Consider the following 69,170-nt stretch of genomic DNA (forward strand, 5'->3'; position numbering starts at 1 on the left):
AACATCAATTGTCCCCAAAATGGTCTACAGAGTCAATGTAATTCCAATCTAAATTCAGCAGAATTTTTTTTTTATAGAAACTGGCACTGACTTTAAAATTCATATAGAATTGCAAAGGGCCAAAGTGACTTTTAAAAAGAAGATAAAATCAGAGGACTTATTCTGCCTGACTTCTAGGCTTATTATAGAGCTAGAGTAATCAAGACAATTTGGTATTGGTGAAAAGATAGAGAGGTAGATCAATAAAACAGAACAGATTACACTAATGGACTCATATAAATATAACCAGTTGATTGTTGACACAGATACTAAGGCAACTAAATGGAGGAAAGGAAAGTTTTTTCAACAAACAGTACTGGAACAACTAGACATCATATGGGAAACAATTAACATCAACGCTTACCTCACACCATACATAAAGTTAACTCAAAATGGATCACAGACCTGAATGTATAACCTAAAGGTATAAGACATCTAGAAAAAAACATAGAAGAAAAATTTTTGCAAACCGTGGTAGGCAAAGTTGTCTCAGCTAGAAAACATTGATAAGTTAGAATTCATCATTTTGCTCTTCAAAAGACACACAGAGGGACTTCCCTGGTGGTCCAGTGGTTAAGACTTCACCTTCCAATGCAGGGGGTGTGGGTTCAATCCCTGGTCAGGGAGCTAAGATCCCACACGCCTCATGGCCAAAACACCAAAACATAAAACAGAAACAATATTGTAACAAATTTAATAAAGACTTTAAAAATGGTCCACATCAAAAAAAAAATCTTAAAAAGAAAAAAAAATCTTTTTAAAAGACACCACTGAGAAAACAGAAAGGCAAGACATAGATCAGGAGAAAATATTTGCAATGCATACATTAAATAAACAAAATACCTGTATCCAGAATATATCAATAACTCTAACAACTCAATAATAAAAGACAAACAACTCAATAAGAAATTGGGCAACAGATTTGAACAGACACTTCACCAAAGAGGACGTATGAATGGCCAACAAGCACATGAAAAGATGCTCAACATTGCTAGCCATCAGGGAAACGCAAGTCAAAACCACATGAAGATACCACCTCACACCCACTAGAATGGGAAAAATTTTAAAAGACCGACAATAACAAGTGTTGACAATGCATTGCTGGTGGGAACGCAAAATGATGCAGCCACTATGGAAAAGAGTTTGGCGGTTTCTTAAAGCTGAACATAGAATTACACTCTGACCCAGCCATTCCACTCCTAGGTATTTAGAGAAAATAAAATGGATGTCCACGCAAGGCCTTGTATTCCACCATGCATCGAAGCTTTATTTGTAATAGTCTTAAACGGAAATCAACCTAAAAGTTCATCAGCACGTGAATGAATGAACAAGCTGTGGTCCAGCCATCCAGTGCAATACAACTCAGCGATAAAAGGGAATGAACTATTGATAGAAACAACGACATGGAACAATCTCTGAATCATGATGCTGTGTGAGAGAAGACAAGCACGAAGCTTCCATATAAAATTCTGGACCGTGCAAACTCATCTTAGTGACAGAAAGCAGATCAGGGTTGTCTGGGGATGAAAGTGGAGAAAAAGCACAGCAAAGGGGTGCAAGACACTGTGGGGGATGGCGTTCATGATTTTTTTTAAATAAATTTATTTATTTTTGGCTGCATTGGGTCTTCGTTGTTGGGTCTTCGTTGCTGCATGCGGGCTTTCTCTAGTTGCAGCGAGCGGGGGCTACTCTTCGTTGCAGTGTGCGGGCTTCTCATTGCAGTGGCTTCTCGTTGTGGAGCACGGGCTCTAGGTGCGCGGGCTTCAGTAGTTGTGGCATGTGGGTTCAGTAGTTGTGGCTTGCAGGCTCTAGAGCACAGGCTCAGTAGTTGTGGTGCACGGGCTTAGTTGTTCCGCACATGTGGGATCTTCCTGGACCAGGGCTCGAACCCGTGTACCCTGCATTGGCAGGCCGATTCTCAACCACTGCACCACCTGGGAAGCCCGGTGTTCATGATCTTGATCGAAGTCATGATTTCATAGATTTACACACTTGTCAAAACTATGTAAAATGTGCATTTTAAATAAGTGCAATTTTGTGGACTCCAATTATACTTCAGTCAAGCCGAAAAGATGGGTGGTAGGGAGGAAGGAATACCAAAGGGCCGTTTCCCACCTGTCAGACCATCACAGATGAAAAGTGTGAGAACTTGGTGTATTCTTGAGGGTCTGCAGGAACAAATTCTCGTTTGCTCTGTCAAGAGTGGAAATGAGGGAATTCCCTGGTGGTCCAGAGGTTAGGACTCCTCGTTTCCACTGCTGTGGGCTTGATCACTGGTTGGGGAACTAAGATCCTACAAGCCGTGTAGCACAGCCAAAAAAAAAAAGTGGAAATGACCCAGCCCAATGGAAGGGACCAGACGAAGCTGAAGAAATCACCCTGAAACTCAGCAAGTCTCCTTCTAGCAAATAAGCCTTCCAGGAATGATACCTATGCAGTGTTATTTATTCATCAAAGCACTCTTATAACAGCAATCAGTTGGAAACAACCTAGATGTCCAGCCACAGGGGATTCACTGAATAGAGTATGGCCATTCTCAGCATGGAATATTATGCAGATATACAAAAGAATAAGGTAGCCCCAATGCTGACAGTGTGGGAAGACCTCCCAGATATTCTGTGAGGGAAAAAGCAAGGCGCAGGAAGTCTGGGCAGGAAGCTTCAGTTTGTATAGAAAGAGAAGAGACAATGAAGATTTCCTCGTATTGGTGAAGACTCTCTTTGCAGGGAAACATAAACAACTTGTTCCCATGGTGCGCGGGCTTCTCATTGTGGTGGCTTCTCTTGTTGCGGAGCACGGGCTCTAGGCGCGCGTGCTTCAGTAGTTGTCGCGTGCGGGCTTCAGTAGTTGTGGTGCACAGGCTCACTTGCTCCAAGCATGTGGGATCTTCCCGGACCAGGGATTGAACCCACGTCCCCTGCATTGGCAAGCAGATTCTTAACCACTGTGCCACTAGGGAAGCCCCCCACTGAGGCTTTTGACACATAATAATTCATTTAATCCTCAAAACAACCTCAGAGGTGTGCACTGTGATTCCCATTTACAGATGGGAAAATTGAAGCTGGGGGAAGTGGAGCCTCCAGCTTGCTTTGCTTCCCCACCTCACAACGCCCTAGGACTCCCCCACTCCAAATTAGGCTGAGAAAGGGAAATGGGGGTTTGGTCCCTGGGCGTGGTTTGGGGGGTGATAGCTGCAAGGAGCCCACAGGGAAGCTCTCACCTTCCTCACTTAATTTTTCTCCCTAGCACACACCACGCTCTGCTGTGGCATGCATTTTTTTTATTTATCTTGTTTTTGTCCATTTCCCCCATTAGTATGTCAGCTCCCCCAGGGCTGGAGTTTTTGGTTAACCTTGTCAGGGCTGTGTCCCAGCTCCCGATACACAGTAAGCACTGATGAATGAATAAATGAATGAATGAATGAATTTGGCGGAGGAGCCTTAGGAAGTTGGGAGCAGGGACAATTGGGGACAGAGAGGAGGCGGCAGAAGGCTAGGGCCAGGATGGGGTGGCACCTGGGGTACAAGGGAGTGGATGTCTTGGGGACGTTTTGGGGACAAAAAGAAAGGAGCAGAACTCCTGCCAGCCGGGCACTGGAAGGATGGAGGTGCCAGTAGCCGAGATGGAGAAGGGGGTGGGCAAGATAGGGGAGCTCCGAAGGTGACAGTCAAGATAGGAGGGGCTACTTGGTGATGCAAGCCGCGGTGCACCCCAGAAGCCTGGATTAACAAACTGTTCCCAGGTGCTCAGGGGCCGCCTCTCGAACCAGGAACCTGGCTGCACCTAATTGAATGGTGATGACAGAAACGGAGGGACGCCTGGCTTGAGATCCCCGGTCCAGCACCAGCTTATCCGGCTCGGGTTCCGGCATGGCGCGAGGTGGCGGAGCCGGGAGGGGTGCGCAGGCGCAAAAGGGTGGGTCAGGGGCGAGGCGGAGACCATGGCAAAACTTGCCAGGCAGGACCAAAATGCCAAAAAAAAAGAAAAAGCTTTTTAGGCAGAACACACACACACACCCCACACGTTCGTTCCTCCTCCTAGTTGCAGGGGTCACCCTGACCCAGGCTTTGGAGATAGAAGCGCCAGGTCCCAAGGCCAGGGCTCTGCTGTGACCCTACCTCTCTACTTCATCCTCCTCCCCTTTCCCTTCTCCTCCCCTGTCCTTCTTACTTCCCTTTCTCTGGACCCTCTCCTGCCCTCCCAGGACTTGATTTGTGCCCCAGGCTCCAGGACCTCTTTCCACTGCCTGTTCCCTCCCCACAGCCTGGGGAAACCGAGGCCTAGAGTTCAGGCACAGTGGGAAGGGCACAGCCAGCAAAGGCAGAGCCCCTGCCACCCCAGTCCAAACAATTATATGCCATTTAAACCTCCTAACAATCCTAAGAGCTAGGGACTATTATTAACCTCACATTACGGATAGGGAAACTGAGGCCCAGAGCAGTGATGCACCAGGGCACATTCGGTGGGATTCGAACCTGTGCCTATCCCACACAGATATCCCCGGCTATGGGCCTCGACCCGGCAAAGACGGGCAAAGGCTCTGCTGCCACCTGGTGTACACTTGCGGCAGCGCTGTTCGGGTGGAGTCGCCTCTCGCCTGTCGGACGGCCCAAGCAAGGGGCCAGAGCCAGGAGGGTGTAGGCCTGATGCCCTGACCGACCTTCCTGCATCATGTTCTCCGGCCAAGCTTCCCAGTTTTCACAACCTAAGTGTCCATCTGGAAGACATGGACTAACTAATCTCCTTCCCATGTTGGGCTCACGACTTCTTCAGCACAGAAAGACCCCAAAATGCAGGGGGGGGGGAAAGAAAAGCATTAACTGGAATGCATACAAAAAAATTAAAGACCACAGATAAAGGTAATTCTGTAATTATAAAGAACAGCATACATGCATATTTCTTCTCCTTTTGTCTCATCTGATTTTAAAAAGCGGGTGTATAAAAATATGTATTAATTTTATTTGTGGGCCTATAACATGTAGAAATGTAATATATTTGTCAATAATAGCACAAAGGAGATGAGAGGAACAAAGCTGTATTGAAGTCAGGAAATGACACCAGGTAGTAATGTTACTGAAATTGCAGTCTGGCTGCTCGCTGCTCAAAAGCCAATAAAGAGGCAAGCTAGAGCTTCCCTGGTGGCACAGTGGTTAAGAATCCACCTGCCAATGCAGGGGACACGGGTTCGAGCTCTGCTCCTGGAAGATCCCACATGCGCGGAGCAACTAAGCCTGTGCGCCACAACTACTGAGCCTGCGCTCTAGAACCCGCAAGCCACAACTACTGAGCCCGTGTGCCACAACTACTGAAGTCCACGCACCTAGAGCCCATGCTCCACAACAAGAGAAGCCACCGCAATGAGAAGCCCACTCACCTCAACGAAGAGTAGCCCCCGCTCACCGCAACTAGAGAAAGCCCACGCTTAGCAACGAAGACCCAACGCAGCCAAATTAATTAATTAATTATTTTTAAAAAGTGAAATACCACTTCACACCTGTTAAAATGGCTAGCATCAAAAAGACAAGAGTGGGACTTCTCTGGCAGTCTAGCGGTTAAAACTCCGTGCTTCCACTGCAGGGGGTGTGGGTTCGATCCATGGTCAGGGAACTAAGATAGCACATGCCTGCTGTGCGCCCAAAAAAAAAAAAAAAAAGACAAGAGATAACAATTGGAGGTGAGAATATGGAGAAAAAGGAACCCTCTTTCACTGTTGGTAGAAATGTAATTGATGAAGTCACTATGGAAAACAGTATGTAGGTTCCTTAAAAAAATTAAAATTAGAACTACCATATGATCCAGCAATTCCACCTCTGTATATTTAACTGACGGAAAACAATAACACTCACTCAAAAAGATATTTGCACTCCCATTTCATTGCAGCATTATTTACAATAGCTAGGACATGGAAGCAACCTATGTGTTCATCAACAGATGACTGTATAAACAAAATGTGGAATATGTATACAAGGGACTATTAGCCATTGAAAAGAAGGAAATCCTGCTATTTCCAACAACATGGATGGACCTTGAGGGTATTATGCTTAGTGAAATAAGTCACACAGAGAAAAACAAATACTGTATGATCCCCACTTACATGTAGATACCACACATAAGTTCCATTTATATGTGGAATCTAAAAAAAATGAACTCATAGAAACAGAACAGATTGGTGGTTGCCAGAGGTGGGGGTGGGGTAGGGGAGATGGGTGAAGGGAGTCAAAAGGTACAAACTTCCAGGGACAAGATAAATAAGTTCTGGGGATGTAATGTACAGCATGATGACTATAGTTAACAGTACTGTATTGTATATTTGAAATTTGCTGAAAGAATAGATCTTAAAAGTTCTCAACACAAGGGAAAAAAACTGTAACTATGTCAGGTAATGGATGTGTTAACGAAACTTATTGTAGTGATAATTTCACAATATATACGTATATCAAATCCTTATATTGTGCACCTGGAACTAATACAGTGTTATGTGTCAACTATATCTCAATAAAACTGGGGAAAAAAAGAAGGAAAGCAGTAAAGGAAGAATAGAGGAAAGACAAAAAAGACGTAGGACACAGAAAAACAAAAAGTAAAATGGCAGATGTACTGTTGTTAAGGTGACAACACTCCCCCAATTGATCTACAGATTCAAAACAATCCCTGTCAAAATCCCAGCTGGCTTCTTTGCAGAAATTGATAAGTTAATCCTAAACTTCATATGAAAATCTAAGGGACCCCAAATAGCTTTTTTGATCTTGAAAAACAAGATCAAAACTGTAGAATTCACACTTCCCAATTCAAAACTTACTACAAAGCTACAGCAATCAAAACAATGTGGTACCGGCATAAAGGTGGATATATAGATCAATGGAATAAAATTAAGAATCCAGAAATAAACACATTTATCTTTGACAAGACAATTCAAAGGGGAAAGAATAATCTTTTCAACAAATGGTGCTGGAACAACTGAATATCCTCATGTGAAAGAAGGAAGTTGGACCGTTGTTTCATATCACACATAAAATTAACTCAAAATGGATCAAAAGCCTAAATATAAGAGCTAAAATTATAAAAGTATTAGAAGAAAACATAGACATAAACATAACTCTGTATTAGGCAGTAGTTTCTTAGCCATAACACCACAAGCACAAGCAGCAAAAGAAAAAATAGATAAGTTGGACTTCAAAATTAAAAACTTTTATGCTTCAAAGGACTCCATCAAGACAGTGAAACGTTAACCCACAGAATGAAAAAAATTTGCAAATCATATATCTGATAAGAAACTATGAATCTCTAGAATATATGAAGAACCCTTACAACTCAATTATTTTTTTAAAAAACCACTCAATTTAAAAATGAGCAAAGAATTTGAATAGACATTTCTCCGAAGAAGATATACATATGGCCAATAAGCACAGGAAAAGATGCCCAATATCATTAGTCATCAGGGAAAAGCAAATAAAAAATACAATGAGATACCACTTCACACCCACTAGGATGGTTATAACAAAAGACAAATAATTAAAAGCGTCAGTGAGGAAGTGGACTTGGAGCCCTCACATATTACTGATGGGAATGTAAAATGATGCAGGAATTTTATAAAATACTCTGGCAGTTAAACATAGAATTACCATGTGACCCAGCAATTCCACCTCTAGCAATACCCAAGAGAAATTAAAACATACATTGACACAAAGATTTGCACGCAACTGTCATTATTTACAATAGCCAAAAAGTGGAAACCACGAAAATGTCCATCAACTGAAGAATGGATGAACAAAATATATCTACACAATAGAATATTATTCAGCCATAAAAAGAAATGAAGTACTGATCCATGGTATAATGTGAATGAACCTTGAAAATATATGCTAAGTGAAAGAAGCCAATCACAAAAGATCTCACTTTGTATGATTCCAATTATGTAAAATGTCTAGAATAGGGAAATCCATAGAGGTAGAAAGTAGATTCTTAGTACCCCTGGGATGGGGAAGGGGGAGAGAATGGAAAGTGACTGCTAAGGGTAAGGGGCTTCTTTGGGGGATTATGGAAATGTTCTAAATTTTACGGTGATGTTGCACAACTGTGTGCGTGTGTGTATGTATATATATATATATATATACATACACACACATATATATATCTGTAAATGCAATTTAAAAAACCATTGAATTGTACAATTTAAATGTGTTAATTGTATGGCATGTGAACTATATCTTAATTAAGCCATTATTAATTTTTTACTTAATAAAAAAAATTCTAATTGGGCTCATTTGTCACCTCCTCCAAGAGCCCTCCCTCCTAAGATAAACCCTCCAATTTACCCTCTTTCCTCTTTGCTTTTCTTCACAGCCTGACATCGTGAGTTCTTTCCTTTTCCATTCTCCGTTTCCCCTCCAGGACAGCCTCTTTTTGCCCCAACAAATTGCTAAGCCCGGAGCCCCTCAAAGGTGGGGCTGCACCTTGATCAGTTCTAGCGCCTCCCCCCGCCCCGCCCCACCCCCCCCCCCGTCCCCCGCTGCCCCAGGATGTGTACTGGAAGCAAGCAGATGGGGTCTGAATATCTGCTACTATGAAACACAAATCAGACACCCCTCCATAATAATAATAACTACCACTCCATCTCTTAATGAAAGTTAGCGATTGTTAATCGCTCTGTCCCTGGCGTTTTACTTTTTTTTTAGTTTATCTAATTTTTCTTTTTTTTTTTTAGTTTATTTTTGGCTGTGTTGGATCTTCATTGCTGCGCGCGGGCTTTCTCTAGTTGTGCCGAGCAGGGGCTACTCTTCATTGAGGTGCGCAGGCTTCTAATTGCGGTGGCGTCTCTTGTTGCGGAGCACGGCCTCTAGGTACACGGGCTTCAGTAGTTGTGGCACGCGGGTTCAGTAGTCGTGGCTCGCAGGCTCTAGAGCGCAGGCTCAGTAGTTGTGGTGCACGGGCTTAGATGCTCCGCGGCATGTGGGATCTTCCCGGACCAGGGCTTGAACCCGTGTCTCCTGCATTGGCAGGTGGATTCTTAAACACTGCGCCACCAGAGAAGCCCTATTTTATCTAATTATTGTAACATTTCTAGGAGGAAAAACACCAGTATTATTCCCATTTAACAGAAGAGAACTCGAGAACTCCGTTAACACACCTCCGGGAGAAAAGAGACCCGAAGTGAGAAGAAGCGCCGCGACCTCATCATAGCCCCTGGACCACCCGAGGTCCGCTTCTACCTACATAAGGATCCCGGGTAAGTGGAACCCGGAACTGGCCACCGAGACCTCCCGGCGTATCTACAACGCCCGGCATGCGCGCGCGCCGACGCTCCCTTACGTCGCGTTTGAACAGGAGTGCTAATCTCCCCCGGTCTTGGGAATTGTAGTCTCGCCGCAAACGGAGGCCGGGCTGCGAGAGTTTGGTGGATCTGGAGCCAATGAAGAAGCAGATCTTATTGAGCTCGGGGCCGACGAGCCAATGGGTTCGCGGCCTCGAATGGGAGGGACTTCCGGCCACGAAGTCGAGATGAGCGGCTGCGCGAGACCGGTCATTTCCTTTTCGAGGGTGGCGGCGAGCGTGTATAGAGCGCTATGAAGGCCTCGGGCACGGTAAGACAATCGTGGTGGGGCAGGGAGTCGGGAAACGCGAAGCGGACCGAGTCGTGGGCCACGGGAGGAGGCATGGGACACGCGGGAAGTGCTTGTTCCGGCTAGGTCCCGCGCGCCGCCGTCCCCACTTGCAGCCAACATGGCGGCCACTGCGGGAGCCGCGTGGGGAGGCCGGTGCATGGCCCTGGCCGGCTCGGGGATCGCGGAGGCCGGGGAGGCCGAGTCTCCTTTCCAGGGGAAGGGACAAGTTGCACGGCGTGGAAACACGCGCCGCGGGACCTCATCGAGCTTCCGAGCCTCAGTTTCCTCGTCAGCAAAGTGGACAGGGTGGTGGGAGGGCGGGGTGGGGGGGAGGGCAATAGAATTCTGTTTCTCCTGGCATGGCTGTGAGAGAAATGGAAGTTTATAAGTTCGAGCTGACATGGAGAGTGCTAGCCTTATCGCTGTGGAGAGTACTGGGCAAAATCAGAGGGTGTTAATAGCACAGAGATGGAAGAGTAGGCCCTGGGGAGAAACAGTATGGGTGGGTCATTTTCAGCTTTCCAGCCCCAGTTTCCACACTGGAAAAGGGACCGACCGCATCGGTATCCCTTCCTGAATGGATGGTCCGGGAGGCCGATGAGTCAGGTTGACAGAAGTAGGAACCGAGTTTGTGAGGTTTGGAGTTATTTTCTATTGATATTAGTAAAATGGTGACGGGTCATCTTATGGAGATGGTTCCTTTCTAGTATAGCACAGGATTTGGACCTGGCAGACATCTTCACCTTTTGCATCTGTGTAAACAGGGAGCTTACACTTGGGAGTCCAAACCCCTTGGACAGCAGCTGGGAAAACTGAGGCAGCTGCAAGTCATGACAGCAGTGCAGGGAGCCCAGAGCTGGGCAGGGAACTGGATTCTTGTCCTGGTTCTGCCTGGAGTTGGCTGTGAGATCCCAGGCTGGTTACTGTCTCTGGGGTCTGGAATGAAAGAGGATCTTGGCAAGTTACTGTGAGCTGCAGAGATGCTCTGGAGGAAGGAGACAGCTTGACTGTTCCAGGCCAGCCCATAGAAAGGGAGAGGAAGGGAGCGGTTGCGACGCTCACCCAGCTTTCCTGAGCCAGGGCCAAGGGCACACAGGCACCTTGGTTAATCCTCCCCACTCTCCCTCCCTTTTATGTGGAAGGTTCAGACAGTGGCATGACCCACAGTCAGCCAGATTTCGCACGGAGGCCCTGGGGTGGGACTTGCCCTTCTCCGTCCCCTGATCCAGTCGTCAACAGGCTTGGGAAGGGGAACGGAGTGAGTCTCCACAGTTACCTCTGGGCTTTGGGTGCTGGCCCCACCTCACCCCCGTTCTCTTTCAGCTTCGAGAATACAAGGTGGTGGGGCGCTGCCTGCCGACCCCCAAGTGTCGCACGCCGCCCCTCTATCGCATGCGGATCTTTGCGCCTAACCATGTTGTTGCCAAGTCCCGCTTCTGGTACTTTGTATCTCAGCTGAAGAAGATGAAGAAGTCTTTAGGGGAAATTGTCTACTGTGGACAGGTATGGGGTGTTTGAGGCTGGGTGGGATCCGGAGAGGATTTACACCCTCCCATGGGGCATCTGTCACCCCACAGAGTTAGCAGACTTTACAAACTCTGGCCTGTTTCCTTGTGCTCTTCAGGCCCTAGGTTGGGATGGAATAGGTGGCTCGGTGCCCTTTTCCTAATGAGAAAGCCCAAGGCCCAGGGAAGCCCTGCTGGGACCCCTTGGTTGAGGCTGGGCCTCGTCTGTAAAGTGGTGGGGGAGATGCTGGACTCTGCACTGTGAGGCTACGTTGGGCAGCAGATGGTTTTTGGCCCAGATGGTCCCAGGAGAGTTGTGTTGAGGGGTGGTCTGGAGCTGTGTCAGTCCCCATGGGGGAAGCATTTCGGCCTGGACTGCTCTGCACCCCTGCTGTTGCCATGGGAATTCCCCTTGCACAGCACATTTCCCCTCAGATGTCTGAAGGTGCAGGGACTGGGAAACAGGCAAGAGAGGCCTGGGGGCTGGGCTGTCCTTTGGAGCGGCAGGGCGGGGCGGGAGCAGAGGTTCAGAGATGGAGGGGGTCTGATTGAAGCTCACTTGCTGCTCTCGCCTCAGCTGGTCTCCTCTCTTTGGCAGGTGTTCGAAAAATCGCCCCTGCGGGTGAAGAACTTCGGCATCTGGCTGCGCTATGACTCCCGCAGTGGCACCCACAACATGTACCGGGAGTACCGGGACCTGACCACAGCCGGCGCTGTCACCCAGTGCTGTAAGCCACCGGGTCCCTCCTTTAGGCTCACAGGGCAGGCACTTGCGGCTCAGTCTGGCATCCTTCCTGCCAGACTGAGGCAGGACAAACGCAAGAGCTTCCTTGGGGGCAGGCGGGAGTCCCAGGGATGGTGACAGGGGAGGCACAGGAGGTGTTGCTTTGGGGGCAGGAGGAGTGGAGAGGATGCCCCAAGCACACCTTTTTCTGGAACCTTGGCAGCAAGTGGACTTAGGAGATTGGAGGGAGGGTACTCGAGTCATTCCTGAGCTGGTCCAGTCGCCCACCACCAACTGCATCTGGAACCTCCTTCTTGAGGTTTGAGGTCAGCCCCTTGTGTAGAGGCAGCTGCTGCTCAGAACCTAATCCAGCCCCTGTCCAGTGCTGGGACCTGCCATTCGCAGCCCCAGGTGCTCCCGGGATGGGTCACCTACCAGGACCAGAGCCCAAGCACCTAAACCCAAGAACTGCTGTTTCTTGTAACAGCAGTTTAAACAGAGGTGCTAACAGCAAGTGGATCTTGTCGCCTTTGGGGGCCTGCAGCCATGCCCCTCAAAGTGAATTTGGAGGTTCTACACACTTGGTAGCCAGTACCTGCCGGGACCAGGTGCTGTGGCCGCTTGTTCCCCAAGTGCCCCCATTCCTGATCCTTGTAGACCGAGACATGGGCGCCCGGCACCGTGCCCGGGCCCACTCGATCCAGATCATGAAGGTGGAGGAGATCGCAGCCAGCAAGTGCCGCCGACCAGCAGTCAAGCAGTTCCACGTGAGTGCCCTCGGGGCCCTGCTGGGCAGGCTGGGCTGAGGGGGCTGGCCTGGCAGCTCCTCCAGACTTGGGAGATGCAGTAAAGCACCGGGTTTGACGCAGGAGGCCAGTGGGGGTGGCCACACCTCAGTGGTCCCTGGGAGACAAGGTTAAGAGCCTCCCCACAACCCCCTTGCTTGCCTTTTCTTATTACAGGACTCCAAGATCAAATTCCCACTGCCCCACCGGGTCCTCCGTCGCCAGCACAAGCCACGCTTCACCACCAAGAGGCCCAACACCTTCTTTTAGATGCAGGACCTCCCTGTCCCCAGGTCTGCCCAAATAAAACTCGCTGGGAAAACCGGGCGCTCAGATACAGTTGTTTTCTTTGCACACCCTGCAGAACTCAAAAGGGTGCAGCCAAGCTGTGAGTGCTCTGGGAGGAGTCCTCTCCTCGAGTAGGACCCTGACATTGGATTCTCCAGAAGGGGAGCTCTAGGAATGGCCAGCCCCTGCCCCCCTCAGCTCTCTCAGTGCCAGCAGGCAGCTCTGTGCTGTGAGCTTCGGGATATGCTGTATGGTCACAGGTTTGGCCCCCAGATCTTTCTTACCTGCCTTGTTAGACACAGTTCTCAGCTCTGTGCCTCCCCCCGCCGCCCCCCATTTCTGTGGTGGTGAGGTGACAGCTGCACCCTGGGGGAGATCAGGTTGATGGGGTTGGTTTCATTCTGTGTGTGGCCTTCCCCACCCAGCCTACAACCCTGGTCAGGATCCTCACAGCAGGCACAAGGGGGCGTCCAAGAGGGTCATGAGCCAGCTGTGCTAGCTTGTTTCCCCTTCGCCAGCTGGGGGCCCCTTGAATGAAGCTGTCCTAATCCTGCCCAAGGAGGTCAAGGTTTCACAGTGGGCATCTGTCTCCTGGAATTCCAGGCATGAAGCTAATCCCACCCTGGCCTGAGCTCCTCAGCCAGGAGGCTGAGGCACAGCTAAGAGCTCAGATGTTGGGAACATCTGTCCTTGGTGTGTCACTCTGGGCAGCCCTGGCCGTTTGAACCTTGAGTGTCCTCTTCAGAAGGTCTGGACACTGACCCCATTTGCTCAGTTGACAGGCCTTAGGGAGTCACTACTCGCAGGTGGTGGGTACGCAGGTCAACGAGGACCTGCCTTGTGTTCCAGAGAGCCGTTGATGGGGAAGAAGCTGAGGCACAAAGAGGTAGTTGAGGGGGCGGGGAGAGCAACCAGTCCTGGAGGGTGGTCCTGGATAGGGGCACAGTCTCCCCTTCCCCACCTGTGGCGGTGGGGCTAGTTGGCAGGATGATCCTGGGTGGTTTCCAGAAAACCAGCTCACTTCAGACCCCACCTGTTCTTGGAGAGGTGCCCGAGGCAGGGCTCAGGCACAGCTAGCCATTCTCATGGGAAAGACAGGCCCTGGGTTCTTGCTGGCTGCTTTGCCTGTTCCGACACCGGTGCTTCTTTCCCACCTCCTGGGCCTTTGCACTTGCTGAGCACTGTGCCTAGACTACTCTCCACAGATCATCACTGCCTCACTGAAGGCTATAAACCATTGGGTTTCTGTCCCCCACCAGACTGAGTCTGAGAGGGCAGGGACCACGTGTGTCACTGCGTCACCGGGAGGAGTTAAGTAAGTCTGAGAAGAGTAGTGATGGCCAGTGAATATCCCTCTACCTGTATCTGCACCACGTGGGGTAAAGTCCTGGGTCTGGCAATGCTGGGTCAAATTTTTGATGTTAACTCTGCCAAAATGTCTTCCACGGATGTACCAGTTCATTCTCAACAGCACTTAATAAGAAGGGGTCATGTTTTCCTCCAGCCTTGCCCACAACTTGGGTTAGCAAGCCGGTGGCTGAAAAAAACCACACCTTAGGATTTGAATTTGCTTTTCCTTATGCGAAAGCCTTCTGCCCTGACACAAAAGTCGTTTATATGAAAGAAAAAAATCTTACGAAGTTGAACCACTTTTTAAAAGCTCTGGCATCGTTATTCCCTGGCAGTCAGGTGGTTAGGACTCCGCACTTTCACCTCTGGGACCCGGGTTCAACCCCTGGTCGGGGAACTAAGATCCTGCAAGCCATGTGGTGTGCACCCACCCCACCCCCCGAAAAAAAATCTCAGATATGTGGGGCAAAAGCCTGAAAAAAATCTCTACATATGTTGCAAATACTTTTTTCCTCAGGGTACTTTCTGATGTTTAAGGTGTATTTTGGGGGGCCAGGCCAAGTTTTTATGTTTCCCTAGTTGATTTCATTAACCCTGTGCTTTCTGGCAGAAATTCCTAAATATTCTCTCCTTCCTCAGTAAGAGGAATCTCCATATCTAGATGGCACCCAGAAGTTTCCCAGCCTCCTTTTAATCTAGGGATGGGCATGTGATACTAGCAGTAGTGATGTGTGCCATTTCCAGGAACTACCATCTGGCTAGAATATAGGCACAATGGCTGGTACTCCAGCAGCTGTTTTTACTCTGGGTCTGCATGACTAGAACATGAGAAGTAAACACCTTTGTAGGCTTTCCAAAGCTGGCTAGAGGTGAGGACCACTGAGCTGAACACTCAATCTCCAGTGGGAGTTGAGATGCCAGGACCAACCAGCGCAAAGGCCCAGAGCTAGGAGGAAATGGGCCCATCCCTGTGTGGTCTGTGAGGCAGGATTGGCCACTTGGATCACTGACTCCTCTCTATGGTCAGCTGGGGCCCAGGAACAGGTCCTTGCCCGGACTCACCCGGCCAGCCCAAGGATGGGCAAGAATCTGGAGCCTGAGAGGCCTGGTGGACCCCTCCCTCCTCCTCAGGTGCTGAGGCACTCCCAGGTCCCACCTCGGGGCTTGTCAAGGTGCTGGCTGTCACAGACCGGTCAGAGCTGGGAGCCCTGGGGAAGAGCCGCCCATCCCTGACCCACCCTGTACCTCACTCCTGTGTCAGGACCAAGGTGCCAGGGCAAGACGGTGGGGGTGGGGGTGGCAGGAGACCTGTAGTAGATCCTGACACCTAGAGACTCTGAGAATTGTAGGATCAGAATCCTTAGGACTTGGAATCAGAGAATCTCACAATGACAATGACCATGACAGCCACCAGTGGTAATAAAGGTTTGCTTTTACTGAGTGCAGTTTAGATGTTCAAGGACAGATACCCAGCAGGTCATGCTAGGGCTAGAGTAGCTCATGACCTCTCGTCTCCGCCCCTTGCCCTGTCACCAGGGAGACGTGGGAACGCTGGAACCCAGGCAGCGGGAAGGAGTGGGGGCAGCAAACACCCACCCAGCACCCCGACATTCCTGCCCCTTTTGCTTAGACTGCTGCTGCTGGGCCTTCAGGGATCGCCCTGCTCCTCTCCCCCCATCGACAGGGGGTCCTGGGGTCCTGCGTGCCCTCCTCCCATTCCATGAGGAATCACACAGTCAGGGAAGGTGTGACTGCTTCGCCTCCCTAATCCCTGCCCTCCTCCATACTTTCTCCTCCACCACGCCCCCTGCAGGGCTTCCAACTCTGGGCCTCCCGTGCAGGAAGTCCAGAACATGTCCCGAACCCACCCATTTCTCCCCACCCCTCAATCGCCGCCTTGGACATGGTGGGCTTTTCAGAACCTAGAACTCTCGTTAGGTCCCTCATTTGCTCCAGACTCTTTAATGGCGGCCCGCCCCCACTGACCAGCGCCCTCAGAATAAAACCCAGAACCCTCGCCAAGGCTCAAGGTCCACTGCGTTCCTCCCTGTCCTGCTCCTTCCCACCTCAGGGCCCTCCGCCCAGCTCTCTCGAAGCCTGGCTCATTTTCTGTCTGCAGGGCCCCTCCCTGAGACCCCACATTAAGTGGCCCCCCCAGGCTGTCTCCATCTTTGACCTTGCTTCACTCTTGTCATCTATTAGCTTCTGAAATGGGTATTCATCTGCTGGCTTGGTCAGAGCCATGAGGCCGTGAGCGGGGTGGGTCCACCTGGATCCTGTTGTGTCCCCAGTGTCCGTCCTGTTCCTAGAACCTCCCTGGGGAGATACGACAGGTTTTGCCTGCGTTTGCATCAATTTGCATATATTTGCATTCGCTTGCTTGGCCTTGTGGGAATCCTGGATTTCCCCTTTTCCACCAGGTTTTCCAGGAGGATGCAGCAGGGGAGTAGAAGGAGGAGGAATTCGGTGTCCTCCCCATCCTCCTGGCACAGGTGTAAGGTGCACACCAGCAGGCAGCAGATGCAGGGAAGAGCAGGCTGGCTCTGCACCCTTGCGCGGAGAAAGAGTGAGAAGACGGTCCTGGGCGAAACATGAGGATGCCTGGGGGACGCTGGACCCAGCTTGGGTGACGTGTGTAGGCCAGAAGAGGCCACCAGGGGGCGGCAGAGGCTGGGGAGGGTTCCAGTGCCCTAGCAAGAAACCGGGCCAATTCTTAGATCCCTCTCGCTTATGGTGGAGGGAACCCAGCTTTTGGAGGTCGAGCTAGGACTTGAACCCAGAGGTCAGAGCCTCCAGATGACAGTGTCTGAGTTTCTTGATGGCATGACCCTAGACAAGGGACTTCCCCTTCCCCTGTACCTCTGGTCTCCTCATTTGTGCGATAGGGACATGCCAGACACTACTTCCCCAGGTAGTCCTGTCTCCATTTATTCAGGTTCATGGCCACAGACAATCCGTCCCCCGTGACCTCCCTTATACACTTAATGTCTGGCACAGCGTAGACACTCAGTGCATGTTTGGTGAAGGAACCAATGAATGGACAAAGAAATGAATGAATGAGGTACTTACTCTGTGCCAGGCTTTTGTGATGCAGGTTCAATTTACTCCTCTGAGGCAAGGGCTATTTTACCCCCATTTACAGATGGGAAAACTGAGGCCCAGAGAGAAGCAAAGACTTCCTCAAATATGTATGCATTCAGGACTTGAATGCCTCCCACTCAACTTAGCCTGAGAGTGGGGTTTGGTGATGCCCTCCCTCTAGGTTATAGAGAAAGGGAGTGGGTCATGGTGCCAGTTGGGGGCGGTGTTTCAAGCAGAGCAAACTTTCCTTATGGGACCCTGCAACCTTGAAAGTAAACCCCACTCCTGTGGGTGAGTGAGCTCCCCGTAGCTCAAGGTGCAAAAAGCACAGTGGGGATTTGAATGGTGCAGCCACTGCTCCAGGCTGTGTGGCCTTGGGTGAGCGACATGCCATCTCAGAACCTCAGTTTCCCCACCTGTCAAAGGGAGGCATTAACAGCTTATGGTCAGCGGAAAGTGCCACACGACGCAAGGGGGGGGGGCATTTGGGAGCCTTCCCAGCTCCGCCACCCCACCCCCCCAGCAGCCACCTACGTGTCCTGTCCCGGCTTATCCGATCGAATCCAGGGAGGAAAGGGTGCGGGTCCTGCCCGCCCCCACGTCTGGGGGCGGAGTTTTGCTGACCCGGGAGCCCAATAAATCCACAGCCCGCCACCACGAGCTGCCCCTTTAAGCCCCACCGAGACCTCCTGCAGTCAGCGCTGAGCACAGCTCCCAGGGAGAGGGACAGACGTCTGGGTGGTGGACGCACAGCTGCACCGGGCAATCGGACCGAGTGGGAGGCCAGGTGGACGGACAGACAGACAGACGGTGGAGACAGACACGAAGACGAAGAGGAGGGACAGGGAGACAGGCGACCGCAGCAAGGAGCCACAGATTCCTTGCCCAGGGAGCCCCGGCCCGCGGGGGACCAAAGGGGACAGGCTTGCCGTGTAGCTGCCGAGGCCGAGCATCCTCCCACCTCTGCGCAGTCCTGCCTCCTCTGCCAACTTCCCTTACCCTAGACACGCGGGGTGGCTGGGAGGGCGGAGGACACGCCTGGTCCCCTCACCCGCACCTCATGGCCGCCGTCGAGGCAGGGGCGCGGGCCACGTTCGGAGCCTGGGACTACGGGGTCTTCGCTCTCATGCTGCTGGTGTCCACCGGCATCGGACTATGGGTCGGGCTAGCCCGGGGCGGGCAGCGCAGCGCCGAGGATTTCTTCACCGGGGGCCGGAGCCTGACTGCCTTGCCCGTTGGCCTCTCGCTGGCCGCCAGCTTCATGTCGGCGGTACAGGTGCTGGGCGTGCCGGCCGAGGCCTACCGCTACGGCCTCAAGTTCCTCTGGATGTGCCTGGGACAGCTGCTCAACTCTCTGCTCACTGCGCTGCTCTTCCTGCCGGTCTTCTACCGCCTGGGCCTCACCAGCACCTACCAGGTACCAGGCAGAGGCCCGGCAGCGTCAGGACCTGCCTGGCTGGGAACGCAGGGTCGCGGTGGGGGAGATCCTGAGGATTTGAGCTGCTGTGCAGGGGGCCGCAGGCGGGCTCCTTAGTGCTTTAATGTGGGGGGCCCCCGGGCGGACAGGTGGTGAGGGTTCTGGGAAGAAGCCCCAGGCACTGGGGCCAGGGGCAGGAAGGAGGAAGACGAGCCGGCGTCTGGATTCTCTTTGGTGGAAACCCGGTCAGGGCGTGGCCAGGCTCGGCCAGGAGCGCACTCACGTGCGCACAGGCACACACTTGCAACCCACATGCCTGGGCTTGCGTACACCCGAGTGCTCGCCGGGCGGCGGGCTCAGGATTCGAAATCCGACATCCCCGCCTCCTCCTGCCTTCGGCAAGGGGTTGCCTCTCTGCTCGGGTTTCCCAAACGTCAAACTGGGCTAATTACAGGACCTGCCTCCAGGGCAGTGAGCAAAGTGATTAAAATCTTGACCAGTGTACGGTAGGCAGCCTGCTACAGGCACTGTCTGTATCTTGCCAAAGTTGACTCAGAGAGGCGGCAGCCCCGGGGGACGATCAGACATGAATGGGAGTGGGTGGGGCTGATGTGTACACACTTGATGGCTCAGTCCTCCTGGGCACACGCCATGTGCACAGGCGCGGGGATGGCGCGTGTGCGCAGGTGTGTGCAGGTAGGTCGGAGTGTGTGCTCCGGGCGGGAGCCCCCGTGGGCAAGAGTGCGGAGAGCGCAGTTGCCCTCCCGAGGGCGGGCAGAAGCCAAGAGGGCGAGTGAAGGACTCCAGACGCGTCGGACCCCTGGGTAAGGCCAGTCCAAGTGACCATGAGCCCTCGGCTCCTCCTTGCAGTATCTGGAGCTGCGCTTCAGCCGCGCTGTGCGGCTCTGCGGGACCCTGCAGTACCTGGTGGCTACAGTGAGTGGCCTCGGCCCCGCCCTCGCCCCCAGGGTCCAGCTCGGGTCAAATCTTTGTCGGTCCCACCCAGAGCCCTCTTCCTTCCCTCACGACGCCGCCCCGTGGGTCCCGCCCCGACCCCGCAAAGCCTTGCCTAGGCCCCGCCCGCAATCCTTCTGGCCCCGCCCCCAAGAGGCTTCATCTATAATACAAGTTTGGCCCACAGGCCTCTCGCATACGCGCTACCCGAGCCCGCCGCGACCCTACATGGCCCTGCCCATCTGGCCCCAGTCACGTACCCCAACCACCCTTCTCCCCCTATCTCCTAATGCCTTCTTAACCCAGGAGCCCCCCAATCCCCCCGCCCCTACTCACCTGCCCCTGCCCTCTAATGCCTTCTTAACCCAGGAGCCCCCCAATCCCCCCGCCCCTACTCACCTGCCCCTGCCCTCTACCTGCAGATGCTGTACACCGGGATCGTGATCTACGCCCCCGCGCTCATCCTGAACCAAGGTTTGACTCGGGCGAGGGTGACGGGGAGGGGACAAGAGCTTAGAGACTGGACCAGGGGAAGGAAGGGGCAGCCCTAGGAGAGACTTGGGAGGGAAGTATCCTCCTGGAGAGAAGAGGGCCCAAGAGAGCGGAGGCCAAGTTTACACCCTGCACGGCGGCCTAATGGGAGGGTCTCCTTGCAGTGACAGGGCTGGACATCTGGGCATCGCTCCTGTCTACCGGAGTCATCTGCACCTTCTACACTACTGTGGTGAATGTCCCCCTACCCCCACCCGACGTGGGGCTCCATGTCCACTGAGTGGGAGAGACTGTGGGCAGGCCCATCCACTCCCTACCTTCCCTTCCTCCGGAGGAAGCCTGTGTCCCAACTGGGCCTACTTCCTCATCTTTATTATGAAAGGTGATTTGAAAGGTTTATTGCTGAAAGTCCAAGGACAATCTAGCTTCAGGCATGGGTGGATCCAGGGGCTACAACAGAGTCCTCTGGGTCCCTCTCCCATCTCTAGGGACCTCATTAGCTCCAGGCTTCCATCCCTTTTGGCTTCCTTCCAGCAGCAAGTGAGTTCCAATTTCAGGATGGGCTGGCTGAAGTCCCCGCAGGGCTCTGTTTGGCTGGCTCTGGTATTCTGTGAAGGATGAGCCACTCACAGATGTTTGGGTGGCTAGGATGTTCTGATTGGCTATTCCTGGAGCTGGGAGCAGGGTTAGCTTCACCCAAGCGACCTGGGTGGGGGAAGGGGCTTCTCCAAAGGAAAATCCAGGGGCTGCCAAGACAAAAACATGAAGAACACACGCCAAAGACATGAAGGCTGGATGGGTAAAAACAACAGCTAATAATAACAGTAGTACTAATAATGATAATAATGGTGGCAGCCATCACTCACTGAACACTTGTATGTGCCAGATGCTCTTCCAAATATTTTTCTTATAGTAACTAATTTAGTCCTCACAATGATACCCTGAGGAAGGTACTGTTATTACCCCCATTTTACAGATAAGGAAACCGAGGCAGAGAGGGGTATTGGCCCCAGCCACTGCTGGAGGCCAGGCCAGGTTGGCCCCAGCCAGGTCCGCTACCTGACTCCTCCTCCCTCCTACATCTGCCCTGTCCTGTAGGCCCCAGACAGATTCCCGTCTGACACCCTGTCTCCCTCCCTGTCACATCTTGCAGGGCGGCATGAAGGCTGTGATCTGGACCGACGTGTTTCAGGTCTTAGTGATGCTGAGTGGTTTCTGGGTTGTCCTGGCTCGCGGAACTATGCTCGTGGGTGGACCTGGGCAAGTACTTGAGCTTGCCAAGAACCACTCCAGGATCAACCTGATGGAGTAAGTGAAAACATAAAGGGGGATACTGCCAAACGATGGAGCTGACATCTGTCTGCCCTGGGAGAAGCCAGCCAATGCCTCCTGCTCCAGGAAGCCCTCCTTGCTCCCCTCCCGAGACTCCCCACGGACAGAACCCTGGCTCCCCCTCTCTGTACTCCCACAGCCCCCATCCCTCCATCTGGCCCAGACTTCTGCACCACCCCACCCGCTAGCCCAGACTGGGGACTGCAGGCTCTCTGAGCTCCCAGCTGAACATAGAAAAAATGTTTTCTGAATGCATACATGGATGATTCAAACTCCTAGTCACATTTCAGAACCTACCCCAAATATCCCTTTAAGGCCCATAAGGTGCAGAATGGCTATCTGGGGCACTTCGGGTGGGTGAAGTCAGTGTGGCATCCCCACATGGCTGACTTTCCCTGCCCTCATCCAGCTTTGACCTGGACCCAAGGAGCCGCTACACATTCTGGACTTTTGTTGTCGGTGGCACATTGGTATGGCTTTCAATGTATGGTGTGAACCAAGCACAGGTGCAGCGCTACATGGCCTGTCGCACGGAGAAACAGGCCAAGCTGTGAGTATTTGGGAGGGGCAAAGTGGATACTTCGGGGACGTGCTGCTCCCCTCCCCTTCTGAGACCACCTCTCCCCCCAGGGCCGTGCTCGTCAACCAGCTGGGCCTGTTCCTGATCGTGTCCAGTGCTGCTTTCTGTGGCATCATCATGTTCACGTTCTACCTTGACTGTGACCCTCTCCTGGCAGGGCGTATCTCTGCCCCAGACCAGGTGAGTCTGGTCCAGGCTCCTAGGCCACTTCTATCTACCCACCCCCACTGTGAACCTCTGGATGAGTCTCTGCGGGTGAGAGTGGAAAAGTAGAGACAGCCTGTGCAAAGGTCCAGAGGCAGGAAAGAGCTCAGCTCACAGGAGGATCTGGGAGGTGATGGGAAGCCATGGGAGGGAGTAGGGGAGGGGCATTTCAGACTCCCTGAAGGCTATCAAGGAGGAGATGGGACCATGGTCCATCATGAAATGATGACATTAACCATAATGACCCTCTCTCATGTCCCAAGTGTCTACTCTGTGCCTTATGCTGTTCCCTTCACAAGCAGTTAATTTCCCATCAAATCTTTCAACATGTGATGAGGCCAAGGTTGCCATGGCCCTTGACGTACAGATGAGGAAACTGAGGCAGGAGGTCGTGGGTAGAGCAATTGCCTGAGGTCCACAGGCAAGTCGGGGGCAGCACCAGGGCCAAGACCTAGACCTGCACACCCTGGCGGGATCTCTGACCCTGGGGCTCAGAGCTGGCAGAGGCTGAAAGACCATCCCATCAGATCCTCCTCTGGGGTCAGATCCTGGACTGTCTGACTGTGTAACCTCAAGCAAGGTGTGTACCTCTTTGGTCTCACTGGCTCCATCAGTAAAGTGGGGATGACACAGGACCTTGCCTCACTCAGGTCCCAGGGCTCTTTGCATGGTATCACAAAGTCGATCAACAAACACACACACGCTAAGTGCCCACTGTGAGCCTGGTCTGTACAGGGTGCTGGGGACGTGCAGTGTAAGGACAGACAGAAGCCCCTGCCCTTGGGGTGCTGCTGTCCTGGAGGTTGACCCCCGACTCCCCCCAGTACATGCCCTTGATGGTGCTGGACATCTTCGTGGACCTGCCTGGAGTCCCTGGGCTCTTTCTGGCCTGTGCCTACAGTGGCACCCTCAGGTGAGTGGCACAGCTTGCTCACTTGGCCACATCTGAGCCCGTGGGTCCTCCTTGTCTCTACCAGCCACTCCCCTGTGAGATGGGATGTTCTGGGCATGTCCATCATTTAACTGCTCAGTCCCCATCAGGTGGGCTCTGGCAAAGGGCACACCCTGGGCATCAGGACCCCAGCTCCGGAGTCTTTACCGTCTTATTCCCCGGCAGGGCCACACGAGACTCCTTTCCCTTCTTTCTGTCCTCCATCCCCCAAACAAATGTTTGATAAGCACCTATGTGGCAGGTACTGCTGTTCTAAATACTGGGGCGCAGCCATGGCCAAGCGGTCACCACTCTTGCCCTCAGGGGCCTCACACTCTGGTAGTTTCAAATCTTCTACAACTTGCGGCCTGCTCCTGCTGTGACCAGAGTTCCATGAGACTGTTATCTGCACCCCATTATTGCTCTGTAATGAGAACTTGTGTCATTTGTGGCCTTGGTCATGGGTGTCCTTGCTCCTGCGAGGGTGTCTCAGGTCTATGGGGGAGTGTGGAGATGTGGACATCTCCACTCCTGAGGAATTCTGTCGCCCCTGCCTCTGCCCTCGGGCTGGCTGGGGGTCCTGGCAGGCCAGATAGTGTGGGCAGCTGGGGGCCTCCCCTAGCAGGTAGGCCCCAGGGTGTGTGTGGCCAATCCCTTGATGTGGCCTGAGGACACCCCTCTCCCCTCCCTTGTACCCGCCAGCACTGCATCTACCAGCATCAATGCCATGGCTGCTGTCACTGTGGAGGACCTCATCAAACCTCGGCTGCCGAGTCTGACCCCCCGGAAACTTGTCATCATCTCCAAGGGGCTGTGTGAGTTGGGGGGACCCGGGTGGGGGGCCAGGGCAGCCTCTCCCCGCTGACAGTGCCATCCCCATCCACTACAGCACTCATCTACGGCTCGGCCTGTCTCACTGTGGCAGCTCTGTCCTCCCTGCTGGGGGGCGGCGTTCTCGAGGTGAGCCCCGCTCCCCACCCTGCCCTAATCTCCCCAAGAGGTGAGGCAACATCCACGTTGAAATGAGGCTCCGAGAAGGTCACACATGTCAGCGGCAGAACTGAGTTCTGACTGATGCCACAGGCAGGATACTTCCTGCAGCCACCTGGCCAAAAGCGGGGGGACGGGGGAGGGGGGGCAGCTAGGAGCGGGAGTGGTGGCCTGGGGGCAAGAAGGGCCTCCTTCTGGCCTGGAGGTGGAACCAGGTTTGTCAAGAGAGAGAATCAGCATCTTTGGGAGAGAGGCAGGCACAAGGAGTCGCCTCCCCTTTAGGGCACAGAGGAGTCTCAAGGTCCACAGTAGAATTCCCCAGGTCTTCCTTTCCCAGCGGGTAAACTGAGGACAGGAAAGGTGGGAGAGCTCTGCTCTCAGTCTCAACCCCACCCACTCTCCCAGGGCTCCTTCACCATCATGGGAGTCATCAGCGGCCCCCTCCTAGGAGCTTTCATCCTGGGAATGTTCCTCCCCGCCTGCAATACGCTGGTGAGTGGGGGTGAGCGAGGTGAGGGGCTGGGAGTACCCTCCACTGACACTGGGTCCCCCAATCAGGGCGTCCTGTCCGGGCTGGCGGTGGGCTTGGCGCTGTCGCTGTGGGTGGCCGTGGGTGCCACTCTGTACCCGCCTAGCGCGCAGTCCATGGGGGTCCTGCCTTCATCGGCCGCCGGCTGTGCTGTGCCCTCTGCCAACGCCTCTGGCATCCTAGACCCGCTTCTCGCCGCCAACGCCTCCAGCAGGGCCTCCAGGTGAGCGAGCTGGTGTGAGCGGGAGGCGTGGCCAGGGAGGGATCCTGGCCCGATTGAGAGGAGGAGCGGGGAGCAGGAAGAAGTGAGGGAAGGGCATTCCCAGCAGAGGGGAAAGAAAGTGCAAAGGCTCTGAGACCAGGGTTCAGTTTATCTATTTATTTACTTATTTATTTATTTATTTATTTTGGCTGCGTTGGGTCTTCATTGCTGCGTGCAGGCTTTCTCTAGTGGCGGCGAGCGGGGGCTACTCTTCGTTGTGGTGCGCGGGCTTCTCATCGCGGTGGCTTCTCTTGTTGCGGAGCACAGGCTCTAGGTGCGCGGGCTTCAACAGTTGTGGCTCGCGGGCTTAGTTGCTCCGCGGCATGTGGGATCTTCCCGGACCAGGCATCGAACCCGTGTCCCCTGCACTGGCAGGCGGATTCTTAACCACTGCGCCACCGGGGAAGTCCCCCAGTGTTCACTTCAGTGCATTCCAACTATGGTGAGGTTGGGGTGGATTTAGTGGGAGGAGTAAGGATAGGAGAAGAGGTCCAGCCAGAGGAATCTGATTCTTTTCTTTCTAAATTGAGATATCATTTACAGACCATAAAATTAGCCGTTTAAAAGTGGCTTTTAGTATATTCCCCAGGTTATACAATCATCACCACTAACTGAAGAATATTTTCGTTACCTCAAAAACAAACAAAACAAAAAAGACCAAAAAATAAAACTCTGTACGTTTTAGCAGTCACTCCCCATTTCCACCTCCCTCTAGCCCCTGGCAACCACTAATCCAGTTTCTGTCACTATGGATTTGCCTATTCTGTACATTTCATATGAATGAAATTGTACAACATACGGCCTGTTGTCTCTGGCTTCCTTCACTCAGCATGGTGTTTTTAAGGTTCATCCACATTGTAGCATGTATCAGTGCTTCCTTCCTTTTATGGCTGAGTAATATTTCACTGTATGGATGGATCAATTTTATTTATCCTTCATCAGTTGGTGGACATTTAGTGATTGTGAACAGTGCTGCTATGAACATTTGTGTACAAGTATTGGTGTAGACATATGTTTTCATTTCTCTGGATATATACCTAGGAGTGGAATTGCTGGATCATATGGTAATTCTATGTTTAACTTTCTGAGGAGCCACCAGACTGTTTTCCACAGTGACTACATCATTTTACATTCCCTCCAGCAATATACGAGTGTTCCAATTTCTCCACATCCTCTCCGATACTTGTTATTTTCCCCTTTTAAAAATCCTAGCCATCCTACTGGGTATGAAGTGATATCTCATTGTGGTTTTGATTTGTGTTTCCCTAATGACTAAGGATGTTGACCATCTTTTCACGTGCTTACTGGCCATATTTATATCTTCTTTGGAGAAATGTCTCCTCAGATCCCTTGCTCATTTTTAAACTGGGCCATTTGTCTTTTCATTGTTGAGTTGTAATTTATATATTCTTTATATCTTTATAATGCTGGATATTAGATCCTTATCAGATATACGATTTGCAAACATTTTCTTTCATTCTGTGTGCTGTCATTCATTCTGTTGACAGTATCCTTTGATATACAAAAGTTTTCCATTTTGATGAAGTCCTGTTTATCTATGTTTTCTTTGTTTTGTTTCGTTTGGCTGTGCTACGTGGTTTTTAGGATCTTAGTTCCCTGACCAGGGATTGAACCCACCCCCTCAGCAGTGAAAGCAAGGAGTCCTAACCACTGGACCGCCAGGGAATTCCCTCTGTGTTTTCTTTGGCTGCTTGTGCTTTTGGTGTCATATCTAAGAAACTATTGCCAAATCCAAGGTCATAAAGGTTCACAGCTGTTTTCTTCTTAGAGCTTAATTTGGTTTGATTCTGAGGGCAATAGGGATCCATGGAGGGTGATGAGAAGTAGCAGGAGGTGATCTGAGTTACATTTTAGTAATGCTCCCTCTGCTTGTGTGTACAGAATGCCTGAGGGTGTTGGTGGGATAGCAGCAGGGAAGGAGAACTGGCACATGGCCAGATGAGCAATAATGGAGGACTGGGCTGGGTCGTGGGAGTGGAGACAGGAAGAAGCAAATGGGCTGGGAGTGGATTTTAGACTCATGCTCAACTCTCCCTCCCCCAGCCTCGAAATGGACCCTGATCAACCCACCTTAACTGACAGCTTCTATGCCATTTCCTATCTCTATTATGGTGCCCTGGGCACAGTGAGCACCGTGCTATGTGGAGCTCTCGTCAGCTGCCTGACGGGTAAGGAGGGCGTGTAGCATTCTTAGAAGTCATCCTGTCCATCCCTCTGCCTCTAGGACCCACCAGACAGGGAGGGAAGGAAGGATTCTTCTGCCAGCCAAGTGGCCACTGTGTGCTAGCCGCATCTACACCCTTTGTGCTGCATCACCTTCAGGACAACCCTCCACCTCGTGGGACTTGTCCTATTTTGCAAAGGCAGAAACAGAGGCATCCCCTATCCACCTCTCTATTCCCTCTTCGCCCCCCAAAATTAAGCCTTTGTGAGAGGAAGGCCGGTAGGGCCACGAGACACTGTCCCTGGTGCTGATATATCTTCTCATCAAGGCCTTAGCAACTCTGCGCTCCTCCAGGAATTCTGAATCCCATGGAGAAGTGGGAAGAGATCAAAAGAAATCAACAGAGATAATAGTACCTGTCCTCGCTTCCTGAGTCTCAGACTTCACATTCACCAGGCCTTTATTGAGTCTTTCTCTGTTGGGCAATATTCTAGACGATAGGGACATAGGAGTGAACGGAACCATGTGCCGGACCCTCCTGGCCATCCACTGTTGTTCTATTACAACCCCTCACTGTACAGATGAGACAACTGAACCCAGAGGGGGGCAGAGACTTGCCAGTGTCCCCAGTGGGTCACTATCAGATCTCGGACTGGAAACCATCAGAGCTCTCCCTTCCCCTCCCCAGGGCCTGGTCTCCAGTCCCCGCCCCCCACCCCTCGCTAAATAATTCCATTTTCTCTCTGCCCCCTCAGGCCCCACCAAGCGCAGTGCCCTGGGTCCTGGTCTGCTGTGGTGGGACCTCACACGGCAGACGGCATCTGTGGCCCCTAAGGAAGAAGTGGCTACCCTGGATGACAGCTTGATGAAGGTCAGTCTAGGGCTGTGCTCTCGGAGTTGGGGGAGGGGCAGTGAAGTGGCTTCGGGTGCTCTGTGTGTGGCCACAACTCAGGGAAGTGACAGGGTGAGTCAGCATGTTTGTCTTTCTCAACTTCTCCTTACCTCCTGTGGAAAGGCTCAGTTGGGAGCTAATGTGTCTTCAACACTTTCCCCTTTAACAAGCACTGAGCAGAATTCATTTTCATCGTATCTGTTTTTACAATTACTTCCATTCTATGGCAAGTGAAACTGGTTTGTCTTTTGGTGTTGATATAAAGTGTCTCCTGAAAAGAAAATTGCTTAATTCAAAAGTGAGTCAACTTAGGAAAACTCTTACATAAGAAACACCACAGGGAGTAGACCAACCTTGGCCAAAGCCGTGTGGCTGCTATTGGAATGTCCTGAGTTTAAGAAACATTGTCCCTGGGGGGTCTGATCCAGGCCTGCTCTTGCTTTGGAATCCCTGTTTCATTCCCTTATTTATTAAGCACTTGCTGTGTACCCAGACCTGTACTGGCAGGAGCAGAAGAAAGCTAAACCAAGAAAGGAATAGGATCTAAGCAGGTGGTGAATATTAGGAAGAAAATAAAGCAGAATACTAAGATGGGGATAGCCTCTTGGAAGAGTCCAGAATGAGAAGGAGACAGCCATAGGGAAATCTGAGGGAAGGGCATTCTTGGTGGAGGGCACAGCAGGTGCAAAGGGTCTGAGGCCAGAGCAGACTCAACGGTGAGGGCTGGGGAGGGAGTGGATTTGGCTTAAGTGTTTTAAAGCTCCCTCCAGCTGCTGTGGGAAAATATTCATTCTCTGGAAGAACAATAGGCAGAGTCAGAGAGAGGATGTGGGCGGGCATCCATGGAAGCTCTGATGGCCTGGACTGTAGGTGACACGGGCATGGGGGAGAGAAGTGGATGGAGGTTTTTGAGGCAGAAGGGACAGGACTGACCTATGCACTGGACAAGGGGATATTGTGCAACTCTGCCCAGGTTCTGTCCTCCCAGGCCCTCTGTCCGCAACTGGAGGATATCTGAGCTGACACAGCAGAAGTGGTCTTTATGACAGGGTCTTTCTTCTCTCCTCCCCCCAGGGTGCTGAAGAATTGTCCCCAGGAACCAAGAGGCCTCCTGACTTCCTGCCCACTGACGAGGACCATCTGCTCTTCCTGGGTCAGAAGGAGATGAATGGAGCTGGCTCCAGGACCCCAGGCAGTGAACATGACAAAGGTCTTAACCTGCGAGAGACAGACCTCTGAGGCAGTCAGGAACTGACCGCCTGGGATGGAACCCCAGGGGAGCCAATCCCAGGCCATGAGCCGATAGTCTTGGGCTCCTATTGGCTAGGCCACATCATATGCAAATAAGCTCGGGACTGCACGTCCCTACCCTATGGGAAGAGGTGAAGCCCCACCTCCAGAAAGTCATTTTATCCTGCCTCCTCCTTCCAGCTGGACCCAAGTCTTAGATGCTGCACCCCTGCCCACTCCCCCAAAACAAGGCCAGATATTTCTCTACCTACAAAAGTAAGATATTGAAGTCCCCTCTGGACAACATGGGAAAACCCCAGGCCCAACACTGGGGTCTGAGAAAGACCCCAGTTCTTCCCTGGGAATTATCTGAACCTTAGCAATGATTTTGGATGTCCTCAGGCCCAACCCCTTGTGCCCACTTCACAGGTAGGGAAACCAAGGCCTGGAAAGGGGCATTGACTTGGCCAAGGTCACAGAACAAACCAGACACTCATCGAGAGTTAGACACCAGCTCTCCCTCCTTCATCCCTTCCCTATTTTCCTCCCTTTGGAGGGACAGACGTCACATGGCCTCTGATCTTGTGAGGAGGAGGGAAGGAGAAAGGAAGAATAATGTTTTCAGCCTTCCTTCTGTGCCTGGACACTTTACCCATCTCATCCATTAAGGACCATGAGCCCACTTTACAGAGGAAGAAACTGAGGCTCAGCGAGGTTGCCTGAGGTCACACAGTGAGTCGGGTCAGGTCAGGGACAGACCTGGGTGCTGCATGATGCTGAGGCTCCGTTGACGATGTGTTGCTGGTATACAGGCGAGCTCACATACCAGAGACGCGTCTGACCCTTGGTTGGAGACTTCATCCATGCACATCAAATAAATGGACTCTTGATGTTCTGTCTTCTCTGAAAAATCATTTTGGCTGTCACCCTAGATCTCCTCAGTCAGATCTGAGTGCAAATCTCTTTATCACTATCCCCGAGCCTATGATGAATAAACCTGAGTATTTAAAGCATCAGAGCAAGGTGATCACTCCCGTGCTAGGGTGCACTACACTGCCTTCCCAGGCACACAGCTTCTCTCCCCTCCTGACTCCCTCCCAAAGGATCCCCTCCTCACTGCCCTTTGTACACTGTCCCTGCACCAGCCCCTGGGGTTTCTGTGACACTGAGAGCTGGCTGTACCCACCTCTGCCCACAACTGCCATGGCTCCCATGGCCTCCAGAGAAGCATCCCCTGCTCACCTAGCAGTTGGAGCCCTTATACTAGGTTCAATAAGGTAGCCCCAAAATTCACGTCTACCTGGAAACTCAGAATGTAAGCTTCTTTAAAAATAGGGTCTTGGCAGGTGTACTTGGTCAAGTTAAGATTAGGTCATACTGGGACTTCCCCGGTGGCGCAGTCATTGAGAATCCGTCTGCCAGTGCAGGGGACACGGGTTCAAGCCCTGGTCCAGGAAGATCCCACATGCCACGGAGCACTACTACAAGCCTATATGCCACAACTACTGAGCCTGCGCTCTAGTACCCACGAGCCGCAACTACTGAGCCCAAGTGCCACAACTACTGAAGCCGGCACGCCTAGAGCCTGTGCTCCACAACAAAGAGAAGCCACCGCAATGAGAAGCCCGCACACCACAACGAAGAGTAGCCCCTGCTCGCCACAACTAGAGAAAGCCTGCATGCAGCAACGAAGACCCAATGCAGCCAAAAATGAACAAATTATTAAAACTAAAAATTAGGTCATACTGATTAGAATGGGCCCTGAATCTAATGACTGTGTCCTTATTAGAAGAGGAGAAAAGACACAGACACACAGGGAGAAAACTATGTGGACAAAGAGGCAGAGATGAGTAATGTACGTACAAGCCAAGGGATGCCAAGGATTGCTGGAGTCACCAGAAGCTGGGAGTGAGGCAGGGGAGGGATTCTATCCTAGGGCCTTCAGAGGAAACACGGCCCTGCCAACATCTTGATTTCGAACTTTGGGCCTCCAGTACTGAGAGAAAATTAATTTCTATTATGTTAAGCTGTGGCAGCCTCAGGAAATGAATGTACCCCTCCTGATCTGGCCTCTCTTGACCACTCAGAGACCTGGCCCTCTGTGCAGGCTGTTTTATGGAGACCTTTAGATTTGGACTTAAAAATGACCATCACAAATTTTTTTTTTTTTTTTTTGCGGTACGCAGACCCCTCACTGTTGCGGCCTCTCCCGTTGCAGAGCACAGGCTCCGGACGCGCAGGCTCAGCGGCCATGGCTTGCGGGCCCAGCCGCTCCGCGGCATGTGGGATCTTCCCGGACCGGGGCACGAACCCGTGTCCTCTGCATCGGCAGGCGGACTCTCAACCACTGCGCCACCAGGGAAGCCCTAAAAATGACCATCACAAATTTTAAATCAATGACTGAGTAAAGTGGGAACCAGACTTTCAGCTGGTTGGTGGTCCTTCCTCAAAGCACGGTTCGGGGTGGGGCAGGGAGCAGGGCTGAGGCTTCCCAGTGCAGACAGAACAAGCTGGTCTGGCTGCTGTTTTAGAGATCCAGCCATGCTGTCGTGTGTATTGGTAGTTCATCACTTACTGTTGCTCAGTAGTACTCCACTGTATGGATGGACCACTGTCCGTTCATCCATTCACTAACATTTCCAGCTTTGGGCTATTACAAAGAAAGTTGCTAAAAACATTAGTGTACATGTTTTTGTGTGAACTTTCACTTCTCTTGGGTCAATTCTTAGGAATGAAATGGCTGGATCCAACGGGGTAGGTGTATGTTTATTTTAGAAATTGTCAAACTGTTTTCCAAAGTGGTTGACTCATTTTACATTGTCACAAACAATATATGAGTTCCAACCGCTCAACGTCCTTGACAGAACTTACATGGTCCATCCTTTTAATTTTGGCCATTCTCGTGTGTGGGGGGAGTTCCTCAATGTGGTATTGATTTATATTTCTCTGATAACTGAAGATTTTGAACATCTTTTCACATGCTTGTTATCTATCCATATAGTTTTGACCAAGTGTCATTCAAATCTTTTGCCCAATTCTTAATGGGGTTCTTTATTTTCTTATTGTTGCAAGAATTATTTTTGTATTCTGGATACAAGTTCTTCATTGGTTATAAGCATTGCCAATATTTTCTCCCAAATTGTGTCTTGCCTCTTTAGTTGCTTAATACTGCCTTTGAAAGATCAGAATTGTAGTTTTGATTTCTGAAAAATTATAATTTTTTCTTTTCCTCTTTGTGGCAAAAATTACATAAAATAAAAGTCATGATTTTAACCATTTTAAAGTGTATAGTTCAGTGGCATTAAGTACATTCACATTGTTGTACAATCACTACCATCCATCTCCAGAACTTTTTACTCATCTGAGACTGAAATTCTATACCCGTAAATACTAATTCCCAATTCTCCTCTCCCACCAGCCCCTGGTAGCCATCATTCTATTTTATTTTTTGGCTGTGCCATGAAGCTTACAGGATCTTAGTTCCCCAACCAGGGATCAATCCCGGGCCCCCTGCAGTGGAAGCTTGGAGTTCTAACCACTGGACAGCCAGGGAATTTCCTCGGCATTCTATATTCTTTGTCTATGAATTTGACTATTCTATGGAGCTCATATAAGTGAATCATACATTATTTGTCTTTTTGTGTCTGGCTTATTTCATTTAGCATAATGTCTTCAAAGTTCATTCATGCTGAAGCAGCTGTCAGAATTTCCTTCCATTTAGAGGCTGACTAATATTCCACTGTATGTATATACCGCGTTTTGTTTATCCATTCATCCACCAATAGACTTTTGGATTGTTTCCACCTTTTGGCTATTGTGAATGATACTGCTGTGACTATTGATGTCAAAATATCTGTTCTATATTTGCTTTCAATTCTTTTGGGATTATACCCAGAAGTGGAAAACTGGATCATATGGTAATTCGGTTTAATTTTTTAAATATTGTTTTACATTCCTGTTTTAAATACTATTTAATTTTTAAAATACTGTTTTACATTCCCACCAAATATTAACAGACATAAAGAGAGAAATTGGCAGCAACACAATAATAGTAGGGGATTTTAACACCCCACTTACATCACTGGACAGGTTATCCAGATAGAAAATTAATAAGGAAACACTGGCCTTAAATGACACACTAGATCAAATGTGTGTCACACACTAGGACTCCATATATATATATACGGAACTTTCCATCCAAAAGCAGCAGAATACACATTTTTTCCAAGTGTGCAGAAAATTCTCCAGGATAGATTACATGTTAGGCCACAAAACAAGTCCCAGTAAATTTAAGAAAACTGAAATCATGTCAGGCATCTTTTCTGACCACAACACTGTGAGCAACTACAAGAAAAAAAAAACTGCAAAGAAAAACTGCAAAGAAAAAGCAAAAAAAACTGCAAAAAAAAACTGCAAAGAAAAAGCAACTACAAGAAAAAAAAACTGCAAAAAAACACAAACACATGGAGGCTAAACAATATGTTACTAAACAACCAATGGGTCACTGAGGAAATCAAAGAAGAAATTAAAAAATACCTGACAAACAAAAATGAAAACACAATGATCCAAATCTACGGGATGCAGGAAAAACAGTTCTAAGAGGGGAGTTTATAGAGATAAAAGCCTATCTCAGGAAACAAGAAAAAGTCAAATAAACAATCCAAATTTACATGTGAAGGAACTAGAAAAAGAAGAACAAACAAAACCCAAAGTTAGAAGAAGGAAAGAAATTGTAAAGGTCAGAGCAGAAATAAATGAAATAGAGACCAAAAAAGCAACAGAAAAGATCAATGAAATTAAGAGCTTGATTTTGAAAATATAAGCAAAATCAATAAAACTTTAGCCAGACTCATGAAGAAAAGAAGAGAGAGGGCCCAAATCGATAAAATCAGAGATGAAAAAGAAGCTATAACTGACACCACAGAAATACAAAGGATCATAAGATTACTACAAACAATTATACCTCAATAAAATGGACAACCTAGAAGACATGGGTAAACTCCTAGAAATGTAAAATCTCCCAAGACTGAACAAGGAAGAAACAGAAAACATCAACAGATCAATTACCAGTAATGAAATTGAATCAGTAATAATAATGATAAAAACTCCAACAAACAAAAGTGTAGGACCAGATGCCTTCACAGGTGAATTCTACCAAACATTTAGAGAAGAGTTAACACCTATCCTTCTCAAAATATTCCGAAAAATTGCAGAGGAAGGAATGCTTCCGAACTCATTCTATGAGGTTGACATCATCCTAATACCCAAACCAGATTAAGATATCACACAAAAAAAGAAAATTACAGGCCAATATCACTGATGAACATAGATGCAAAAATCCTCAACAAAAAAATAGTAAGCCAGGGCTTCCCTGGTGGTGCAGTGGTTGAGAACCTGCTTGTTAATGCAGGGGACACAGGTTCGAGCCCTGGTCTGGGAAGATCACACGTGCTGCAGAGCAACTAGGCCCGTGAGCCACAACAACTGAGCCTGCGCGTCTGGAGCCTGTGCTCCACAGCAAGAGAGACCGCGATAGTGAGAGGCCCGTGCACCATGATGAAGAGTGGCCCCCGCTTGCCACAACTAGAGAAAGCCCTTGCACAGAAATGAAGACCCAACACAGCAAAAATAAATTAATTAATTAATAAACTCCTACCCCCAACATCTTCAAATATATATATATATATATATATATATATATATATATATAGTAAACCAAATTCAACAATATGTTAAAAGGATCATACACAATGATCAAGTGGGATTTATCCCAGGGATGCAAGTTTGGTTCAATATCCACAAGTCAATCAATGTAATACACCATATTAACAAACTGAAGAATAAAAATCATATGATCATCTCAATAGATGAAGAAAAAGCTTTTGACAAAATTCAACATCCATTTATAATAAAAATTCTCCATGAAGTCAGTATAGAGAGAATATACCTCAACATAATAAAAGCCATATATGATAAGCCCACAGCTAACAACATACTCAATGGTAAAAAGCTGAAAGCACTAAGATCAAGAACAAGACAAGGATGTCCATTCTCGCTACTTTTATTCTACATAGTATTGGAAGTCCTAGCCACAGCAATCAGACAAGAAAAAGAAATAAAAGAAATCCAAGTTGGAAAGGAAGAAGCAAAAACTGTCACTGTTTGCAGATGATGTAATACTCTACATAGAAAATCCTAAAGATGCAAACCAAAAAACTGCTGGAGCTAATCAAAGAATTAGGTAAAGTTGCAGGATACAAAATTAATATACAGAAATCTGTTGCATTTCTATACACTAATAACAAACCATCCAAAAGAGAAATTAAGAAAACAACCCTATTTACCATCACATCAAAAAGAATAAACTAACTAGGAATAAATCTAACTAAGGCTATAAAAGACCTGTACTCAAAAAACTATGACACTGATGAAAGACATTGAAGATGACAAAAACAGATGGAAAGATACACTGTGTTCATGGATTGGAAGAAATTATGTTGTTAAAATGACCATACTACCCAAGGCTATCTACAGATTCAATACAATCCCTATCAAAATATCAATAGCATTTTTCATAGAACTAAAACAAATAATTCTAAAATTTGTATAAAAACGCAAAAGACCCTGAATAACCAAAGCAATCTTGAGCAAGAAGAACAGAGCTGGAGGTATCACACTTCCTGACTTCAGGCTATACTACAAAGCTGCAGTAATAAAAACTGTATGGTACTGGCCACAAAAACAGATACATAGATCAATGGAACAGAATAAAGAGCCCAGAAAAAACCCACACATTTATGATCAATTAATCTACAACAAAGGAAGCAAGAATATACAATGTGGAAAAGACAGTCTCTTCAATGAGTGGTGTTTGGAATATTGGACAGCTACATGTGAAAGAATGAAATTAGGGGCTTCTCTGGTGGTACAGTGGTTAAGAATTTGCCTGCCAATGCAGGGGACAGGGGTTCGGGCCCTGGTCCAGGAAGATCCCACATGCTGCAGAGCACCACAACAACTGAGCCTGTGCTCTAGAGCCTGCGAGCCACAACTGCTGAGCCCGCATGCCACAGCTAGAGAAGTCTGCACTCCTAGAGCCCATGCTCCGCAACAAGAGAAGCCACTGTAATGAGAAGCCTGCGCACCGCAATGAAGAGTAGCCCCCGCTCGCTGTGACTAGAGAAAAGTCTGTGTGCAGCTACCAAGACCCAACACAGCCAAAAATAATAATAATAATTAATAAAGAATGAAATTAGAACATTTTCTTATGCCATATACAAAAGTAAACTCAAAATAGATTAAAGACCTAAATTTAAGACTGGAAGCCACAAAATTCCTAGAAGAAAACACAGACAGGACACTCTTTGACTTAAATCATAGCAATACTTTTTTGGATCTGTCTCCTAAGGCAAAAGAAACAAAAGCAAAAATAGACAAATGGGACCTAATTAAACTTAAAAGCTTTTGCACAGCAAAAGAAAACACTGACAAAATGAAATGACAACCTACTGCATGAGAGAAAATATTTGCAAATGATATGACTGATAAGGGGTTAGTATCCAAAATATACAAACAGCTCGTAAAACTCAATATCAAAAAAAAAGACCCAAGCAAAACATGGGCAGCTGACCTGAATAGACATTTTTCCACAGAAGACATACAGATGGCCCCAACAGGCACACAAAAAGATGCTCAAGATGGCTAATCATCAGAGAAATGCAAAGCCAAGCCCACAATGAGATATCACCTCATACCTGTCAGAATGGCTAACATCAAAAAGAACACAAATAATAAATGTTGGAGAGGATGTGAAGAAAAGGGAACCCTTGCACACCATTGGTGGAATGTAAATTGGTGCAGCCTCTATGAAAAACAGTGTGGAGGTTTCTCAAAAAACTAAAAATATAACTACCATATGACCCAGCAATTCCACTGCTGGGCATATATCCAAAGAAGACACAAACACTAATTCAAAAAGATACATGCACCCCAATGTTCATAGTAGCACTATTTACAATAGCTAAGACATGGAAGCAACCTAAATGTCCATCAATAGATGAATGGATAAAGAAAATGTGGTGTATATATACAATGGAATATACTCAGCCATTAAAAAGAATGAAAGTTTGCCATTTGCAATAACATGGATGGACCTGGAGGGTATTATGCTTAGTGAAGTAAGTTAGACAGAGATAGAAAAATACTGTATGCTATCACTTATATGTAGAATCTAAAAAATAAAACAAGTGAATGAATATAATGAAACAGAAAGATAGTCACAGATATAGAGAATAAACTAGTGGTTACCACTGGGAGGAGGGAAGGGGGAGGGGCAAGATAGGGGTAGGCAATTAAGAGGTACAAACTAATATGTATGAAATAAAATAAACTATAAGGATATATTGTATCACAGGGAATATAGCAATATTTTATAGTAATTTAAATGGAGTATAATCTGTAAAAATTTTGAACCACTACGTTGTACACCTGAAACCAATATAATATCGTAAATCAACTATACCCCAATAAGAAAAAAAGAAATGCAACTGATTTTTGGGTGTTGATTTGCATCCTGCAAAGTTTTGTTCTGAAACTTTGATAAAATGGTTTATTAGTTCTAACAGCTTTTTACAGAATCTTCAGGGTTTTCTACATATGAGATCATGTCATCTGCCAAAAAAGATAATTTTATTTCTTCCTTTTCAATTTGGATAACTTTGATTTATTTTTCATGCCTAATTGCTTTGGCTAGAACTTCCAATACTATGTCAATAAAAGTGGCAAAAGCAGACATCCTTGTCTTATTCCTGATAGAAGAGGAAAAGTTTCAGTCTCTCACCATTGAGTATGATGTGAGCTGTGGGTTTTTCACACATGGTGTTTATTATATTAATGTAGTTTCCTTCTATTCTTGGTTTGTTGAGTGTTTTTATAACAAAAGTGTGTTGAATTTCATCAAATGCTTCTTTTTTCTGCATCATTTGAGGCAATCATGGTTTTTTTCGTTCAGTTTGTTAATATGGGGTTTCCCTGGTGGTGCAGTGGTTGAGAATCTGCCTGCAAGTGCAGGGGACATGGGTTCGAGCCCTAGTCCAGGAGGATCCCACATGCCGCAGAGTAGCTGGGCCCATGCACCACAACTGCTGGGCCTGCGCTCCGGGAACTGTGAGCCACAACTCCTGAAGCCCAGGTGCCTAGAGCCCGTGCTCTGCAGCAAGAGGGGCCACTGTGATGGGAGGCCCAGGCACCGCAATGAAGAGTGGTCCCCGCTCACTGCAGCTGGAGAGGGCCCGAGCACAGCAACAAAGACCCAACGCAGCCAAAAATAAATAAATAAAATAAATAAATTTTAAAAGAAATTTGTTAATGTGATATATTACATTGATATTTTTGTATGTTGAACTATCCTTGTATTCCAGGAGTAAATTCTGCTTGGTCATGGTGTTTAGTCTTTTAATGTGCTGTTGAAATCAATTTGGTAGTATATTGTGGAGAATTTTTGCATCAGTGTTCATAAGAGATATTGGTGTGTAGTGTTCTTTTTTTCTATAGTGTCTTTGTGTGGCTTTGGTATCAGGGTAATGTAATTTTTTTTTATGTTGATGCCTTTTATGTTCACTCTAAGAAATTTTTGCTCAATTTAAGATCACTAAGGCATTCTCTTTTGTTTCCTTCTAGAAACTACATTGTTTTAAGAGTTAAACTTTTTGTATGAAAAGTTTTCCCGTTTCTAATCCCTAGTGAACTACCTTGGCATCTTTTTTTTTTTTTTCTTTTTTGGCCATGCCCTTCAGCATGCGGGATCTTAGTTCCCCCACTGGGGATCAAACCCGCACCCCCTGCAGTGGAAGCACGGAGTCTTATACACTGGACCATCAGGGAAATCCCATTGGCACATTTTTAAAAAAAAAAAAAAAAATCAAGGAGCCAAAACATGTGTGGGGTTATTTCTGGACTCTATTTTGGCCAACTGGTCTATTTCTCTATCCCACAGTTTTGCATCCTCAGCGTTACAGGTATTTGGGACTGGATCATTCTTTGTGGCAAGGACTGTCCTGTGCATTGTCAGATATTTAACAGTATCCCTGCCCTTAACTCACCAGATGCCAGGAGCACATCCCCACCCCCACCCCCAGTCTTGACAGCCAGAAATGTCTCCAGACATTGGCCAGTATCCCCTGAAGGTGTAAAACTGTCCCTGGGTGAGAACTTCTGGTGTATGCCTATACCAGTACTACCTGTCTTTTTTGGCTGCACTGCGCAGCATGCAAGATCTTAGTTCCCGACCAGGGATCGAACCCGTGCCTCCTGCAGTGGAAGCACTGAATCTTAACCACTGGACCGCCAGGGAAGTCTCCCAGTCCCACCTGTCTTGATTACCATAACTTTATATATAGTAAGCCTCAGCAAGGCTCAGGGACTCTGAGCCTTTGAATGATGCTACTCAACCCTTGTCCAGGGAAATGGGCCAGTGTATGTGGGGAACACAACAGGGTTCAGAAAAGCCATTGAGATTAAAGGAAAAAAAAAAAAAAACGTAAGAAAATCCAGGTGGCCATCTTGAGAACCTGGAATCCAGGACATGGTGCTTTCAGGCGACAGAAAACTAGGCAGGTGATTAAAAAGATCAGGGTGGGGCTGCCCAGGACTCCAGGTGACAGGAAGATAAAGCAAGTTGCCCAGCGATATCAATAGTCAGGTCTCACTTAGATTAAAAAATAAAAAGAGAGAGAGAGAGAGTTGGTCTGTGCCAGAATTTCTCAGCCTTGGCACTGTTGATATTTTGGGCTGAATACTCCTATAGATTGTAGGGTGTTGAGCAGATTCCCTGGCCTCCACTCACTAGAGATCAATAACACCTCCTGCCCCCACCCCCGCTCCCGGCCGCCCAGTTGTGACAACCAAAGATGTCTCCAGACGTTGCCAGTGTCTGGGGGGAGCACAGAACCATCTCTGGTTAAGCATGACTATTCTATGCCCACAAAGAGTCAAGATGATATATGTAAGATTTCCTTTCCCATATTGTATATTAGATTTTTAAAGTGATTAATTTTTATAATCAGAAGAATATTTTGAAATGGTTCACATTTCTTGAGCATACACTATGTGCCAAGCAGTTTACTCATGTTAGAATATTGATGTTTATTTAGCAATGACTCAGTAGTAAGCACATTTTTTTGGTAATTATTTTATTGATTTTTTTAAATCAATAGACTATATTTTAGAGCAGCTTTAGGTTTAAGAAAAACTGAGCAGAAAGTTCAGAGAGCTTCCATACATCCCTCTCTCCCCCAGTTTCCCCTATATTTAACTTTTTTTTTATTTTTGGCCGTGCCGCACGGCTTGTGGGGTATTACTTCCCCGGCCAGTGATTGAACCCGGGCCCTTGGCAGTGACAGTGAGGAATCCTAACCACTGGACCACCAGGGAATTCCCTATTTAACTTTCATCAGAACAACCGATTGTGCCAATGTTACAATTGCTGAGTGAATATTGATACATTATTATTAACTCTGAAGTCCACAGTTTACATTAGAGTTGACTCTGTGTTGTGCATTTCATGGGTTTGATAAAAGCATCATGTCCTCTCTCCATCATTACAGTATCAGACAGAATAGTTTTACTGCACTAAAAATCCTCTGTGTTCCACCTATATTGGACTTGCCTTTAGTCTCGTCATTAGGTTCTATCCATTTTTGTTTGCTTATTCTTTTTGATTTTCTCTAGACGATTGTATCATCTGGTCTCAGTTCTTTTTCTTCTCTTATTGCATTAACCAGCACTTCTGCATCAGTATTAAATATTAGCCATGACTGTTAGCGGCCATACCTTGTTCTGGAATATGTTACCTCTTCTGTTTCACCATCCAACACAATGCACATTTCCTTTCTAATGACAACCTTTGATCAGACTAATTTCTTCCTATTCCCCATTTACTAAAAACTTTTTAAAGGATTGGAAGTGGTTGCTGAATGTTACCAAATGTTTTTCCAGCACGGTGAGATGATCATTTGATATTTTTCTCCTTTCATCTCTTCATTGAGTAAATGAGGTTTTCTGAGGCTGAATTTTTCTTGCCTCCTTGGAATAATACCTTGCACCCCCCTGGTATGTTGTCCTTTAAAAAGCAGCTGAACTCAATTTGCTAATATTTTATTTAGCATTTTTGCATGCACCCAGGCTCCTGACCCCTTCCTGGCATCTCCATAGCCTGCAGCTGAGCTGAGTCCCACAGGGTACATGGGAGGAGGTACATTGTACATGCTCGGAACATCTGCATGAGTTTCACCCGATGACTTCAAGCCAGCAGGTCCCTAGCCTCCCTCCCAGCGACCGTGATGCACCCTGGCACCCTAGGAAGCAACCTAGCCTTCTGCCTCTCCTCACCATCTACACCCCCACTCCTGTTGACTTGTTCTCCTAAATGCGGGAAGGGACAGGCCACACAGCTCCCCGCCCCCCCCGCCCCCCTACACACACCCCAGGGCTGAAGGCGTGTCTCAGTCTCCCCTGCTGACCTTGGCATCTGCAGCTGAGGCCAAGACAGAGGCCCCAAATTCTTGTTTGTTCTGGTGCGGTGGGAGAGTTGTCAAGAAGCCAGACTAAGCGGAAGACAGGACCTGGGACAGGGAACAGGTAAGTTTCCACTGGCGTGGTCACACCTACCTCTTCGCCAGGTCCACTACTTGTGTTACCTTCAGGTTCAGCTGGTTTCAGGTACACCTGGGGCACAACAGTGCAAGGATGGAGGATCCACCCTTAATTCTGTCCTCCCCAGGGCCAGGTCTCAGATTGGGTCTGGGACCTGGGATGCCCGCTAAACCAGAAACTCCTCAGGAGGCAGCTCACCTCACAGGTCACCACCCACCAGTATAGAATCCTGATGAAATTTGCTGTGCAGTCTGCTGCCGCTCTCTGGGTCATCCACATCGCTTCCTCCAAATCCTGACCTGACAATGAGTCACTCAAGGAACAGGTCAAACTCACAGTAGCCCAGCAACACAGAGCCCCTACATAATGAAAACAGAAAAAAGATCTAAAGAGGGAAAAATTTCCTTTTCCTTTAAAAAAAAACTGAATACTGGATCACATTATTCACATTACCATGAAATCTACTTTTTTCCTTTAATAGTAAATCATAGGGGCTTCCCTGGTGGCACAGCGGTTAAGAATCTGCCTGCCAATGCAGGGGACACAGGATTGAGCTCTGGACCGGGAAGATCCCACATGGCGTGGAGCAACTAAGTCTGTGCGCCACAACTACTGAGCCTGAGCTCTGGAGCCCGCGAGCCACAACTACTGAAGCCCGCATGCCCTAGAACCTGTGCTCCGCAACAAGAGAAGCCACTGCAATGAGACGCCAACGCACCACAATGGACAGTAGCCCCCACTCGCCGCAACTAGAGAAAGTCCGTGTGCAGCAACGAAGACCCAATGCAGGCAAAAATAAATAAATAAAGATAACAGGGCTTCCCTGGTGGCGCAGTGGTTGAGAGTCCGCCTGCCAATGCAAGGGACACGGGTTCGTGCCCTGGTCGGGGAGGATCCCACATGCCGCGGAGCGGCTGGGCCCATGAGCCATGGCCGCTGAGCCTGCGCGTCCGGAGCCTGTGCTCCGCAACGGGAGAGGCCACAACAGTGAGAGGCCCGCGTACTGCAAAATAATAATAATAATAATAATAAATTATTTTTTTTTAAAAGAGTAAATCAGGCTTCCCTGGTGGTGCAGTGGTTGAGAGTCCGCCTGCCGATGCAGGGGACATGGGTTCCTGCCCCGGTCCGGGCAGATCCCACATGTCACGAAGCGGCTAGGCCCGCTGAGCCTGCGCGTCCAGAGCCTGTGCTCCGCGACGGGAGAGGCCACAACAGTGAGAGGCCCACGTACCGAAAAAAGAAATAATAATAAAAAATATAAAAAAAGAGTAAATCATAGAAATGATCCTGAGCAGTAATTGTAAATCTTATTCATCTTTTGATTTATAAAACTTGGGCTTTTTTGGTTACCTTTTATCACACCATATTAGATTTAGAGAGCCAGATTGTTCTGGAAACCTTGTTACAACAATTTACAGCCCCTCACAGTTACCATGTTTGATGAAATCAAGAAAAACACAATCGGGGAGAAATATGAACTTCTCTCTCACCCACTCCCAGCACCCATTGGTCCCCTGATCCCTGTCATTCAGACTCTGAACCAGCCCCTCTGTCTCTCCTCCCAGCACTCTGTCCTTTACCCTGCCCTCTCCCCCACTCCAGAGGGATCTAACACCTACTTCTCTCCCCAGCTCACACACCCTCCATAGATCTTTATTGCCTTGGAACAAAATCTGTCCGACCCCCTGCTCTCCCTCCTTCCTCCCCTCTTCATCCCGGCCCACAGAGAGATGGTGAGGACTCTGAAGGTAAGGCCAGGGTAGGGTTCAAATCCTGACTTTGCTGTTTACTAGCTAAAGTGACTGGGCAGCTCAGTTTTCCAGAAGCTTCAGTTTTCTGGTGCATAAAAATGGGTGCATGTTCGAAGGGCAGTGTAAAAGCACTGCCCTTGACCAGAGGCATTGCCAGGGTGACCACAGGGTCTGAGGGGACCCCAGCCCAGGGTTGTTGGTAAAGGCCCATGTTTGATGTAGGGAAAGAGGCACCAGATTGGCCATTATCGGGGCAAAGTGAAAACACACCCGAGGTGTGCAAGGACAGCAGGGAGCCCACAGATTACATCTATCAGGGAGAAGGGTCAACCCCAGAAAGCAAACAGTGACTTTGTGTCCTCGAGGGGGCTGGTCACATGTTAACACCTGATCCCCACCCCAGCCCATTCGGTCGTTGAAATCCACACGAAGGTGCAGCATATTTGCTGAATTCAGCCCTTGTTCAAACATTTGTTTTCAAGACAAGACGCCTGCGGAGGCCTCATGCCCTTTAGCCAGGGTCGGAGCCCACAGCCGAGCTGGAGGAGGAGCGAGGCACAGGGCCGGGGCTTCACGAGGCTGCACGTGGCTGGACCCATGGGCTTCTCTCCAGGCCTGAGTCTTAGGGCCAGTAGTCCTGTGGTGGGTGAACACGCACCATTCAGAGCCACAGACTCAGGATCTAGAGCCCTCGCCATAAAAAGGAATGAAGTACTGATAGACACTACAACATGGATGAACCTTTAAACGTCACGCTCAGTGAAAGAAGCCAATCACAAAAAACCACAGGGTGTGTGATTCCACTCATATGAAATGTCCAGAACAGGCAAATCTATACAAACAGAAAGCAGATTGGTGGTTGCCAGGGGCTGCAGAAGGGGGTAGAGGGAGAGACTCTTAATGGAGCCTGGGTTTCTTTTGGGGTTGTGAAAATATTCTGGAATTAGATAGAGGTGAGGGTTGCACAACCTCATGAATGTATTAAATGTCACTGAATTTTCTAGTGCAATTGGTGAATTTGATGTCATGTGACTTTCACCTCGATAAACAAAAATAAACAAAATAATTTGATTTAAAAAAAAGAATCACAGGGACTTCCCTGGTGGTCCAGTGGCTAAGGCTCCATGCTCCCAATGCAAGGGGCCCAGGTTCAACCCCTGGTCAGGGAACTAGATCCCACATGCCGCAACTAAGATCCGCCGCAGCCAAATAAAAAGAATCACAGCCAGCATGGAGAACAGTTTGGGGGTTCCTCAAAACACTGAACATAGAATTATCACATGGTCCGGCAACACATTTCTGGGTACATACCCAAAAGAATTAAAAGCAAATATCAAACAGATTCTTGCACATTCATGTTCATAGCAGCATTATTCAGAAGAGCCAAAAGGGGGAAGCAACCCAGGTGTCCACAGAATGTCTAAACAAAATGCAGGATATCATACAGTGGAATATTAGTCACCCTTAAAAAGGAAGGAAATTCTAGGGGTTTCCCTGGTGGCGCAGTGGTTGAGAGTCCGCCTGCCGATGCAGGGGACACAGGTTCGTGTCCCGGTCCGGGAAGATCCCACATGCCGCGGAGCGGCTGGGCCCGTGAGCCATGGCCGCTGAGCCTGCGTGTCCGGAGCCTGTGCTCCGCAACGGGAGAGGCCACAACAGTGAGGGGCCCGCGTACAGCACACACAAAAAAAGAAAGAATTATAGAAAAAAAAAAAAGGAAGGAAATTCTGACACATGCTACAATATGGATGAAACTTGAGGACATTATGCTAAGTATAATAAGCCAATACCAAAAGGACAAATTTTACTCTAAGATTCCACTAATATGAGGTCCCTAGAGTAATCAGATTTACAGAGACAGAAAGGAGGATAGGGGTTGCCAGGGGCTGTAGGGGAGGAAATGGGGAGTTAGCGTTTAACGGGGGCACAGTTGCAGTTGGGATGATTCAAAATATCTGTGGATGGATAGTGGTGCTGGTTTTGCACAACAATGTGAATGTATTAATGCCACTGAACTGTACACTTAAAAATGGTTAAAATGACACATTTTTTGTTATGTATATTTTAGCCCAATGTAAGAAAAAAAAAGAATCTAGAGTTTTTAAGTGTCAGATCCCTAGAATTTGGGGACTTTAGGGGTAAAAACCTTTCCTTCTAACCACACTCCAGGCTCTGACCATGGCAGACAGCACCAGCTAGCTGTCTGTTGCACCCTCTCCCAGTGGCCTGGGCAGACCTGTCAGGAACTCTGGTTGAACGATGCTAGGTATGTTGGGTTACTGGCTCCTCGTAACCAGGCAGACACATATCATGGGGACCTGTGAGCATCTCAGCCAGAGTTCGAGAAGGGCCTTGTTCTTATATTGGGGTTCAAGGAGGTACAGTTTTGGGATTTCCCTGGTTGTCCAGTGGTTAAGACGCCACACTTCCAGTGCAGGGGGCGTGGGTTTGATCCCTGGTTGGGGAACTAAGATCCCACACTCCGTGTGGCACAACCAAAAAAAAAAAAATTATAACAAGGAGGTGTAGCTTTGCTCTGGATTAGGCACAAACAGAAAGTGGAACAATTCTCTATTTGGGCCTCATGATTTTTTTTTAAATAAATTTATTTATTTAATTTTATTTTTCGCTGCATTGGGTCTTCGTTGCTGCGCGCGGGCTTTTCTCTGGTTGAGGAGAGTGGGGCCACATCTCGTTGCGGTGCACGGGCTTCTCTTACTGTGGAGCACAGGCTCTAGGCACGCGGGCTTCAGTGGTTGTGGCTCGCAGGCTCTAGAGCACAGGCTCAGTAGTTGTGGCGCACGGGATTAGTTGCTCCGCGGCATCTTCCCAGACCAGGGATCGAACCCCTGTCCCCTGCATTGGCAGGCGGCTTCTTAACCACTGCGCCACCAGGGAAGCCCATGGGCCTCTTGATTTTTATCTAGGAGACAGGACGAAGGGCACGAAGCTACTGCTCGTAAGTGTGAGACATGATGGGTGCTCCTGGTAGCCAGGGTGTGTGACTTCTCGTCATAGTTTTGGTTTGCACAGTGTTCTTGTTTTTGTCTGTGCTCAGACATGATGATGAAGAGGTATTTTTTTAATAGATCTTTATTGGAGTATAATTGCTTCACAATACTGTGTTAGTTTCTGTTGTACAACAATGTGAATCAGCCATATGCATACATATGTCCCCATATCCCCTCCCTCCCACCCTCCCTACCCCACCCCTCTAGGTGGTCACAGAGCACGGAGCTGATCTCCCTGTGCTACGCTGCTGCGTCCCACTAGCTATCTATTTTACATTTGGTAGTGTATGTATGTCGCTGCTACTCTCACTTTGCCCCAGCTTCCCCCTCCCCGCCGCCCTCCCTTCCCCCCCGCCACCCCCGTGTCCTCAAGTCCATTCTCTAAGTCTAGGTCTTTAATATGACTACAGGTCACAACAAGTTGCAAAATAGTACAGAGTTGAGTACCCACCCCCCAGCTACCTCCAATAGTAACATCTTAGGTAACTTTAGTACATTATCCAAACCAGGAAACTGAGGTTGGCACAGCACAATTAACTAGACTTCAGGCGGTGGGACTTGATTTCAGGCCTCTTATTTCTATCTTGCTGCTCCCAGAGTGGCCTCACTTGAGGTTCTGCAACGTTGTTGAATAGCCAAGCTGGTAGAGCCAGATCAACTTCCAGCTAGCAGCAGTCAGGCTGTTTTTTTCTCAGTCCCTCCTTTTGACTAATCCACATGAAGTCAGGGTGTGGGACAGTAATCCATGATATCCAGCACCTCACCCTGCCGAGATCTTGCTGTTCATGAGGTTATCCAGAAAACGTTGTTGGATGGAGTTAACCCTTCCTGTTCTTTTGGTTGCAGTTGTTGGATCATCTGACAAGACAATTAATTGGCTCTGCAGCAGAATTTAAGACTCTGGACGGGCTACGTTGGCTAATTGCACCATAGCAACACCCAGAAACAAACCTTTTAATCCTTCCCTTTTTAAATTAATTTATTTTTGGCTGTGTTGCGTTTTCGTTGTTGCACGCGGGCTTTCTGTACTTGTGGCGAGCGGGGGCTACTATTCGTTGCAGTGCGCGGGCTTCTCATTGCGGTGGCTTCTCTTGTTGTGGAACACGGGCTCTAGCCGCGTGTACTTCAGTAGTTGTGGCACATAAGCTTAGTTGCTCTGCGGCATGTGGGATCTTCCTGGACCAGGGCTCGAACCCGTGTCCCCTGCATTGGCAGGTGGATTCCCAACCACGGCGCCACCAGGGAAGTCCTCTTTAATAGTCCTTATATTAGCCCTATTTTAGCTTATCAGGCCCTATATTAGCTATCTACTGATGCGTAACAAATGACCCTAAAACTTAGCAGCAGAAAACAACATTTATCTCACGGTTTCTGTGGGTCAGGAATCTGGGAGTGGCTTAGCTGGCATTGACCTTAAAAATAAAACAGCCAGTTATTTTACCAGCAAAATAGGTTTATGCAGGAATAGCAGAGAATTGCAATTCGGGGCAAGCATGCCATAGCAAAAACTGTAGGCAAGTCCAGCAAACAAAGGAGAGGAATGTTATGTTTAGAGAAAAGGGGGAAGTTGAGAGGGGTTGCTTTGAAGGAAAGTCCATTGGAGGACAGTAAGAGTTCAGGGCAGAGATGACTTCTGGTTGGCTAAGTTGTGACAGTTCCCACTGGCTGGGCTATTGCTGGGCAAGACGAAAACTCCCTTCTTCCTGCTGGGGCAGTAAAGGACAGACACTTTCCTGCTGGGAATGCAAGGTAGGTCTTTTCCTGTTGGGATGTGTAATTGACATCAAGTGATAGTGCATGAGAGCTCCCCCTTCTGGCCTCCTGACTCCATTTTAAATGAAGTTTCCTTTACTCAGTTTCACACTGGGTACTTGTGGCTTAAGGTTTCTTATGAGGCTGCAGCCAGGGTTGAGATCAGTTCAAGGCTCCACTGGGGTTAGAGGATCCACTTCCATGCTCACTCGCTCCACAGGGCTGCCTCATGACACAGAAGCTGGCTTCCACTAGGATAAGTGTTCCAAGAGAGAACACCCAAGATGGAAGGCACGTTCTGGTCTTTTTTTTTTTTTTTTTCTTAAACACATGGACGTATTTTTATTATGTAACAAGAAGTCCAGAATCCAGAACTAGGTATTTCCAGGTGCCCTTTCACCTACTCCGCGATACCACAGACTTTTTCTTTTTTGGCTGCCCCATCTTTAGTGTGTCCTCTTTATCCCCAGGCTTGTTGCCTTCTGATTGCAAAATGGCTGCTGCATGTCCAGGTATCACATTTACATTCAAGACAAAAATGCATCTCCCCGGGACTTCCCTAGTGGTCCAGTGGTTAAGAATCCACCTTCCAATGCAGAGGATGTGGGTTTGATCCCTGGTCGGGGAACTAAGATCCCACATGCCGTGGGGCAACTAAGCCCACAAGCTGCAACTACTGAGCCTGCATGCTCTGGAGCCCGTGGGCCACAACTAGAGAGAAGCCCAAGCGCCACAACGAAAGATCCCATGTGTCGCAATGAAGATCCCACATGCCACAACTAAGACCCGATGCAGCCAAATATAAACAAATATTTATAAATAAATATATATTTTTAAATGCATCTCCCTTTTATCAGGATAGAAAAAGCTTTCCTAGAAACCCCTACAGCATACTTCCATACATGGCCACCCTTACTGCAAAAGAGGCTAGGAATTTGGGGCATAGGAACCCATAGTCTACGAAATGTAATCTTGGAAGTGACATCTCATCACTTTTGCTGTGTGATATTCATTGACTGCAAGTAAAGGGGCTTCCCTGGTGGCGCAGTAGTTGAGAGTCCGCCTGCCGATGCAGGGGACACGGGTTCATGCCCCGGTCCGGGAAGATCCCACATGTCACGGAGCGGCTAGGCCCGCTGAGCCTGCGCGTCCAGAGCCTGTGCTCCGCAACGGGAGAGGCCACAACAGTGAGAGGCCCGCGTACCGCAAAAAAAAAAAAATGCAAGTAAGGGAATTCCCTGGTGGTCCAGTGGTTAGGACTCTGCGCTTCCACTGCAGAGGGTCCAGGTTCGATCCCTGGTGAGGGAACTAAGATCCTGCAAACCATGCAGTATGGCCAAAAAAAAAAGCAAGTTAATAAGTCCGACCCGCTCCAAAGGGAGGGATTTACACAAAGGCATAAAATACCGGAGGGTGGGGGATCACTGGGGACAATCTTGAAAGCTTCCCCTTGCGGGACCCAAAGCCAGGAGCCTAGATGACCAAATCCAGGCAAAGGAAACATGCCCCCAATTCAACCTGGGGTCTGTTCTAGAGATCCAAGCCGCTTTTTCTTTTTTCTGGTCACAGACGGTTCTGCTTGACCTGCAGTGTTATCTTGTGTAGCAGGAAGTGTTTCAGTGGTGTAGACTGCCCTGGGCTGGCTACGACGAAGAAACTGACACTGGCGAAGGAATTTCAGCGGGTTTGTGGGACTTCTAGCGCAGAAGCTGGACCTCCTAAAAAGCAGTAATACAGAACAGGAGAGGTTGAATGGGAACACAAGTACTGTTTATCACAGCAGGCGTGAGTCAAACATCAGTCTCTTAAGGGGAGAGCTTTTCTGAGCAGAATGGGGTGTCTCTAAGAGGAACACATTATTATACGTGAGATAACCCAAATATTTGTCTCTACTCCTGATGGGCTGGGTTTGCTGATACAGTTGTAATGACCTCAGCAGAAGCCTTTTGTTGACCTTAGATCAAGATCCAATTTTTACAAAATGCCGTTTGGGATTAAGCAGGTGAGGAAAGTGTACATAGTAGGAGGGGCCTATAGAAGGAAATCTACTATGTTAGTTTCCTGAGACTGCTGTAACAAAGTTCCACAAATTGGGTGGCTTAAACTGACAGATATTTATTTTGACTTTCTCAGCTTGAAATCAAGGCATCGGCAAGTTGGACCCTTCTGGAGACTGAGAGAGAAAACTGTTCCGTGCCTCTCTCCTGGCTTCTGGTGGCTGCCTGCAGTCCTTGGAGTTCCTTGGCTTAGAGCAGCATCACTCCAGTCTCTGCCTCTGTGCTCACGTGGCCTTCTCCCTCTGTATGTCTGTGTCCAAATTTTCCTCTTCTCATAAGGGCACCATCATTGCCTTACAGCCCACCTTATCAAATATGACCTCATTGTAACCTGACTGTATCTGCAAAGAGCCTATTTCCAAATAAGGTCGCATTCACAGGTACCAGGGGCTAGGATTTGAATAGGTAGTTTGGGGAGACACAAGTCAACCCTCAACATCTATCTTCTGAATTGTTTAGAGGCATAGCTATTACGTTTTTGTCAGCAGGATCAGGTGGGGAATGAAGATGCAGCAATCAGCTATTATCCAGAAGACTAGCTGCAGTCTGTGAAACACACACAAGAGAGATTTTTTCTTGTTTAAGTGGCAGAAGGAAACCATAGGAGGTCTCTAGTCCAGGATGAAGATGAGAAAGAGCATACTGAGAAAACTTTCAGCCATTTAATAGAGGGTGCCAACATACGATAATACGCAAGATGAACAGGGGGAAAGCAAAGTTAAAAAATGACTGTGGAATCAGAAAATTAATCTTGGGAGGAAGTCGTCCACAGCTGATGCTTTATGTGGTGGGGGGTAGGGGGTGTCAACCTTTAAAATAGCCAGTTATTTTACTAGTGAAATGAGTTTACTAGGGAATGGCAGAGGAATTGCAATTCAGCCCATGCAAGCTATGGCAAATCATGTGCAAGTCCAGAGAACAAAGGAGAACATTACTTTACAGAGGAAAGTGGGAAGTGGGGCGAGGGGGCGCTGCTATGAAGGAAAGTCCACCGGAGGAAAGCAAGAATTCAGGGTGGTGACAGTGGTGATAGTTTCTCATTGGCTGGGCTGTTGCTGGGCAAAGAAAAAACCTTTCTCCTGTAGGAGTAGTAGTCTTCTTCCTGCCCAGGAGTGTAAAGTAAGCTGCAACAGAAGGTATATCTGTGAGAGGGAGAGCTCCCCCTTCAGGGCTTCCTGACTCCATTTTAAATGAGATTTCCCTCTGTTAATTTTCACAGGGACTTGTCTATCTACTGCAGCTGTAGGTTTCTAGAGCGTGCCAAGAATCCTCAGTTTAAGGTCTCCCAATGGAATGGATATCCAGTGGTCAGGATAAGATGAACTAACTGTTTTTAACTGGGAAACACAGATCACAGAGCCTGATGAAACTCTTTCCATCAATACTCAATGGCAGGGACTTCCCTGGCAGTCCAGTGGTTAAGACTCCGTGCTCCCAGTGCAGGGGGCACGGGTTCGATCCCTGGTTGGGGAACTAAGATCCTGCATGCCGCGCTGCACGGCCAGAAAATAAATTAAAAAAAAAAAAAAAAGATTCGGGCTTCCCTGGTGGCGCAGTGGTTGAGAGTCCACCTGCCAATGCAGGGGACACGGGTTCGTGCCCCGGTCCAGGAAGATCCCACATGCCGTGTGAGTGGCTAGGCCCGTGAGCCATGGCCACTGAGCCTGCACGTCCGGAGCCTGCGCTCCGCAGCGGGAGAGGCCACAACAGTGAGAGGCCCGCGTACTGCAAAAAAAAAGATTCAAGGGCAGATTTCCTCTGATGACTTTTTCAGAACACTGTCTCTTGAGGTTTCAGGTGATGTTGGGATTGCTTACGTGGACAATGTGGAAAAGCAGCTTGCACGTGTGATACTGTGTGGGCAACCTCCGAGTCTCCTGCAGTATTTAGTCACATCAGCCTGTGATAGGGTAGACTTCAGGATTGGGAGTGGAACCACCAAATGCACATCAGACTATTATTTACTCACAATGAGATAACTTGAGGTGTCTGATTTTTAGTGCCAACAAGGCTATCGGCAAGTTTAGACCTTGGAAGATGGGAGATTTCTGAGATCTTTGCTATGTCTTGTTTTAGAATTCCATTACTTGTTGAATTCACAATATCCTGGCTCCATTGGGCTAAATGAAATTTATCAGGAAATGAATTCCACTTGTTTCTTTTCTTTTTTAATGTGGTGCCTAGGAAGTATTAAACCCAATCAGTGGCCCACCTTACCTTTATTTCTAATGGACAGCACAGCTCTATAAGATCACCCCTGAGTCAGGATAATTATTTTATTTTTTATTGTTTGGTTGCATCAGGTCTTTGTTGTGGCACGCGGGATCTTCATTGTGGAGCATGGGCTTCTCTCTAGTTGTGGCATGCGTGTTTTCTCTCTCTAGTTGAGGCTCTCAGGCTCAGTAGTTGTGGCGCACGGGCTTAATTGCCCCACAGCATGTGGGATCTTAGTTCCCAGCCCAGGGATCGGACCCACGTCCCCTGCCCTGAAAGGCGGATTCTGTACCACTGGACCACCAGGGGTGTCCTGAGTTGGGATAATTCTTTAACATGGGGAGGCAACTGTGGATTCCCCTTCTTTGAGGAGGGAAGGAGGGTGGCAGGGTTTAGAGTGTTACGGTGATGGAGAGTGACACGTGAAAGGGAAAACAGGAATATCTCGCAGGAGCTGAGAATGCTGAGTGTTTTCTATCTGAAGCGCAGTCTGCAGGCAGGCATGGGGTCCAATTAGTTGAGCAGAGACCCCAGAACCCAGTCACTGAAGCTTCCACAAATTCTGCTGCTGCTGCCCTAGTTCTTACACAAGGTTACTGAATCCTGGCTACTGAATCCAATGAAAGATTGAAATAAACAATGGTGCTGGACGACTCCCATGTGACTGAGTCAAGATCCCTACTGCCTCTCCATCCCTTTCACTGAACAAAAAGAAAAGAATTGTGGATCGAGAATCCAAGAAACAAATACTTTTGCAGCTGCTTTTCGTAGCAATCTTTGTGCTTCTGCATGGCCATGCTTCTTGTAACCTGAAAAGTATACAATCATTGAAAGATACTTATCTTAGCAAATTTTACATCAGTACAACCAACGGAGGAATATGGCTCTCTTTTTGTCACTTTTTAAAAAAAATCCTAAATTTGGTAAATGAAAAAGCTCTCCTAACAGTTTGGAGTTAATTAAAATTTGGAGAATTCTAGACAAACTTTTTTTAAAAATATTTATTTATTTATTTATGGCTGCGTCGGGTCCTAGTTTCGGCATGTGGGATCTTTCGTTGCAGCGCACAGTCTTCTCTCTAATTGTGGGTGGCTTCTCTGTAGTTCTGGTGCACAGGCTCAGTAGTTGCAGCACAGGCTTAGTTGCCCTGCACGGGCTCCTCTCTAGTTGTGGTGCACAGGCTTAGCTGCCCTGCGGCCTGTGGGATCTTAGCTCCCCAACCAGGGATCGTACCTGCGTCCCCTGCATTGGAAGACGGATTCTTAACCACCGGGCCACCAAGTCCCCAAGAATTCTAGACAAACTTGATGATACTTTTGTCCTTGCTTCTATAGGTGAAGGAACAAATATCTGTGTTAACCAATGGCAATCTCAGGATGCCCAATGAGAGTTGAGGCATAAAAGACATCTTCAGAGTTGTCTTATTCTGAATTTGGAGCCTGAATTTGGGAAAGGTAAAATCATGATGGTTGCTGGAGAAAAGATTTAAGTCATAAAGACAAGAAATATTTTCCCGGCAATAAACAATGGTTATGAGGGACTTAATTTTTTTCAAAAGTAAGGGATCTTTTCAAAAAACAATTTGGGAACATTTCAAAAAGCATAAGAGTTAACAATATTTGGGGGACAAAAGGCAATGTCTGTGCATCTTAACATGAAGTAACAGCCACTTTACAGGGAAAAGAAGACCCAAATTTGAATTTTCCTCATTGTGTACATTATTCATGTAACAATTTGCAGTGCAGTATGTTAATATAGCTCTCTATGTGTGTATTTAGGCATACAGGGGTATATGAATATACAAATATATAATAGAGAAATAAAATTCATCATTGTTATCAGATAAAACCGTGTGTGTTACATAAAATCTGTCTGCAGGCTTCTATAGTCCACTCTCAATACGGCGCACATCTTCCGGCCAAGGTTAGGATCATAATTTTTTGTATGATTTCCTGACTGTGAGCCCCAGGAGACCAGGGACTGTGTCTGTCTCATTCACTGCTGCGCTCCTATCACAGGCACAGAGTAGACCCTCAATACTTACTAGAGAATGTGAGCCTCTAAGAGCTATAGAATGTCAGAGCAATAGAAGTCAAGAGTTCTCAGGAATGCGAGCCATGCCCTGTGGCCTGGGAGGTGGCAGAAATCTCCTTGTAGAAGACTTAACTTGTTCTGGAACGATTCACTTGACCTGCACCCCTCAGATATGTCAACAGACATAAGAAGCTCCCGCCCTCAGGAAGATGTGACAAGCCTGGCTTGTTTTTTAAATTAAAAAAAAAAAAATTTGTTTTTCTTTTTAAAACCTGGATCTTTACCAGTAGAAGCTTAACTAGGTGTTGCCTTTGGCACTTTCAACCCCCACCCCATACTGAACAACAATAAGTTTATGCTGAGCCCCTTCTTCTTGGTGACAAATATTCCAGGTGAAGGGGTTCCATCCTCCAGACATCACAGTCATAGGGGAGACTGAAAATAAACAGGTAAACCAACAAAGCAAGTTGATGCTATGAAGGCAATTAAGAGGGCTGGGGGCGGGGCACCAACTATTGATCCTTGGGGAGGTCAGGGAGGTCTTTCTCAGGAAGGGATATTTCACAGGCAAATTCCCTGAGGCAGGACTGTGTCTGGCAATTGGGAGAAAGGAGGCTGGTGTGGCTGGAGCTGAGAGAGAGTGGGGAAGAGGAGGGAGATGAGATGGGACGGTGGGGTGAGTCCTGCAGGGCAGTGGGGACCCACTCGAAGCTTGAGAGCAGGGGAGGTAAACAATCCGACTCAGGTGCCAGCAGTGTCACTGGGATTGCCTTTTGGAGTATGGACTCCGTGGTCAACCCGACCTGCCTAAACTGCCCCTAAATCCATGCCCTGCTTCTCTACGTACAGCCAGGCCCAGTATAATCATTCTCAGCCCCCTTGTACTACCATTTTTACAGATGAGGACACTGAGGCTTCGTTAAGTGAAGAAAATCTAAAGCATAGGTGCCGAGGACAAACTGGTCCCCAAAACCTAATTGTTGAATAAAATACAAGAGCAAGGTGTGTGCGCGGGTGGATAGCAATCCAGGAGGAGGGATTCTGAGTCAGTCCTTCGATTGTACTTTGGTCAAATTCAATTCCTCTCTGAGCCTGTTTCCCCACCTGGACAGCACGGAGTGTTTTAACTTCTCTGTCCCTTTCTCCTGCTCCCTCCCACTTCAACTTCGCAGGAGGGAGGCAGAGAATGTGTACTAGGAGAGCGTCTTCAAAGCACAAAGCGATGGCGAAGGGCCTGAGTCTTCCTCAGGCAAAGCGCGTCTACTCACCACTCGCGGACCGCGGGTTCTGGCGCGCCCTGGCGGCCAAGCAACTCCTGACTGACGCCGCCAGACCCACATGTGAAACCGAGGACTCCATTTTTCATCTGGGCAACGGCCATCTTTGTAGAGACAATGGTCCAGATTGTAGTTTCTGCTCTCCTCTCCTGACTAGCTAACATATGAAGTGAGCGCAAGGGATGAGGGTTTATAAAATATTCTCTTCTTGAAGACAAAAAGAAACGGCTAAAGCCCTTGACTTGGAGACCAAAGCAGCATCTCCTCTACCAAGATGGCGACGGAGCCGAGACGTAATCAGCACGCGCCCCCTGGGGCTCAACGCGCAAGCCCTGCGGTGACGTCACGGAGGTGCGACCGGGCCGGCGCCGGGGGAAGGAGGTAGGAGCGGCAGCGGCGCGGGCGGAGCCGGGGGGCGGGGTGCGGGTGGGCCCAGCGGGGCTGCTGGGCCTGGGACCACCTCCCCGGGAGGGCTGGAGATGGGGTGCTCGGAGACGGAGGCGCTTTTGATCACCGTCTCCAGGGCTCCAGCAGGGGCTATGCCCATTTCCCGGAGCGGACGACTGAGACCCAGAGGGATAGCGTCCTGCTCGAGGCCACCTATCTCCGGTCCTGCTCCTGAGCAGCTTACAGGCCTGGGGGTGACAGAGCTGGGTACGGACGTCCCTGGCCTCTTGCAATGGGATCAGGGCTGGGGAGAGGGACGACGGGCTGGGGGAGCCTAGAAGGGGTAGCGGGAGGACTTCTTGGAGGAGGCAGCGTTGAGTTTCATCTTTTATTCTCTTTCTTACTTTCACATCCAATCAGCCACGAAGGTCTTGATTCCCCCCTAAGTGTACCCACTGCTTAGCCAAAGCCACTCCTTAGACCCCCTGTTTGAGTTCCATGCTTCTGTCTCAATCCTCCAGTTCACCTCCTTACCAACCCCAGAGGGCTCTGACGCCCTGCGCACCTTCCCATACCCTGGAATACAAATCCCCTTCCCAGCCTGCCTCCCCCACACCCCTGGGGGCTTGGATCTCCCCACTCCCTTAAGTCTTTCCTTTGATGTCTCCTCCAGGAAGCCCTTTGACACCCCCTCCCCATCCCTCCCCAGGCTGGGTCAGAAGCCCCCTCCCGACTTCCTCAGCGTCCATATGGCCCCATCACAGCTCTGATCTGGAGTTACCACTCTTATTGTCTATCTCCCAACAAGCCGGGGAGTCCCATTCTGTCAGGAAGCCCATCAGCACTGCCTCTTTCCCCAGCATCCCACACATACTAGGTGTACAGTGCGTGTTTACTGAATGACAAAGTGTATGTGTGTGAGTGTTTATCAAACAGAGGAGAAAAGCTGTCTGTATTAGCTCTGGCTGCCATAACAAAATACCACTGACTGGGTGGCTTAAACAACAGATTTATTTGCTCACAATTGTGGAGGCTGGGAAGTCTAAGATCAGGGTGCCAGCCAGTTTGGTTCCAGATGCAGGCTTTCCTCCGGACTTGCAGATGCGCACCTTCTCACTGTTCCCTCACATGGTGGAGAGAGCAAGCTCTGGTGACTTTTTCTCTTCTTATAGGGACAGCAGCTCTACTAGATTAGGGCCCCACTCTTAAGACCTCATTTAACCTTTATCACCTCCTCACCGGCCCTGTCTCTCTTTTTTTTTTTTTAAAGGATAAGGTACCGTTTTTTTAATTAGTTAATTTATATTTTGGCTGCATTGGGTCTTCGTTGCTGTGCGTGAGCTTTCTCTAGTTGCGGTGTGCGGGCTTCTCATTGTGGTGGCTTCTCGTTGTGGAGCACAGGCACTAGGCGCACAGGCTTCAGTAGTTGTGGTGCGCGGGCTCAGTAGTTGTGGCTCGCGGGCTCTAGAGCACAGGCTCAGTAGCTGTGGTGCACAGGGTTAGTTGCTCTGCAGCATCTAAGAGGGATCTTCCCGGACCAGGGATCGAACCCGCGTCCCCACATTGGCAGGCGGATTCTTAACCACTGCGCCACCAGGGAAGTCCCAGCCCTGTCTCTAAATACAGTCATATTGAGGGTTAGGGCTTCGACATATAAATTTTGGAGGGACATAAATATTCAGTCCTGGCCTGAAGAGGGGGTCAGAAAAGCCCTGTCAGGCTTTGGGATGGAATTGGGGGTCTTAAGCAACACGAGGAGGAGGAGATGCTGGGGCTGAGTCTCTGTGAGTGGGCAGGTTTTCACAGGAAGAAGGGACAGAGGAGGGTGTATCGGGTGAAGGCATAGCAAGAGCAAAGGCTCAGAGGCTGGAGAGGGAAGTGAGTGGGAAGAGAAGTGAGAAGCTGAGTTTGGACACAACACAGAGTGTGAAGTAAATACTGAGGGAACCCTGGAAATAGATGCTTGTTCATTCATTTGCGCAAAACATTTTTTGAGCCCCTACTCTGCAGGGCACTGACTGAAGCAGTCCCAGCCCTGCCCTCATAGAGCTCCCAGCCTGGTGGGGAAGATGGACATTTGTCGAATAATCCTGTAAATGAACATAGATAGCAACCTAAACAAGTACCTCAGAGAGAAGTTTATGGTCTGAGAGGGCGTGTGTCAGGGAAGGCTTCCTGGAGGTGGCAACACCTGAGCTGAGCCCTGAAGTTTAAATAGGAATTAACTGGATAAAAAGAGGAGCAAAAGTGGTGGGCAGGGCAAGTGCAAAGGCCCTGAGGTGGGAACATGCTTTGTAGGCTTGAAAAAAGGCAAGGAGGTTGGTGTGGCTGCTGCTGAGAAAGTGAGGGGGAGATGGAGGGAGAGGTGGCATGTGGGGAGTTTCCTCACCTGACACTTAGACTGTGACCCCCACCCACTTCTTAGTGCTCTTCTGGGGAATCCAGGTGAGGTTTTCTGTTGGGTACATTGTAGATGCTCAGTAATGAATGCTTGATTCAGGGGGCCCAGGAGCAGCTGGGAGAAGTACAGGATCAGGCTGGCATATCCAGTCCTGCCATGGCAGCTCTTGCATCCTGTGCAGGGAGGGACTGGAATCAACCCTACTTCTCAGATGATGGGAGCCTTCTCCCCCACAAGCCACACAGCTAGGAGGTTGGTGGTGGGGGGTTGCCTGGTGGTCCTGAGTCAGGATGGCCCCCACATTCCTTCCCCATCATTCTCGATGCTGGGCCTACTTCTCCAAGGTTCAGCAAGGGACTGAGCTGGAGATTCTCAGTGGGGAGAGGACAACCAGGAGTGATGGAAATCAGCCCATTTCCCAGATGAGGAAAACTGAGGCCTAGAGAGCTGAAGGCTTGCCCTGACCACACAGTGCTTGTGTCCTCAGTCAGCACTCTGGAGGTGGGGTGATCTTAATTTCTTGGCTTCCCTTCCTCACCTGAAAGGCAGGCTTTAGAGGTGAAACTCCAGGCTCAGCCCTGTGCAACTTAGCCAGGTACCTTGACTTCCCCACCTTCGAAAGGGAATAAGGACAGTCCCCGTGTTTAAGGCTTTGAGAGCATTCAATGTAGTTGGGCCATATAAAATGCTTAGTAGGGGACTGGGTGTGGGGAGGGTGGCACCTCCCATTTGGTGTCATCATTTCCCCAGCACCCAGTATGGGACTCACACAGACCAGCTGGACAACAGCTTTACGATTGTTCTAAAATCTCCTGGCTGTGTGAGCCTGGGCTGGATCATTGGGAACAGTTCATGGCAGCTGCTTACCCAGGGCGAGGGGGATTCGGCCTCAGGGCTGTGGGGCTGGGACACTGAGGCCTCATAGCCAGCAGAGTGGGAGGGTCCACACACAGACTGGCCCGCAGGGATCTAGAGCAACATGACTTGTAAGAGCTGAAAAGTAGAAACAACCCACGTGTCCGTCATGGACAGATGGATAAACAAAATGTGGCCCATCCATACGATGGAATATTATTCAGACATAAAAAGGAATGAAGCACGGACAGATGTTCAAACATGGATGAACCTCGAAAACATGATGCTGAGTGAAAGAAGTCCAGAATAGGGAAATCAATAGAGACAGAAATTAGATTAGTGGTTGCTGGGGGAGGGAGGTGGGAGAGGGACTGCTCATGGGGACGGGTCTCCTCTGGGGGTGATGGAAACGTTCTGGAACTAGATAGAGGGGATGGTTGCACAACGCCGTGAATGTGCTAAATACCACTGAACTGTGCACTTTAAGGTGGTTCATTTTGTATTACGTAAAATTCACCTCAATAGGTGAATTTTTTTTTAAAAGAGAGATTAATAAATCCAAAGCCCTTGTTTCATAGACAGAGCTACTGAGGCCCCCAACGGGGTCGTAGCTGCACGGGTGTGAGTCTGGGGCTGCCAAGGGTGGATGCCCCAGAGTCACTGGTCCCTGCCCTCCACTCACAGCGTTCCGAGGGATGCCCAAGAAGTTCCAGGGCGAGAACACTAAATCGGCAGCGGCCCGGGCACGGAGGGCTGAGGCCAAGGCGGTAGCTGATGCCAAGAAGCAGAAGGAGCTGGAGGATGCCTACTGGAAGGATGAGGACAAACACGTCATGAGGAAGGAGCAGCGCAAGGTGGGTGGGCCCTGGGCTCCCATGCCCCACCCATGGGCAAGGTGGGCGGTCAACACAGTAGAAGGTGGTGAGAGGCCCCTGGGTCTTTGGCCTGAAGGGTGAGGAGTCATTGGACACGGAGCAAGGGCAAGAAGGGAGACAGAAACAGAGGCAAAGTCTCGTGCAAAGGCCCTGGGGTGGCCAGGACTTGGCACGTTTAGGAAATGGCAAGCCCTCCACGAGCTTGTCTCTCTCCTTCGTGTGATGCCAGGGCTGGTCTAGACTGGCACAACCTCACTCTGGAGCGATTCCGCACCCAGGGGACACTTGGCAACATCTGGAGACATTTTTGGTTTTCACAACTGGCAGCTGGAGGGTGCTACTGGCATCTGGTGGGCAGAGGCCCAGGATACTGCTCAACACCTGGCAGTGCACAGGATGGCCCCACAGCAGAGTGAGCCAGCCTGACTTCAGCAGTGCCGAGGCTGACACATGCTGATAGATCCTGTTTCTGACCTGCTGACCTGGGGCCTGGAGGCATTTCCAGGTGTTTATAAGAACACGAAAGAGGGCCAGGATGGTTGGCCGTCTCCTGCGGGGCCCGCAGCGCCACACACACAGTGAGTGGGTGCTTAATTGGTGTCTGGAGTGGTTCAGGGCTGATGCTGACCCTCTTGGCCCAGTAGGTGGCACCAGAAACCATTCTTAGCCTCTTCTAGTCCCCTGGGCTGGTTATAGGCTCCAGCTGGGACTGTTAAAGGTTCTGGAATAGCAGTGGTGACACACCATCCCTGCATGCCCAGTTCAGGGGGCACCTGGGCACTTTTGTGAGTTTTTCCCATTGTCTTTCTGTGCAGGGCTGGATCCTGCCTTGTTTTTAGTCGGAATTGAATATCACTTGTTCCCTCCCCTCAGCGCCCTCAATGTTGCACTGGGTCCATGGAGGTCTTTAAATTTTCTTTTTGACTGTCAACATTTTGACAATATAGGAAAGTTGAAAACCCAAAAGGAAAACTAATGTCTGCCAAGGATCCATTATCTAGACAGAAAAGCCAGAGACCTTTCCACAGTCCGGGAGTGGCAGCAGCCCAGCCCAGGGCCCCAGGAGCCCTCCCCAGGCCTGCATCTTGGGCCTCGGTGTCATCCCCATCCTCTAAATGAGGAAACTGAGGCACAGACAAGGCAGGAAGTCCAGGTCACAGGGCTGTGAGGAGGGGCTGGAGCCAGGCTGGCGTTAGCTGAAGCCAGGGATCTGCCTTCTGGTTTGTGATGAGGTTTGACTAATAGCCTTGCAAGCATCCATGCCCCAGGGGTGTGGCCCAGGGAGCATTTGCCTGTCCACTCCCCTGTGTAGCACACACCTAGAAGAACGCACAGGGCAGAGGTCCGACAGGCAATAGGGGCCAGACAGGCTCTCAAAGCTACTCGACCCTGTCGCTGTAGCACAAAGCCACCATATACAGATAGGCTAAAACTTTACCAAAACAGGTGGAGGGCCAGAGTTTGCCAACCCCTGCTCTCTAGAACATTCCCAGCCCCCATGCCCCTCCCAGGCAGTCCCCCCGCCTGAGTGTTTTCCTTTTTTATTTTTGGCCGTGCTGCAGGGATTGAACCTGGGCCACAGCAGTGAAAGCGCCAAATCCTAACCACTAGACCACCAGGGACCGCCCCCCCGAGTGTTTTACCTGGAGCTATTGATGGTTCTCCTTCCCCATGGGGTGGTTTTCTGGGTTTTGTTTATCCCTCTTCCTGCTGATGGGTGAGGGGGGTCCACAGTCTACACAGCACACCCGGTCCCTCCTTCTTTCCTTACGTGACAGCTGCTTTAAAAAGATACTGTTTTTACGAAAAAGAAACAAATCCACGTTTGTTCCAAAACACTAAAAGAAAATGAGCATCTCCTGCCCATGTGACACCAAAGGCTCTTCTCACCCAATGCCATACCCTAAAGGCCATGCCCTCCGTTAAATGGGATCACACAGCCAGATTTCTGCCAGCCGCCTTGCGCTGGGCCGTAATTCATCGCCCCGCCCAGAGGCTGGCATTTCGTTTCCATTTGTTCCATATTAAGCAACTCGGCAATGAGCACCTGACTCTCTGGGTTCCATCTCAGTTATTTATGAGGCTCATTTTTGATGGCTCCAGAATATTCTGCCGCAGCCTCATCCTTCACCCATCACCAGATGCTGCCAATTGCTAATTGGCCTTTATAAAAAACTGCGAGCGTCTTTTTAAAAAAAGTCTGCCGAACGTCAAAGTATAAACTCTCATGTTCCCGCCTCAGTCCCATGTCGCTAGAGACTAATGGCCCCATTCTGCATGTCCTTCCTGAGATTGGAGCCTTCTGGAATTCATTCACTCATTCACCCAGCACACTACTTAAGCACCTACTGTGTGCTGGGCCAGGGCCTGCCTCCTGCCTCAGGGACTAACCAGATAATCGGAAGACTAGAAAACAGGGGTTTGTGGAACACGGGAAAGAGCCGTGTGGTAGAGCAGAAGGACAGAGAGCCAGGAGCTCAGGATGAGCCAGAGTTAATCAGGAAAGGAAGCTGGCAGTGGTGCTCCAGCAGGGCAGAACAGCTAGTGCAAAGGCCCTGAGGCAAGGCCGTGCTGTGGACAGGGTGAACATGGGCTGTACACGCACCATGCAGTGGTCGGGGAGCCTCAGGAGGACATTACCTCTGACCGATGGGGAAACTGAGACTCAGAGCACGATGGCCCTACCCCAGGTGTCTGACCACAGACATGGGATCCTAGCAGCTGTGCCCAAACAGCCTTGATCTTTAACCACCACCCTCCCCGTCCCCTCCACCCCCCCGGCTTCTTTCCTATCAGGCAGGCAGGTTGGAGGTCAGAGGCCCAGTACGTGTCCTCAGGAACCCCTTTTCTGGGGCAGTTAGCCCTGTCACGGGGGACACTGCAGGCGTAGGGACTGTCCCTGAGGCCTGGCCGGCAGATGGCAGAGTTGCAGGCAGTGAGTGGGCGGGTGGGAGTGCCTGCAGTGCAGGGCCCTTTGGGAGTACTGGGCGGGAGGCGGCAGAATATTCCAAGCCTACAGCCACACAGCCACACTGCACTACAAAGGAACCAGAACCTCGCTCTGTCCCTGTAGTAGTGCAGGGGCAGCGGCCAAGGACAAGTCCTACAGGCCACATGTCCCCTCGACCAGCTGGCATCCAGGCCTCCCTGGGGAGCCAAGGTGGGATCAGTCCCAGCCCCTGTGACGCTCAGCTGGGAACACTTCGATGGTGCCTCCCAAGGTCTCCTGGCTATAAAGCCAGAAGCGCTGTCCCAGCTGGCAAATGGGTCCAGACCCCAGTGGCTCCTGTTGCCTTTGGAATCCAGTACAAACCCCTCCCCATGCCCTTGAGGCTCCCCATGGTACCACCTCTGCCCTCCCCACGTCTTCGTCCTCCACACTTCCCCTCCTCCCTCCAGCCACACCAGCCTCTGTGCTGTTCCTCTGTCATGCTAGGTGGTTCCTGCCTCAGGACATTTGCACCCACCATTCCCACCACTAAGGACTCTCCTCTTCCCCAGCTCTTTTCCTGGCTGGCTCCTCCTCCAGCCCAGGTGTCACTTTTTCTTCAGGAGCCACCCACCCACTGCCTTGGCCAAGGTTCCCTGTTGTTCCCTAGTCATACAGGATGGGAGCCACCAGGTAGGCTCATCGTGCTCCCATCCATGTCCCCTACGCCCATCATGGGGTCTAGCACACAGCAAGGCCTCCATCCAGACTGGTTGAGATGGAAACTGGACCCCATGCCAGTGGGACGGGGTCCACTCCTGACTCCCAATCCCCCAGGAGGAGAAGGAGAAGCGGCGCCTGGAGCAGCTGGAGCGCAAGAAGGAGGCACAGCGGCTGCTGGAGGAGGAGGACTCAAGGCTTAAGGGCAGCAAGGCCCCGCGAGTGGCCACCTCCAGCAAGGTCACCCGCACCCAGATTGAGGAGACGCTCCGCCGAGACCATCAGCACAAGGAAGCCCCGGACCCAGGTGGGGGCCTCGGCCCACTCTGGAGCTGCCCTTTTACCTGATAAACAGTAGGCAGTGGGCCTACCCCCTGGACTGAGTCCAGACCCCACTCCCCACCTCCAGAGAAGCTGCCTGGGCTCTGCAAGGTGAAGGGTGGGTGGGCGGTGTCTCGGCAGGCCTGGCTCTGAGCACGGACGCCATAGGCACACAGGTGTGTAATTACTCTGCACCTGACCCTGGCTTGTGCTCCCCGGGGTCCCCACAGCTGATGTGGTGCCCCGAGGTGAGGAGACAGCAGCCACGTATGAGGTGCCTCCTGAGTGGTGGGCTGCAGGGAAGTTAGTTTGGGGACTGGGCGGGCAGGACTGGCCCATCCCGAAGGTAGGACTGGGCGGGGAGCTCAAGTTGTGTTTCCATTCTCCCGCATCCTTCTCTGCCTGCCTGCCTTCCTCCCTTTCTCCCCTACTTCTTCCCCTATGGTGTCTCTCATCTCCATGGAACTCTGCGTCTCTGCTTATTTCTCTCTGTTTCTGGTATGTCTCTGTCCCCCGGTCGCTACCGCCCCCAGCCGAGAAAGCCAAGAGCCACTTGGAAGTGCCGTTGGAGGAGAATGTGAACCGCCGCTTGCTGGAGGAGGGCAGCGTGGAGGCGCGCACCATCGAGGATGCCATCGCAGTGCTCAGGTACGGGGCAGGGCCTAGGTCTTTGGGGTGGGGCTTGGGGCCCAGAGGGGAGCTTGAGACTCTGGGGGCGGGGCGGGCCACGCCCCAGCCCCCCTTGACGCCTGCGCCTTTACCAGCGTGGCGGAGGAGGCGGCAGACAGACACCCTGAGCGCAGAATGCGGGCGGCATTCACTGCCTTCGAGGAGGCGCAGCTGCCGCGGCTCAAGCAAGAAAACCCCAACATGCGGCTGTCACAGCTGAAGCAGATGCTCAAGAAGGAGTGGCTGCGTTCGCCGGACAACCCCATGAATCAGCGCGCCGTGCCCTTCAACACCCCCAAGTGAGCCTGGAACTGGGGGAGACGCCCCGTGGCGGCCAGGGTCACGACCCCACACGCCCTTCCGCTGGGTCAGCTCCGAGGGTTACAGAGATGTCTGGGGGCCACGGCACGTGTCCTGGGGGCCAGGAGGCATCACTGGCCACACCTCCCGCCCGAGGGTCCCTGCTCCAGTGACACCCCTCGCCCTTCCCGCACGCGCCAGTGCCCTGGGGCTGAGTGCCCAATAAAGGCAGTTGGTGAGGCAGAGTGTGCACTTGAAGTCTACGTGACTGGGTGGGTGGTGGGAAAGACGGGCTGGAACGAGGTGGAATGCACAGGCCACAGCCAGAGAAGACAGGGGTCCCCAACCGCGCTCCTGTCCTAGCAGGCTAGCTGAGAGCTGTGCTCGGCTCCTGGCTGCGCCAGTTATCCAGTGAGAGATCTGTACCATCATCCCCTGGAAGCCTTGCTGGGGGTAGCACAGAGAGGCTGAGGCACTGGCTCCAGGTCACACAGCACTTCAGAGGCGGAACCAGAGGAGAGCTGGAGGCGAGTTGTTGGCACCCTGAGATTCTGGTTCAGAGTCAGCAGCCAGGTCACATACTGTGCTTGGGGTCAGGAGATGCAGGCTGTTCTGCTGTTATTCCAACACGAGAGGCATCTGGAATAACAGGGCAGGCTTCCTGGTGGAGGATTTCTTTAGAGCAGGCCTTAGTGGAAGATGAGTCAGTTTCCATCGCAGAGGCAGGCACTGGGCAGGCAAGGGCCTGGAGGCTGGAGTGGGCAGGTGGATCCGGGTAGAAAGGAGTATCCCATCGAGGCCGAATATCTGGGAAGGGCTGGGTGAGAGCTCAACTTAGTTCTGGCTTCCTACAGCTTAGTTGGCCTCAGAGAGTCAGTAGGGAGGAAGGGTAGCTGGGAAATGGGCCCAAGTGTCTGGGGCGGGGTCCACGCATTTACCAGGTCACTGCTAGGGGCTCCCATCCAAGTGACACCCTCCCTGCACTCACAAGCCTGCCCCTGCACCTCTGGCCCCTTCCCCCTCACTCTCCACCAGTCCCCCAGCTCTGTCCCCACTATCTCCTTGTTCCCAACTTCTCCAACACAGCAGACTTGTTCCCTCTCAGGCCTATGCCAAGAACTCTATTCTCCCAGGTGTCAAGTCTCGGATGCAGATCCTCACAGATGTCCCCAACTCTGTGGGATCATGGCTGAGCCTAAGGGAGCCAGGCTCTGCCCAGAAGTAGGGAGGTAAAAGTCTTCATGGAGGGAGGGCCTTGAAGGATGGGAGTTCTCCACACAGACAAGGGACAGAAAAGGCTGAAGGAACCACACATGCAAAGGCCTGGAGGTCACAATTCCTGTTAAAGGGCGGGCGGGCCGGGGTGGGGGTGGGGGTGCCGTTAATAATTGGGTACAGCTGAAGTGCAGTATGGCAGGTACCTGAAACAATGGTAGCTGACATAAAAACTAACCAACATATATTGAGCACTGGCTTAGTTTGGGGATTTCCCCAGGAACCAACTCTGAGACAAGGACTAGGGGGCATGTGAGGGATCTAGGATGGACCCCAGGAAGACCCCGTGGGGGTTGAGGGAAGTGAGACAGACAGAAGGAGCCCTACAGGGGGTGCCAATGAGCTGAATCCTCACCAGAGAGGACTGTGAGAAGAATCCACTGTGAGATGCTGTGAGAAGCATTCACTGGATGCTGGGCCCTGGCCTAGTACATGGTCATGTCATTTAACTGAGCCCCGGGGATAGCCCTGTGTTACATTGATCTTCTTTCTAGATGGGAAAACTAAGTCATCTGCCTGTGTCACATAGCCAGGAAGCACCCAGACTGTTGGTGAGCCAGCGGGGTGGAGGTGGGGCCCGGAATTGGGGCTTGGGGTGTCAGCCGAATAACGGGTGGAGGAGCCCAGATGGCTCCCCACAAGTGGAGCCATTTGAGCTCCCCCTCTTACCTCTGGGGGCCTTAGGCCAGGGCCTTAATGGGTCTGAGCCTGTTTCTGCCTATATAAAACAGGACTGAAACAGTATCTAATCCTAGGCCATCTCGAGAATCAACGAGATGGTGCCTAGGAAGGGCAGATACTGAAGAAGAGCTTGGCAAAGGAACCTCCTGCATGGCCACGTTGGGGTATCTGTGGCCGGCGATTAGGGAAGATCGGGGACCAATGGTGATTAACTGGAGGGAAGAAGCCAGCAGAGCGTGCAGGGCCTTGGACACCACGCTGAAGAATGGGGCGATGAATGGGACTTCGCCCCAGGGCGACGGGGAGCCATGGCAGGTGTGTGAGCAGAGAGTCGGAAGAGCACCGGAGCTGCGCGTGGCAAGCTCTGCTGGGGACTTGTAGGGGGACGGCTGGTAGGCCAGAGAATGAAGGTAAAACTCAGGACAGGTGCTGAGAGGGCCGCCTTCATTCCTCACACATAAAGACGACGGTAATAACGACTGTTCTGTTTCAAAGAAAATCCTCTTCTGTCGCTTTCTGGCCTCATCCCCGCGGAATCCCAGGCTCGCGCATGCGTGCAGGCAGCAGGGAATCCCCGGCTTCGCCGCAGTGCGCGGGAGGGGGCGTGAGACGGGAGTTCCGTGCGCTCCCAGCCCTCCCCGCGCGCGTTGCCTTGACGACCAGGCGGTGCCGCGGGGACGCCGGACACTCACTGCGCCTGCGCGGGGGTTGTCCGAAAGGCGCCAGGGCTTTCCCGTCGTGCGCGAGTCGGGGCGGGAAAGCCGCGCCCGGCACGCATGCGTGGACCCTCGCCCGACCCCCGCCCTGAGGGCCAGGGAATCCTCACCTGCCGCAGTGCGCACTGGGGGCGGGGCGGGGAAACTGGCTCAAACTGGAGTGGGTTTCGCTGAGGCTTGGGTTGGGGAGGGAGCGAGCGCGGGGTCTTCCCCAGGTTCCCGCTCCGGCCCTCGCCGTCGCCCTGGCAACCGGGCGCGCCCGCCGCAGTGCGGGGGCGGTGGCAGCCTCGGGGAAGCCGGGCGGCTCTGCGCCTGCGTGGGGCTCCGCGCCTGCGGCTGGGGTTTCCCTTCGTGCGCCTGAGGGATCGATGCTGGGGGCGGTGTGTGGGGAGGACTGGAGAAGGTGGGCGCTAGGGAAGGGGGTGAGCGCGGAGGGAGGGGCTGTGGGATGGGGGAGGATTGTGGTGGAAAGAGGAGGCGGAGTGGGTGCCCAAGAAGGTAGGGGGAAACGGGAAAGGGTGGGGGTGGTGGGGAGAGGGGTACCGGAGGAGATCGGAGGAGGGGGTAATGAGGGAGAGAGTAGAGGGAGGGGGACAATAGAGGAAAAGGAAGGAACAGAGGAGGAAGTTGGGGAGCAGTTAAAGGACACGGACAGTATGAGGGAAACAAAGAGAAGCTTATTGAAGGGAACACAGTGGGGTGTAGAGGTGACTGGGGGAGAGGACGGACACCTTCAGGACAAAGCAAACCCCAGGTTTGCTGAGCCAGGAAATCCAAGTCTAAGATTTCCAGATTTAGAAAAAAAAAAAAAAGGTACAGGACACACCAGTTAAACTTGACTTTCAGTTAAGCAATGAATAATTTTTAAGTGTGTCTCATTCCGTGCAGTTTTTACTGGCAGCCCTAATCTTGGTCGGAC

The 69,170-nt window shown here is 50.0% G+C and overlaps 3 protein-coding genes and 2 non-coding genes across 10 annotated transcripts; all 5 read left to right on the forward strand.

Moving 5' to 3' along the window:
• The first annotated feature begins 9,474 nt into the window (after positions 1-9,474).
• On the forward strand, positions 9,475-12,982 carry RPL18A (ribosomal protein L18a). Of its 3 annotated transcripts, none has more exons than XM_089905276.1 (5): positions 9,475-9,544; positions 10,972-11,144; positions 11,745-11,874; positions 12,528-12,637; positions 12,833-12,982. In XM_089905276.1, exons 1-5 carry the CDS (start codon positions 9,490-9,492, stop codon positions 12,923-12,925), a joined length of 561 nt encoding a protein of 186 aa, XP_089761402.1. In that variant the 5' UTR covers positions 9,475-9,489; the 3' UTR covers positions 12,926-12,982. The 3 variants fall into 3 exon arrangements, with proteins under 3 accessions (XP_089761402.1, XP_022414135.1, XP_089761400.1); XM_022558427.3 differs by having other exon boundaries at positions 9,506-9,620; positions 10,965-11,144; XM_089905274.1 differs by lacking the exon at positions 9,475-9,544 and adding an exon at positions 10,224-10,277 and having other exon boundaries at positions 10,965-11,144.
• On the forward strand, positions 12,319-12,451 carry LOC115803119 (small nucleolar RNA SNORA68). Its single transcript, XR_004023778.1, has one exon. It is a non-coding gene; the product is annotated as a small nucleolar RNA SNORA68 (small nucleolar RNA).
• A 4,580-nt stretch (positions 12,983-17,562) lies between the features above and the next one.
• On the forward strand, positions 17,563-29,768 carry SLC5A5 (solute carrier family 5 member 5). Of its 3 annotated transcripts, XM_022558425.3 has the most exons (15): positions 17,803-18,791; positions 19,662-19,727; positions 20,168-20,219; positions 20,402-20,469; positions 21,391-21,545; positions 21,979-22,119; positions 22,200-22,329; positions 23,178-23,266; positions 23,987-24,099; positions 24,174-24,244; positions 24,680-24,766; positions 24,833-25,026; positions 27,130-27,254; positions 28,006-28,121; positions 29,217-29,768. In XM_022558425.3, exons 1-15 carry the CDS (start codon positions 18,435-18,437, stop codon positions 29,379-29,381), a joined length of 1,929 nt encoding a protein of 642 aa, XP_022414133.1. In that variant the 5' UTR covers positions 17,803-18,434; the 3' UTR covers positions 29,382-29,768. The 3 variants fall into 3 exon arrangements, with proteins under 3 accessions (XP_089761398.1, XP_089761397.1, XP_022414133.1); XM_089905272.1 differs by lacking the exon at positions 27,130-27,254 and having other exon boundaries at positions 17,563-18,791; positions 29,217-29,329; XM_089905271.1 differs by lacking the exon at positions 24,680-24,766 and having other exon boundaries at positions 17,802-18,791.
• A 20,007-nt stretch (positions 29,769-49,775) lies between these two features.
• Positions 49,776-49,848, forward strand: TRNAG-UCC (transfer RNA glycine (anticodon UCC)). Its single transcript has one exon. It is a non-coding gene; the product is annotated as a tRNA-Gly (tRNA).
• A 6,574-nt stretch (positions 49,849-56,422) lies between these two features.
• Positions 56,423-65,822, forward strand: CCDC124 (coiled-coil domain containing 124). Of its 2 annotated transcripts, none has more exons than XM_022558773.2 (5): positions 56,423-56,503; positions 60,450-60,619; positions 64,407-64,596; positions 65,144-65,258; positions 65,375-65,822. In XM_022558773.2, exons 2-5 carry the CDS (start codon positions 60,461-60,463, stop codon positions 65,580-65,582), a joined length of 672 nt encoding a protein of 223 aa, XP_022414481.1. In that variant the 5' UTR covers positions 56,423-56,503; positions 60,450-60,460; the 3' UTR covers positions 65,583-65,822. The 2 variants fall into 2 exon arrangements, with proteins under 2 accessions (XP_022414481.1, XP_022414480.1); XM_022558772.3 differs by lacking the exon at positions 56,423-56,503 and adding an exon at positions 56,578-56,776.
• The last annotated feature ends 3,348 nt before the right edge of the window (positions 65,823-69,170 follow it).

The sequence above is a fragment of the Delphinapterus leucas genome, unplaced genomic scaffold (genome assembly GCF_059928025.1).
Source record: "Delphinapterus leucas isolate spDelLeu-1000000601 "Yukka" unplaced genomic scaffold, BTC_Dleu_Yukka2 spDelLeu_asBTCV2_sq25, whole genome shotgun sequence".
Classification (NCBI taxonomy): Eukaryota; Metazoa; Chordata; class Mammalia; order Artiodactyla; family Monodontidae; genus Delphinapterus; species Delphinapterus leucas.

Excerpts from the sequence above, each read along its gene's own strand:
- RPL18A (XM_089905276.1), top strand. The coding sequence starts at position 9,490 with ATGGGTTCGCGGCCTCGAATGGGAGGGACTTCCGGCCACGAAGTCGAG. Across the intron at positions 11,875-12,527 it reads CGGCGCTGTCACCCAGTGCT|ACCGAGACATGGGCGCCCGG; the intron begins GTAAGCCACCGG and ends TGATCCTTGTAG. Across the intron at positions 12,638-12,832 it reads CAGCAGTCAAGCAGTTCCAC|GACTCCAAGATCAAATTCCC; the intron begins GTGAGTGCCCTC and ends TTCTTATTACAG.
- SLC5A5 (XM_022558425.3), top strand. The coding sequence starts at position 18,435 with ATGGCCGCCGTCGAGGCAGGGGCGCGGGCCACGTTCGGAGCCTGGGAC. Across the intron at positions 22,120-22,199 it reads ACGGAGAAACAGGCCAAGCT|GGCCGTGCTCGTCAACCAGC; the intron begins GTGAGTATTTGG and ends CTCTCCCCCCAG. Across the intron at positions 24,767-24,832 it reads TCCCCGCCTGCAATACGCTG|GGCGTCCTGTCCGGGCTGGC; the intron begins GTGAGTGGGGGT and ends TCCCCCAATCAG.
- CCDC124 (XM_022558772.3), top strand. The coding sequence starts at position 56,602 with ATGGGGTGCTCGGAGACGGAGGCGCTTTTGATCACCGTCTCCAGGGCT. Across the intron at positions 60,620-64,406 it reads TGAGGAAGGAGCAGCGCAAG|GAGGAGAAGGAGAAGCGGCG; the intron begins GTGGGTGGGCCC and ends CCAATCCCCCAG. Across the intron at positions 64,597-65,143 it reads CAAGGAAGCCCCGGACCCAG|CCGAGAAAGCCAAGAGCCAC; the intron begins GTGGGGGCCTCG and ends TACCGCCCCCAG.